General features: G+C 44.9%; 1 protein-coding gene across 2 annotated transcripts; it reads left to right on the forward strand.

Annotated features, from left to right (window-relative positions):
- Positions 1-11,251: 11,251 nt before the first annotated feature.
- Positions 11,252-47,330, forward strand: LOC115076074 (forkhead box protein J1-B-like). 2 transcript variants are annotated; one of them, XM_029577191.1, is made up of 5 exons: positions 11,252-12,057; positions 12,138-12,261; positions 19,917-20,014; positions 24,454-25,028; positions 45,536-47,330. In XM_029577191.1, exons 3-5 carry the CDS (start codon positions 19,960-19,962, stop codon positions 46,343-46,345), a joined length of 1,440 nt encoding a protein of 479 aa, XP_029433051.1. In that variant the 5' UTR covers positions 11,252-12,057; positions 12,138-12,261; positions 19,917-19,959; the 3' UTR covers positions 46,346-47,330. The 2 variants fall into 2 exon arrangements, with proteins under 2 accessions (XP_029433051.1, XP_029433052.1); XM_029577192.1 differs by lacking the exon at positions 19,917-20,014 and having other exon boundaries at positions 11,253-12,057.
- The last annotated feature ends 24,759 nt before the right edge of the window (positions 47,331-72,089 follow it).

A 72,089-nucleotide genomic window follows, 5' to 3' on the forward strand; every position in this document is an offset into this window, starting at 1 on the left:
CAAATTTGATTACCTCACTTGTTGTATTCCTTTCCAGATCATTTATAAATATATTGAAAAGCACGAGTCCCAATACAGATCCCTGAGGCACTCCACTGCCCACTCCCCTCCACTGCGAAAATTGTCCATTTAATCCTACTCTCTGTTAGAGATGTGAATCGTGTCCTCGATCGTCTTAACGATCGATTTCGGCTGGGAGGGGGAGGGAATCGTATTGTTGCCGTTTGGGGGGGTAAAATATCGTGAAAAATCGTGAAAAATCGTAAAAAATCGAAAAAACGTAAAATCGCAAAACCGGCACATTAAAACCCCCTAAAACCCACCCCCGACCCTTTAAATTAAATCCCCCACCCTCCCGAACCCCCCCCCCAAATGACTTAAATAACCTGCGGGTCCAGCGGCGGTCCGGAACGGCAGCGGTCCGGAACGGGCTCCTGCTACTGAATCTTGTTGTCTTCGGCCGGCGCCATTTTCCAAAATGGCGCCGAAAAATGGCGGCGGCCATAGACGAACACGATTGGACGGCAGGAGGTCCTTCCGGACCCCCGCTGGACTTTTGGCAAGTCTTGTGGGGGTCAGGAGGCCCCCCCCAAGCTGGCCAAAAGTTCCTGGAGGTCCAGCGGGGGTCAGGGAGCGATTTCCCGCTGCGAATCGTTTTCGTACGGAAAATGGCGCCGGCAGGAGATCGACTGCAGGAGGTCGTTCAGCGAGGCGCCGGAACCCTCACTGAACGACCTCCTGCAGTCGATCTCCTGCCGGCGCCATTTTCCGTACGAAAACGATTCGCGGCGGGAAATCGCTCCCTGACCCCTGCTGGACCTCCAGGAACTTTTGGCCAGCTTGGGGGGGGCCTCCTGACCCCCACAAGACTTGCCAAAAGTCCAGTGGGGGTCCGGAAGGACCTCCTGCCGTCCAATCGTGTTCGTCTATGGCCGCCGCCATTTTTCAGCGCCATTTTGGAAAATGGCGCCGGCCGAAGACAACAAGATTCAGTAGCAGGAGCCCGTTCCGGACCGCTGCCGTTCCGGACCGCCGCTGGACCCGCAGGTTATTTAAGTCATTTGGGGGGGGTTCGGGAGGGTGGGGGATTTAATTTAAAGGGTCGGGGGTGGGTTTTAGGGGGTTTTAGTGTGCCGGCTCACGATTCTAACGATTTATAACGATAAATCGTTAGAATCTCTATTGTATTGTGTTCCATAACGGTTTAAGATGATATTAAAATTATCGGACGATAATTTTAATCGTCCTAAAACGATTCACATCCCTACTCTCTGTTTCCTGTTTTTTAGCTAGTTTGTAATGCATGAAAGGACATTGCCACCTATCCCATGACTTTTTACTTTTCCTAGAAGCCTCTCGTAAGGAACTTTGTCAAATGCCTTCCGAAAATCCAAATTCACTGCATCTACCAGTTCACCTTTATCTACATGTTTAGTAACTCCTTCAAAAATGTGAAGCAGATTTGTGAGGCAAGACTTGCCTTGGGTAAAGCCATGCTGACTTTGTTCCATCAAACCATGTCTTTCTATATGTTCTGTGATTTTGATATTTAGAACACTTTCCACTATTTTTCCTGGTACTGAAGTCAGGCTCACTGGTCTGTAGTTTCCCGGATTGCCCCTGGAGCCTTTTTAAATATTGGGGTTTCATTAGCCACCCTCCAGTCTTCAGGTAGAATGGGTGATTTTAATGATAGGCTACAAATTTTTACTAATAGATCTGAAATTTCATTTTTTTTAGTTCCTTCAGAACCCCTGGGGTGTATACCATCCGGTCCAGGTGATTTACTATTCTTCAGTTTGTCAATCAGGCCTACCACATCTTCTAGGTTCACTGTGATTTGGTTCAGTCCATCTGAATCATTACCCATGAAAACCTTCTCCAGAACGGGTATTTCCCCAACATCCTCTTCAGTAAACACCGAAGCAAAGAAATAGTTTAATCTTTCCACGATGGCCTTATCTTCTTTAAGTGCCCCTTTAACCCCTCGATCATCAACTAACGGTTCAACTGATTCCCTCACAGGCTTTCTGCTTTGGATATATTTTAAAAAGTTTTTACTGAGAGCTTTTGCCTCTACAGCCAACTTCTTTTCAAATTCTCTCTTAGCCTGTCTTATCAATGTCTTACATTTAACTTACCAATGCTTATGCTTTATCCTGTTGTCTTCTATTGGATTCTTCTTCCAATTTTTGAATGAAGATCTTTTGGCTAAAATAGCCTCTTTCACCTCACCTTTTAATCATGCCGGTAATCGTTTTGCCTTTCTTCCACCTTTCTTAATGTGTGGAATACATCTGGACTATGCTTCTAGGATGGTATTTTATAACAATGTCCATGCCTCTTGCACACTTTTTACCATTGTAGCTGCTCCTTTCAGTTTTTTTCTAACTATTTTTCTCATTTTATCAAAGTTTCCCTCTTGAAAGTTTAGCACTAGAGCTGTGGATTTGCTTAATGTTCTCCTTCCAGTCATTAATTCAAATTTGATCATATTATGATCACTATTGCCAAACGGCCCCACCACTGTTACCTCTCTTACCAAATCCTGTGTTCCACTGATAATTAGATCTAAAATTTCTCCCTCTCTCATCGATTCCTGAACCAATTGCTCCATAAACTGTCATTTATTCCATCCAGGAACTTTATCTCTCTAGCATGTCCCGATGATACATTTACCCAGTCAATATTGGGGTAATTCACATCTCCCATTATTACTGCACTACCAATTTGGTTAGCTTCCTTAATTTCTCTTAGCATTTCACTGTCTGTCTCACCATCTTGGCCAGGTGGATGGTAGTATACTCCTATCAATATACTCTTCCCCAACACACAAGGGATTTCTACCCATAAAGATTCGATTGTGCATTTAGTCTCATGCAGGATGTTTATCCTGTTGGACTCTATGCCATCCCGAACATAAAGTGCCACACCGCCTCCCAGATTTACCTCTCTGTCATTGCGATATAATTTGTACCCCGGTATAGCACTCTCCCATTGGTTATCCTCCTTCCACCATGTCTCTGAGATGCCAATTAAGTCTATGTCATTGTTCACTGCTATACATTCTAATTCTCCCATTTTACTTCTTAGACTTCTGGCATACAAACATTTTAAAATGTGTTTTTTGTTTGTAATTTCATTCTGCTTTTTAATTGATAGGGATAAGTTAGAATTTTTTTTAGCTCAGGTGAGTTTTTAGTTACAGGCACTTGGACTACTTTTCTTATTATTGGAACCTCACTGTTGGGATGCCCTAATCCTAATGCGTCATTAGTATCCTTTGAAGATACCTCCCTCCGAACCATGAGCTGCTGAGCGACTGTTGGCTTTCCCCTTAGAGCAGCTTTTAAACTAGAACAATCTACTTTTTAAAGGTTAGAGCCAGCAGATATACATCACATCTGTATATCAGTAAATATACTTGAACATGGACAGACAGTAGCCGAATCAGGAGATACTTGCAATAGTGCCATAGTAGTAAAAAGCCTGCTTAAACAGCCATGTTTTTAGTAGGGATTTGAAAGTTTTCAAACAGTCTGCTAAACGCAGTTCCACTGGAAAAGTGTTCCACAAAATAGGTGCCGCGACAGAAAAAGCACTGTCCCTGGTTGTACACGGCCTGGCATGGGATGGAGAAGGCACATCTAGAAGACCTCTCTGAGAAGAGCGAAGTTGTCGGGTGTGGCAATTTAGATGTAATAAAGCATTGCCCCATGAAGAAACAATCAGAAATCAATTTATAGGTAATAACTGTGATTTTGAACTTAATACATTCACTGATGGGTAACCAATGTAAATCCATCAGGACGGGAGTGATGTGATCCTGTCTTTTGCTTCCAGAAATGAGACCCATGGCTGCATTGAGCAGTAGCTGTAAGGATTTTGGAGCTATTGCAGGAAGACTTAGTAGAACAGAGTTACAATAATCTACTAGAGGGAGAATAAGAAGCTCAAACTATCTTTTGAAAATCAGATTTTTCCAAAAGATGTTTAAGACCACACAAGATTCTTAATTTGAAGAATCCAGACTTTATATTTTAACTTAAGGGTGGAAAGATAGCAAAGGATCTGTTAGTACGCCAAGGTTGTGTATTGGAGTGTTGAATGAAAGAGAGGTATTTTCAATAGAAATTGAAGACAGCAAAATCTTGGAATGGATCCAAACACATTGGGGTAGATTTTAAAAGGTATGCGTGGGTGTACATGTGCACGTGCTACCCGGCGCGCACACATGTATGCCTGATTTTATAACATGCACACGCATGTTATAAAATCGGGGGTCAGCGCGCGCAAGGGGGGGCACAATTGTGTACCTTGTGTGCGCTGAGCCGCGCTACTTTCCACTTTCCCTTCCCCCTAACCTCTCCCCCCCCCCAGCCCTACCCTAACCCCCCCCAAATTTTGTCTTACCTTTTGCGCCTGCCTGAAGGCAGGTGCAGGTTGCGCACGCCGGCAGCCTTCCGGCACACGATCCTCTGACACAGCGGCAAATGGCCGCTTTGTCAGAGGCCTCTGGCCCTGCCCTGCCCCTATAGTAAAGCCCCGGGACTTAGATGCAACCCAGGGCTTTACGTACGTTGCCAGGCCTTTATAAGATAGGCCCGGTGCGCGCAGCGCTTTTAAAATCCGGCCCATTGTGTTTTAGAGATGTTTAAAGATAATTTATTGAAAAACAGCCAACGTTTGATGGAAGATAGGCATAGATTAACAGTTCAACAGTATCTTTCCAAGAGGGGCAGACTCAAACATAAAAATTAAATGTCATCCATGTAAAGTTTATTTCCATCTCACAGACTTGTCAGAATCTTACAAAGGGGCACCAAATAGATGTTAAAAGGGATTGCAGAAAGAGCCGACCCTTGAGGCAAACCAGTGGAGATTTCAGACCAAGGAGAATGTTTATGATCATATTCAACACATTGAAAACGGTCTGATAGATAGACAAGAAACCAGTGAAGAACTAAGCCATTGATATCATATTCACGTAGACAAAGGAGCAAGATGAAGTGGTTGACTGTGTCAAAGGCTGCAGTGATGGCCAGAGAAACTAAAATATATGTATTACCTGAATCAAGGCCTCTTCTAAAAGTATGTATTAAGGAAAATAAAAGAAGTTCTGCACTAAGTGACTTCCAAAAAACAAATTGATGAGGATCCAATAAAGTTAGTGAGTTGAATGAAGCTTTTGTCATTCCAGTGAAGTTCCTCCCCCAGCGTCTGGAATTGAATCGCATATTGATCCACTGTTTGAGAACCCTAGAAGAGATGAAGAAGGCCAGCTGCAGTGGAGGAAGAGCAGCCTGGTTCTTTGAAAACTCTCTGGAAATGTGCCAAGAAGTCATCATGACATTCCCATAGCAGGGAAGCCCAAGCCAAGGTTGTCTGGTGAGGAGTGATATAATATAGGCCACTTTTGTCCAGTCTGAAGGGAATCTGACAGCTTGTAGTTCAAAAACTGACACTGGTTCAAGAACCCCCTGCAGGCCATGGACTCCCATCTTAGCAGGGCAGAGGCACAAAGCAAATAGCTGGTGCCCCAGAAGTGTGTTGTGTCACCAGATGAGAACAGCTGGGCTCTGCGATGGAAAAGCATCCATGCATTGCATAGAAGAGGTGAGCAGCTGTGGAGTAGAGCTTGTGGCCTTCGCAATCTGTTGCGCTGAGAAGTAGTGAGCCCTTGTGCCGCTATTAAGTTTGCACTGCCAAGATAGGCCTTAACAGGTGGTGGCTGATGCACCCCTGGAGTAGATCTTTGCCTAGCCAATCACCTCCTCGGGTTGAGCCCTCAGGTTCTGGTGGCCAGCAGGACTTTCCTGTTGTGGTCCAAGGTAGTGATGAGATTAGACAACTGGCCGAGCTGAGCAAGAACAGAATCTAGTCCAAAGTTAAGACAATAAATGCAGGTCAAGCACCAGGGCAGACAAGGACAACAGAGAGCGTAACAGAGAACTGCATGACTCACACGCCAGGAGCAAGGCAGGAAGCAGGACCACACTGGGCAACTAACACTACCAGAAAAACAAAACAAAACAGGGGACCTGTTGCAAAGGCACTGGATAGTAGTTCTGAGCCTCCCTTTATACAAGGCAGATGTGATGTCATCTGAGCGTGTCATAGGAAGTCCTGCCGGCAGGACCTGTAAAAGGGTTCAAGAGCTGCAGGAAGTTCAGCTGTGTTCCTTGGATGCAGCAAAATGCCGGAGGTGTTTCAGACCAGGTGTGTTACAAAGGGAAGAGCTAAAATTATTGTGTATAGATGATATTGATTATCAGTTAGCCAGACAGAGGCTCTACGAGTGAGAGAATAGGCCAGGGCATCGTAATTACTTGCTCATACCTTGGAAAAGAGTATATCTCAATTGCAGGTCACTCAAATTAGGGATCTGAAAGTAAGAAAGATGTAGAGTTGGTGTCATTTTGAAGCAGAGGCCACCAAAGGTAGCCAAGAGAATTCTTTTCAGGGTGAGGGGGATGGTCAGTTTAGAAAAATCTATGTCCAGCCCAACTGAAAGCATTAGTGTATTGGTGGGAATTAAAGAAGCAGAAGCCCTGGTTGTGAATGGAACAGCATTTTTCAGGTCATCTCCCAATTAACCACCTTGCATAGGACCTACTTAGGACTGGGAGTGTCAGTAAATGTAAGGAATCCATTTACTAGTTAGACTATGAAGGTATGGTGGGGTGTGAGAGGGAGATTAATATTGTGGGTAACTTATTCTCCATTGGTAGCAATCCCTTATAGCAAGGGATTTGCTCCAAGTAAGGGCTTGGAATTTTGCGAGCTGGAAAGACCAGGGTTTTGTAGTCCTTGGCCAATTATGTCCAAAGGCGGAGGTAGTCTGGATTTCATCCCTACAAAATTCTTTTCATTTGACTAAGGCTGATTTTTATGGCTACCTCCAGGTGACATTTTTTTGGAACACATTAGAAATCATGGTGGGCAAAGGTGCTTCATTTCCAAAATGTATAATGACCTGACCCACTCTATCAAGGGGAAATTGTATCATGAGGTGCAATGGGAAAGGGATCTTGCAGGAGAGAAGTTTAACTTCTGTTTCAGCTTCCTTGGCTGAAAACACATCCAAGATATATTACAGATGGGATCTTACCCTTTTGTGACTGAAGAAAATATATCATTTGGTTTCTGATGCATGCGGGAGGGATTGCAGTGGTTTAGGTATCCTGGCCCACTTTTGATGGAGATGCCTTGCTATTGTATCCTTTTGGAGAGTTCAGGCCTTTATTTGGAAAATAATGTGAGTTTCTGTGGATTTTGAAAGCAAAGGGTTTTTATCCTCCATGCCGAGATCGATGACCTCCTATGAAAAGTTGCCAAGTTGTATTGTATAGGTTAGCTGCTAGATGTTAGGTGGCAGTGCTCTGGAAGAAGGATGCACCCTGCGATAGTTTTCTTAAATATCCGTGGACTGTCTATCACAGGGAGAAGCTGACTGCTGTATGGAGGAATACTTTGAATGTGTTTGCAAAGTATGGGAACCCTTTGATGGTTGGGTGAAGAATCAGGGGGAAGGGTTTGGGGTGAACTTGACCTGTCATGGCAGGTTTGTAAGGTGCATATTTGGGAGAAATAGAGATTCTTTTGTGAAACTTTTCAATAAAACAATTATTTTTCTTGTGTCATTTATAACAAAAATAAGATACTTTTTTTTATTTCGGCTGTGGATTGTAATAAGCAAACGCTGTCACACAGGGGAGAACACTGTCACGATAGAATAAAGGTTGGAAACCATTACTCTAGTCCACTGTCCAACATGATTTTTTGCACGTTCCTTCCCAATCTCCAGTATTCTGTACATCCCACTGGTATCCACAAGATGGCAGTGCTGCCTCAGGTGTGTTGTCTATTGCTCATGATACTTCTGGCCAAGGTACTGTAGTGGTTTGCTGTTGCCTTCTGCTGCCAACAGCAACTGGTCTTCACCGTGAAATATTAGCCAGGTCCAAAATTGCCTTACTTCCAACATCGGACAGGCTTGCTCAAGGTGGACTCTCTCAGCATATGAACATTTCTCCTTTGCCTGCTTTTATATAAGAAAGTGCATGATAGGTGTTGGTGAAATGGCAGTAGCACATACTTTTGACAAAGGCATTAATGCTTGCATGATTCAGCCCTGTGTTGATGCAGGTGTCTTTCTATGTGATACCTTTCATATATTTCAACCTCCACTGCCTCATTTGTGTACTTACTTTACAGTGCTGATGCAGGAGGACTTTCATTATGCAGTCACTGTTCTGCTTTCTAATCTCCCTCTTCTCTTTTGTATAATGCTATGTGCACATTCACATGTTGCAATTTGTCGTACCAGATTTGTTTTCCCTTGTGTCATAATTTTTGTTCAGCCCCCCCCCCCCCCTTTTAATCCAACACACCTCACAACTCTCATACCTCACTAGCGTCTAACTTTGGGTGTTGAGTGGCGCTCAGATTAGGTGCCTGCTTTCTATGAAGGCTTCCTAAAGGGAAAAGGAATAACGCTACAGGTGAGTAAAATGAAACACATGGAAATAATTTATCCAAGGTCACACACAGTCAGCAGAAGAGTGGGGATTAGATCTGAGGTGAAAGGAGATAAAAGTGGCTGGTCCAAATCAGTCAGTAACAGGGTTTCCAGATGGCTCCAGATTTTAAGGACCGTATAATTAGGAGTAGTTTATATGATTCCTGTTCATAAAAATGAAAGTAAAGACAAGGCTAGGAGCTACAGCCTGGTTAGTCTGACCTCTCTGCTGAGCAAATTAATGGAATCACTGCTAAAATGGAGGATAATGCAGTTTCTGAAATCAAAGGCAGCACTTCTTAGATAAATCTGATCAATTTTTTATTAGATGACCAGAGAGCTGGATCAAGGGAGAGCAGTAGATGTAGTGTATTTGGATTTCAGTACAGCCCTTGACATGATTCTAAGGCTGATACATTGCCCCAACATGTTCAAAAAAAGACTCAAGACATGGCTATTCGGTCAAGCATTCCCTTAACTTACTTAGTCTTCCACAGCTCCCATAGACTGTTTTCATACTGTTGACGTCCAGAACCTATGCTCATGTTTTTACTCATCAATAAGAAATTTTCCCCTCCTCCCCCCCTCCACGAACAACCTTCCTTCCCCCTCCCCCCCCCATTAGCAAACCTCCCTCCCCATGCGCTAGTTTTGCTCTAATAGTGCATACTGCTACTGTTCCTAGTTATGTTATGATATATTATCCAAGTTGTTCACTCCCTTGTTCATTGTAAGACATATGTTGTCATTGTTTTCTACTTGTTATAATGTAAACCGGAGTGATAAGTAATTCTGTTACCTGAACTTCGGTATAAAAAAAAGTTATAAATAAATAAATAAATGATTCCACACAGGTGACTTATAAATTAATTGAACACTGTTAGTATAAGACCTAGAGTGACTGAGTTAGAAACTGCTTGAGTGAGAGGTGACAAAGGGTAGTGGTAAAACGGAATTGACTCTAAGGAGAGAGAGTTGTTACCAGGGACGGATTGGCCTATCGGGGGCTCGGGCATCCCCCGGTGGGCCAGTCGCGCTAGTCACGTGGTCTGCTGAGCGCGGCTGTGACAGAGCCACGCTCTGCAGACCACGTGGTATCTCTTGGGCCGGCCTGGGCAGCGGATCCCTGGGGCCGGTCTTCATCGGGAATCCGCCGCTGGTTGTTACTAGCAGTGTGTCTCAGGCATTGGTCTATGGACTGGTTCTTTTCAACATTTTCATGAACAACATAGTGAAAGGTTTGTCTTGTTGCTGATACTAAAACCTGTAACAAGACGGACAGCCAGGAAGGAGTGAAAAACAGGAGGTGGGATCTAGTGAAGCTCAAGATATGGTTTAGGGTCTGGTAGCTAAGATTTAATGCTAAAATATGCAGAATAATGCATTTAGGATGCAAATCCCAAGGGGGGAGGTAAAGCCCTGGAGGTGAAATTCTTCTAAGCATGAGAGAATAGTGGGATCTGGGCGTGATTGTATCTAATCTTAAATTAGCCAAACAGGTGGCTAAACCAACAGCAAAAGCCAGAGCGATGCTTGGCTGCATTGCAAAAGGAATGGGCAGCAGAAAAAAAGTGATGTTGCCCCTGTATAGGTCCCTGGTGAGACCTCACTTAGAATACTGTCTACAGTTCTGGAGCCTGGGCCTTCAAAAGGATAGAAACTGATTGGAGTTGGTGCAGAGGGTGGCTACTAAAATGATCAATGGTCTTTGTTCTAAAGCAAATGAGAATAGATTTAAAAATGTAAATATGTAGACGAAAGGGGAGATATTTACATACATCTAAGGTTTTCATGCACAGAAGGCAAGTCTCTTTCAACAGAAAAGAAATTCTAGAATGAGGGGCCATAGGATGAGGGTGAAAGTGGGTAGATTTAGGAGTAGTCTAAGGAAATATTTAATTACAGAGGAGGTGGCAGATGCATGGAACAGCCTTCCACTGGATCTGGTAAAAACAAAAGCAGTATCTGGATTTAAGAAAGCATGGGATAAACCCAGAGGATTGCTGAGGGAGTGATGGGAATTGTAAAGCTAAATTAATTGGGTGGATGTGCAGACTAGATAAGCTACAGAGTCTCTTTCTGTCATGTTTCTGTCCTGATTTTACCCCACTGCTTGCATGGCTCACTTGTCTTGCTTTTCTTAAGGACATCAGTGGAGACACCAGAACTAAATGTCCATGCAGCCAGTGAGGCAAAACCTGGACTGGATCAAACTGTGCTGAGAAAAAAAAAAGAGGAACCAGTTGGCAATCCTATTAATAGAGTTTTCCTGTCTCAGAGGTCACCATGTGAATCCTATAGCCACCATAGCCTTTAATCTTTAGGACCAAGGTTGCTGCCTGCGATTCTCACCTTTCATTTCACAATGGCTGAGGTATTCTGTGCTTTTCTAAGCCCTATTTTCTCACTGAAGAACAAACTCCTGGAACAACTAACAGAAGTACTAGAGCTGGCGTCAGTGTTCATATCGCCATTCCGGTCAAAAACTGACCACTGTGGTGTACAAATCATAAAATACCTTTATCCTTTTCTGCACATACTTGCTGCATCACTTATCAGAAAAATCAATTTACCCCATGTATTAATTAATGCACATGTAGGTTATGATGTCACAAATGATATTGACATATAGATAGATAGATATAGTCCAAGAACTAATCAGATCTTATTCCACGTGAGGTAATCTATGACACTGCTCTGGTCATGACTGCTCCAGGGCCTTAGGGGAAGTGCAAGGGAAAACTTCCAGTGCCAGTAATGGTTTTAATTGCTATCAGTCTGGTTGGTCCTATTGCTGAGGTTCTACTGAAGACAGCGCCTTAAGCTATAGAAGTGGGTTTAAGGCACAAGAAGGGCAGGGGCTGATTCTAACCAGGGCAGCAGAGGGAGATTACAGACTGCAGAACAGAATCCCAGAGCCAAAACTTGTCCCTCCTCGCTATACCTGTCACCAGCCCGAAAATAACCTGCCGGGGGAGCAGTGGCACGACAGCTGGAGAAACCCGGTAAGAGAGCAGTGTCTGGATGCGGATCTGTTGCTTGCAGTGCACAAATGCGGCAGTGACCGAGCCCGTGTGACCAAGAGGACCCAGGTGTGCTTCCCTTCTGAAGAGAAGGCAAGAGCCATTCAATTGCAGCCGAAACGCAAGCGCCGGGTCCCTAAGCCTGCCAGCACACATGCTGTACCCTAGCTCTTGCTGCTGGGGAAATACGGAGTTTGCCGACGATCCCTTAGTGCTGGCATTCCAGGCGTTATTGGACAAAGGGAACAAGGAAACCTGGAAACCATCAGCCAATCAGAGCACTGGGGTCTGTTTAAAGGGCACTGCAGCCCTGCCCCGCATGAAGTGACAATTTGGGGCTCGCTCAGTGGCACATGGCAGTCCATAGGCGGCAGAGACCGAGCACCTGGGGAGCAGGGAAGTGGTCACATCGCTGCCCCTGCAGTTTTTAACCTGACTACGTGCCCCTTTGCTCTGAGAGTGCCCTTATCAGGAGCCATTCTGCATCTTGGATTATTCCAGGGGATACAGAAGGTAAAGAGACTTGTTTCCTTGTTTCTTAAAGTTGGAGAGATTTGTGCTAAGCATTTCTGAGATGATGGATTTTTTTGCAGATTGTTTCAGCTTGTACTGGACCCAGCATAAGAATTATTCAAAGAGGATGCTGTACCTGAGCTTCTGAGAGCACACGGATCCCTTCTTTGGAGGAGAGCTTACTGAGGAGCTGTTTCAGGAAGGGTGAGCGAGAAAGAAACTCCAGAAACATGTTCATGGATAAAGAAAATAAAAGATCCTATTACGAGAGCATTAGATTACACGAGTCTTTTATAGTCTTTCATACAAACATGCAGTTATAGGTAGGAGAGAGATGCAGAGACTACAGTGCCTGAAGAGCTAAAATTAGTCACTTATAGACAAGGGAGCAGAGGCGAGGGTGCAGGGCAACACTAGTAAGGCTGCTAATAAGGGCAGCTAATGCTACCAGGGGAGCAGGATGGAAACTGCTTTATAGCTAAACAAAACCCCTGCAAAAATATAGCAGAAAACATGTCAAGCAGAGTGTCTGACTGGACGTTCTGTTAATCTAGGAGTCTGGAGTCAACTTGAATTTACAGTTTGGTTTAAAATTGTATTAAATGGACTTCACATATTTTATATATGCAGCTTGTACTATTGTTGCTTATTCACATTAGATGCTAACTCTGTGCATTAATATTTGTGGAAGAGCCATGGTGGTTGTCATTTCTTTTTAATGACTTAACTTTTAAATGCAAAGTTAATAAATAAAGATTTTATAAAACATCTATGTTTTAAAAAAATCTTTATTTATTGACTTTGTAGTGTCTTGAGCAGAATCTCTGAAGTAGAACCAGCCAGCAGTGATAATATTACAGAACAGGGTGAGCCAAAAATACTATGATTTTAGAATATGCCATACACTACCTGTCACTGTTGCTCAGTCCAGCTGCTAGTATAGCAGTGAATCTTTGTATTTCATAATTCCTAGATGAGAAAGCTGCTGCTGAAAGGTGCTTGGCAGTCTGTTTGTACTTCTGTTCTGGGTAACTGAGGATTTCCTGCTGGGCAGGATAAGCATGCATCTGTAGCTACTGTGGTGGATAGTGGAAAGAAAGTTTTTGAGTTACTCATGCTGTAGGGGGCCTGGGTAATCCTAGTTTATACTAGAGGCAGATTCTAGGTGAGTGCTCTTCAAAAGGAAGAGGTCCCGACTCAAAGGCCGGCAGCAGCGAGAGAAAAAAGGAGGCTCAGTGTGTGAGTGCCGGGCATCTTTCTCTCACAGGTGTTACCTGTTTCAGGAGTCAATAATGGTTTTATTACTATAGTGATGCCTCAGGTTAAGAGCTCCTAAATCTCTCTGAATACTGTAGTGTGGTATTGTGTGTGTGGTACAGGTTGTGTGTGTCTTACTCAGCACTGCAGTGCTGTAGGGTAGAATGTGATGTGGTAAGGTTTATGTACACTGTGTCTCACTGGGATAATTGTATCTCTCTGCTCCTGTAATGAGTGTAAATATGAAACCTGTAATAGTGCCTTCTGGACACCTCCCAGTAACAAAATAACTGCTCTAGGGAGACGTTGTTTGTTCCAGAGCATGTCAGGTAAAGATTGTGAATGCAAGGCTACTGCAAAAGTATTTGGTGCTGGAGGCAAACCTTTAACCTTGTGCCCACACCCCCAATACAGATAGAATTAACCTTACAAAAATTAATTTTTATACATTTAATATGAATAAAAAAAAATCTGCATTTACACTAACAGTGGATATAAGTGGATATTTAAAAAAGCAGATTATAAATAAAGACATTTTCAAAATTGAATTCTTCTGAGGTAAAACGATCACTTATTCTGACATGTATATTATATATGCATGCACTGCTGTGGTGCTAATCACTGAAAATACTGAAAACCATGCAAAAAACATACTCAGAACCTATGTAGCAAACATGCCATACCAAAACAGGACTAGCTCCTGGAACTCACACAATAGTCCTACCTAGGAAAAGGCAACACTGTAAACATTACACCGGGACCTTTGAACACCCATACACTTCCTATGGGGAAAACAGAAGAAGCTGGACTGCTACAGAACCTGCACACTAGCAGAATACTTCAATGCAGAACAAAGACACCAAATATAGAATAAGTGACCATAAATTAGAAATATGCAAATAAACCTGAACTACAAACCCCAAGAAGACAGACTTTGTATACAATACAGAACTAGAGCAAGAGACATATATAGACCACTTTTTGTAGAATTTTCATCAGAAACAAAAATACATTTCCTCCTGCACTGTGCAAAATACAAAGATAACAGAGACACACATTTTCAAAGATCACATACAACATTTCAAGCATTTCCTGATTTGGTTTTTTGAGCTGGGTCTGATACTTTATTCTTCTTTGTTGTGTTGTAAGTTGTTTTTATAACCTGCATTTTTTGGATGTATGTTAGCATAACTTCAGATCTCGTCTTGGTTCAGTGGTTCAGTTGGTTCAGTTGCTTGGTTCAGTTGCTTGGTTCTTAATGATGCTATTAGTATTGTATGGGGTTTTTTTTTTAGATTGTTTTGAAGTTCTTAATTTTTTAAATTATTTTATGAATGGCTTCTTTGTTCTCTATTTAGAAATTTGGGATTGGCTGGTTATAAATATTTTAAGAAATAAACTGAAAACAAAATGCTTTTTCTCTACTTCTGGACATTATTTTTTTAGATTGCAATGGTACAGCTGTCTTGTTACTGTTTTCTTTTTGTTGGTCATCTAACTGATTTTAAGAGTCTTATGTCCATTTTGTTTCTTATCTCTATCTGTCGTCTTCACTTCTTCTCCTAGATTTGTCTCTGACAGTTATCTTTTTCTTTCATCTTTGCATTCAAATGATCAAAATGTGAAATTTGATCTGAATGAGCCGATGTTCAGTTTGGGTCATCCCAAATGGGTGCAGTCCTCTGAAAAATCAGAATCCTTTTTGGCTTATTTGATTTTGTCTCATAAGAACATAAGAAATTGCCATGCTGGGTCAGACCAAGGATCCAGCAAGCCCAGCATCCTGTTTCCAACAGAGGCCAAACCATGCCACAAGAACCTGGCAAGTACCAAAACACTAAGTAGATCCCATGCTACTGATGCCAGTAATAGCAGTGGCTATTCCCTAAGTCAACTTGATTAATAACAGTTAATGGACTTCTCCAAGAACTTCACCTTCCCTCACTAAAATCTATGAGGGAAGTAAAGCCAGATAGAGTTGAGTTAATAGCAGATAGAACAAGGAAGGAGCAGGACCATTCATGTTTCAGTACTTCTTCAACTAGCCTATCCCAGCTGACAGCTGCATGGACTAGCAATATCCTTTTTTTTTTTTTTTAAAGTGAAAGTGAAACTAAGAGCAATTTGAGCAGCTAGTAACCATTTGTTTTCAGTCATTCCTCTGCTGGATTTCAGAGAGAAGGCAGGATATTTTGAAGCTCCTTGCTTCAAGCTCCAGGGTTAATAAAAAGACTAGGAAAAAAAGCTTTAGATTTTGAAAATACAGTAAGGTATGCTCTTATAGTTACTGTCACCATGTCCTAGCTGTGCTGCTAGCAGCAAGAGAAACTGGAATCTCTCTGTCAGAGGGTTATAATGCAACAGTTTATCAGCAGGGTAAGACTGCACGTCTCTTCTACAGCAGGCAGGCAGTATGTGTCAGTGTCTGTAAGAAACATATATATAGAGAACATAAGAACATAAGAAATTGCCATGCTGGGTCAGACCAAGGGTCCATCAAGCCCAGCATCCTGTTTCCAACAGAGGCCAAAACCAGGCCACAAGAACCTGGCAATTACCCAAACACTAAGAAGATCCCATGCTACTGATGCAATTAATAGCAGTGGCTATTCCCTAAGTAAAACTGATTAATAGCCATTAATGGACTTCTCCTCCAAGAACTTATCCAAACCTTTTTTGAACCCAGCTACACTAACTGCACTAACCACATCCTCTGGCAACAAATTCCAGAGCTTTATTGTGCGTTGAGTGAAAAAGAATTTTCTCCGATTAGTCTTAAATGTGCTACTTGCTAACTTCATGGAATGCCCCCTAGTCCTTCTATTATTCGAAAGTGAAAATAACCGAGTCACATCTACTCGTTCAAGACCTCTCATGATCTTAAAGACCTCTATCATATCCCCCCTCAGCCGTCTTGATCTTCTCTTACAATGTATGTAGAATAGCCAGTGACTGTGACAGGGCAGCTTGCTTTGTCTATATAAATGAGTCAATGATGCTGTGACACTGTATTAATTGTTCTGTGTCTCTTGTACTAAGTTCTTAATGTACATGGTCAGTAATCATGTTTTGGGGTGCTAATGCCACTGTGCTTGCTGCTATACTTATCACCTTATGCCTTGGGGCACTGATGGTACTGTTTGCTGCCCATACTTCTCACTCAATGCCTCGGGGTCTTCATGCCACGCTTGGTGTCCTATGGCTCTCTTTTGGTGGCTTGGGGTATTCATTCCACTGTCTGTGCCCCTCTTTGTTTGCTTTCAGGTGTTCAGGTCACTATTTATGCCAATTTGCCCCTCTCACAATGGCTTGGGCTGTTCATGCCACTCTTAGTTACCTTTGCCCCTCTTATGGTGCCGTGAGATGTTCATGCCACTTTTGGTGTCTTGGGGTGCTATTGCTATTGCTTCTGCTGCTGATGCCTGTCAGCCATCTCCATAAAAATTGGATGAAAAACCCCAAAATTAGAGTGGAAAATTGGATGTATTGCTTCCCCCATTGACTTTAATGAAAACGAATGAAACAAATGACCAGTCTTTTTATTTAACCTTTTATTTCTGTGTAAAATGAAATGAATGCAATTCTGATCTGAAATCAATGGAATAGGAAACCAAACCAAAAATCCAAACTGAAACTGAACCGAAAATTGTTTTGTACACACCCTTAATAGATTTCATCCCTCCTTTTCCCCATCACCCTCTGGTTCTTCCTTTACCTCCCCAACTTCCCATCCACCTCTCCTTCACCACCCCAACATTTGCCTCCTCCTTTCTGTTTCTCTCAAACTGACTCTCTCTCCAGCTCTTCATCTGACCTCCTTCTAAGCTCTCCCCATCTAATGCTGTCTCATTACTACCTCTCCTTTTTCACCACATTTCCACATTTTTTTTTATTGACTTGCATCCTCCAGATCTAAGGTCCCCATACTTTCTTCACCCCATACTCCATTTCCTCCCAACCTAAATCCTTGCTCTCTCCTTAATCTCCACTGCTTTAACATCTTAATGTTTCTCTCTCGCTTACCTCCCCCTCTATGCCATGGAGATGACAGTGTGTGGCTCTGTGCCCCACTCCCAGTTGCTTCTCTCACCACCGGCACCTTTCTCCTGCCTGCACAGTTCAATGATCAGTTGCTTAAACTGTGTGGCGGACTGCTTGATGTTTCAAGCAAGGGCAGCACACCCCCTTCTGGGGTGGGGTTCCAGCCTGAACCCAAAGTTATTTTTTGGCCCATTGGTGTGAATCAGCTGTTAGTTCCAGCATGCAAGAAGAGGATGGTCATCACTGCCACTGACTGCTCCTTCCTGTCTGTGCTGGTACCGCAACTGCATGGTCAGAGCTTGTGGGCCAGCATTTCCTGTATGCCGTTCTTGTGCATCATGTGTCCATTGTATGACTCTGCAAAGTTTCTTCTTGATCATGGTGCCAGTCAGAGCCATAGCTAGCCTATTGCCAATATGGCCATGGCCATAGGCACCATCCACCATGGGTCACCACCACTCTCTCATGCAATGTATCTGAAAAGTGCCTTTCCTCTTCCTGATATATTTATTTATTTATTTATTTAACAGCTTTTCTATATCGACATTAAAATACACATCATATCGGTTTACATTTTAACGTAAAAAAGGTGGAAATTACAATAAACAGGGAAAGGGGAACAGGGCAACTGATAAATACAAAAGGAAGCACAGAGAGGCGAAATTTAGCAAAATGAAAACTAAAGAGAATACAGTATGCAAAAAGTAAAACACATCTACAAATATACAAGCAGTAGTATGTGGCTACATGGAGTCATCAGAGAGCAATTGAGAGGTGTCATGGAGCAACGGGAGGAGTAAGAGGTGCCAGGGAGGTGGATAGTAGTCGAACGAGGAAAATTAATCAGGGAAAGCCTGGTGAAAGAGCCAGGTTTTTAGCATTTTTCTGAACTTAAGAGGGCATGGCTCCAAATGAAGGTTAAGGGGTAGAGTGTTCCAGTGCATGGGGCCAGCAATCTTGGTCTTCAAGAGCTCTGCCGCCAGTGGGAGAAGATGAGCTTCTGTGCTTGCTCTTGGTGTCCCCCTCCCCTCAGGGCCATTTTTGTAGGAGGAGGAGACAAATTGGAACAAAAATACTAACCCTGCAGTCAGGAGCAGTGGGGTCCACGGGGCTGCGATAATAATCATCGGAAGCAGGAAGCACAGCTCGCCGGCTGGAAGAAGATGCATTGGCCTATCCTGCCCAACTGCAATTGGAGCAGCACGTTCCACGGGACCGCAGAAAAGCATCAGCCTTCCTCCACCGAGCAGAAGGAGCATGGCCCATGGGGCTACAAGAAGAATAAACATCTCCTCCTCTTCCCCCGCAATCCTTCAGCCTGAAGACGCAGCATTGGTCTTCCTTCTAGATCAATAGCAGGAGCAGCGCGCCCCGAGGTTAGAAGGAGGAAGAATCCATGTAGGCCATGGGGCTGAAGGAGGAGTCTGCTGCTCCTTGTGCTTCCAGAGGGGAGAAACAAGTAAGAAAGAGACAGTATATGTGTGTTTGTGTGATTAAATGTGTGGCAGAGACAGACAGCGTGTGTGTATTTCCATGTATGTGATTGAGCATGGCAGAGAGACAGCCTGTGTGTGTGTGTGTATTCATCTGTTTTCAAATATTTATTCTTGAAGTAGTACGGTTTTACAATTATGATTGATTTTATTGTTTTATGAGGAATGGTGAGGTTTATTTTTTCTATAGTTGCACTGCATACAGAGTCTAAACTTGTTGGGCAGTTTCCAGTTCAGTTTTTGTCTGCACATTCTATTATACTTTATGGCTCTTTGTTCTGTATTTGAGAGTCTGTCTATGTTCTGCATCTATGACTGAGGTAAGGTATTCTGTTAGTGTGTAGTTTCTCTATAAGGATCTGTATAGCAGCTTAGCTTATTCTATTTTCCTTATTGAAGGTGCCAATGGTGTTCTAGGACCTGGCATAATATTGCAGTGTTGTCATTTTATAGGTAGGGTTGTTACTGTTTGAATGCTGGCAGTTAGTGCTGTTTTGGTATGAGAGGTTTACTATATTGTAATTGCAATTCAGTTTACTTATAGCTTTCTCAGGGCCATGCCCACACCCAACACACGTTACCATAGGCATAATACCATATGGGTTTCAATCATCTCTTTTGCAGGGTTGGCACCACAGCAATGCATGTAGATATAATATACATCATGTTGCAAGTGATATTTATACCTCAGAAGACTGAATGTTCTTTTTCATGTATTCTAAATGCATCATTTTTAATTGTGTGTTGGGAGGGTATGACTGGTGAGGGAAGTGCAAGGTTTTAAGGAGGAGGGTGGAAATGGCAAGCAACATGCTGGGATTTCATTTTGAAGTTCCTGTGTATGCTTTATGGGGTTGATTTTTGTACCTGCTACAAAGCAGAAGCAAAGCCTATGCATGTGCTTGTGACCAGGGATCCATCTGGCCCCCACATATTCAAAGAGAATTTTGGCAGGCAGTTTCCCAGCCTCTTCCATAAAGTACATTGGGTATGTCTGATTCTGAATCCTCTGATCTATCCATAAGATACATCTAAAAATATTTTCCATGCTCATTATTCCAACATTAGAAAGAGGAACACAGTGAAGAAATATCTGGTGAAACTGAGGGAGATGAAGAAAGAAATCAGAAGCAAAAAGTCAGGCGGAAGAAAGGATTGCCAAAGAGGTAAAATGAAGTGACAAAACATTTTTTCAGATATATCAGAGAAAGGTCCGAAGTGGTATAGTGAAATTGAAAGGTGACAAAGATCAGTGTGTGGAGAGGGATGAAGAAATGGCTGAAATATTAAACAAATACTTCAGTACAGTGTTTACTAAAGAAGATCCTGGACAAGGACCGTTGCTAGTTGACAAGACTGTGGATGGGAGTGGAGTAGACGAAACTCCGTTTACAGAAGAGAATGTATGGGAAGAGCTAGGAAACTGAAAGTGAACAAGGCCATGGGGCCAGATGAGGTTCATCCAGGATACTGAGGGAGCTCAGAGATGGGCTGGCGGGTCTGCTGAAGGACCTGTTCAATTGATCCCTGGAAATGGGAGTGGTATTGCAAGATTGGAGAAGAGTGGTGGTAGTCCTGCTTCACAAGAGTGGGAGCAGAGAGGAGAGTGGAAACTACAGGCCAGTTAGTCTCACCTCAGTGGTGGGAAAATTAATGTAGACTATGCTGAAGGAAAGGATAGTGAACTATCTACATCCGGTGGGTTGGTTGACCCGAGGCAGCATGGATTCACCAAGGAAAGGTCCTGTCAAACAAATCTGATTAACTTTTTTGATTGGGTGACTAGAGAATTGGATCAGGGAAGAGAGCTCAATGTTATTTACTTAGATTTTAGTAAAGCTTTTGATATGGTCCCACATAGGAGGCTTGTAAATAAAATAAGAAACTTGGGAGTGAGTGCCAAGGTGGTGGCTTGGATTACAAACTGGTTGATAGGAAACAGAGTATAATGGTAAATGGAACCTACTCTGAAGAAAGATCAATGTTAAGTGGAGTGCCACAGGTATCTGTTTTGAGACCGATTCTGTTCAATATCTTTTAGCGACCTGGCGGAAGGGATAGAAGGTAAAGTTTGTCTATTTGCGGATGATACTAGGTCCGCAACCAAGTGGACATGCGTGAAAGGAGTAGAGAGAATGAAAATGATTTAAGGAAAACTTGAAGAGTGGTCAAGATTTGGCACTGGGATTCAATGCCAAGAAGTGCAGAGTCATGTATCTGGGGTGCAGCAATCCAAAAGAGCTTTATGTGATGGAGAGAGGAGAAGACTAATGTGCATGGACTGGGAGAGGGATCTTGGTGTGATAGTGTCTGATGATCTGAAGATGGCAAGCATTGACAAGGCGACATGCTGGACTGCATAAAGAAAGAATAACCAGTAAGAAAAAAGAGGTGATAATGCCCTTGTACAGGTAGTTGGTGAGGCCTCACCTGGAGTACTGTGTTCAGTACTGGTGCCCATAGCTCAAAAAGGATATAATTCAGGATAGAGCGGTCCAAAGAAGAGTGACCAGAATGGTGAGGGGTCAGCACTGGAAGACTTATGAGGCGAGGCTGAATGATCTGAATATGTGCATCCTGGAAGAGAGGAGGTGCAGGGGAAATATGATACAGACCTTCAGATGCACAATCGTCAAACCTTTTTCCATGTCAGGAAATATTTCTTCACGGAGAGGGTGGTGAATGCCTGGAATGCCCTTCTGGAAGAGGTGGTGAAGACAAAAACAGTGAAGGAATTCAAAGGGGCATTGGGATAAAATACTGTGGATCTCTAAAGGGCTAAAGGTTGAAAATAAAGAAGAGTGCATGGGGGGTAACTTGCTGGTGTGGCAGTTTAGTACCCTTAACAAATAAGCCTTGATACTGATAATGCAACTCCATCATTGCTCTCTGCTTCAATGGCAGTGAGAAAAGGGGAATTGGATTCAGACAGCAACCAACAAGAGGCCCTGACTTTTACAATTTGGGGAACAAATAACATGGGGGTAACTAGCTGATGTGGTACTCACTACCCTTAATCACTAAGCCTGATACTTTTGATGCAACTCCAAGATTGCTCTCTGCTTTTACAGTCTGGGAAACTGATAAGCACGTGGGTAACCTGTCCAGTGCAGCAGTTACTGGCATAAGCTTGCTGGGCAGACTGGGTGGATCATTTGTTCCTTTTCTGCCGTCAGTTCTAATTTAATATAAGTGAACAATGTTTGAAGTATGGATTTATAAATATTTTGTTTGTGATCCTTTTGATGATAAGTTTTAATATGTATGCAATTTTGTACCCCACCTAGAATTGCAGATAGAGTGAGTTACACACTTCTTTTTTATAAAGAAATAAGGCGTATGATTTCAGGTTCCCCGTACTGGTTCTGCTTGAACTGAAAGCCCAAAGGAGCAGGAGGAAACTGCTGGGTAAAAATAGAAATTAAAGCCCCCTCCATGTAACAGCTCGTTGTGTTCAAGATGAGGGTGCACTTTTTCACTTGCGCACAGGTGCCAAATGGCCTGACTGCGGCTCTGGTGGCAGCACGGATTGGACAGAGCCGCAATGCTGTATGGCAAGAGGTGCAGCTTCTGCTCAGACTGGCAAGCCCCTTCCTTCCAGGGCTCTATTTCTTCCTTCCCCCCCCCCCCCCCCCCCCCCACAGGCCATGTGAGGAGGGGAGGCAGAAGGGGTGGGGGGGGGGGGGGTGTGTGAAAGCCACGGCTGGCCCAGTGAGTATTTTTTTTTCAGCTCGTGAGGACCATATGAGGGATGGAACCAGGAGGCAGCTAGGCCAGTGGCCTTTTTGTATCTGGCCAGGATGTGAGGTAGGAGGAGAGAGAAGGAGCAGAGGCAGCTAGCAGTGGCAGACAGGCCCACGGGCCTGTTTGTTTGTTTTTTTTCCTCTTCAGTCAGCAGGGCTATATGGAGAGGGGAGTGAGGTAGTAACAGCTGCTGGCTCTTCTTTCTTTGGCACTTCATGAACTGTATTTGAGGAAAGACGGGAAGGCAGCCTGATGGCTCCACTGCTCCAAGACCGCTGCCTAGTTCACCTGTGTGAATGTGCTGAACCATTAGAGGCAACTGCAATATTTTACATGGCTCAGCTTCACAAAATAGCATGCCTTTAAGCTGATCGGCGTAACACACACCTTCCCAACCTATCCTGAGGTCCTCCAAAGCTAGTCGGGTTTTTAGGATACCTGCATTGAATATGCATGATATATTTGCATATATTGAGTCTTCATGATATGCAAATTTATCTCATGCACATGTGTTGAGGATATCCTGAAAACTAGACTAGCTGTGGAGTCCAGAAGACAGATTTTGGAAGCTCTGGGGTAACACATCTACTTGCATGCTTGAGGAACATGGCTGAGAGGGGGAGAGAAAGAGAGGGAGAGATTTTCCCAGGAAGCTTTCTTCAAAGCTCCTTAAGGTTTTGTCTTTCCTCATCTTCTACCTCTCACTTACCTGGTCAGGTAAATAAAATGCAACAATGTCACACCTGTATCCATGCATACCTGCTTTGACTCTGGGTTTGGAAGCTCTGTCACAGATGCCCCCTATAGATTCCCAAAACTCATGCTAACCTATAATACCTTTGGCAAGAAGAGAGATTGCAGAGTTGCCAATCAGGTCATCATAAAATAAGGTTTTGACCCTCCCATTTCATTGGGATGGGAAAGCCAGACCTGGATCCAGGACCTCCTGATGACATGGTGTATGACTGGCAGCACAGATTATTCTCTAGGAGTGGTGCCTGGCTATGTTTGTTCTCTTAGCATCAAGACTCAGTCTCTCTCTCTATCAGGAGCTTGCTCTCACTAGATGGTAGAGGAGCCTGATGGGTCTAGAAAGAATTGTATCCAGTCCTGTTTTAATAACAACATCAGCCCAAAGCATTTTGGAATATATAGCCAAGCTTGATCGAGATCCAGCATGTTCAGAATCCTGTCTGATAGGACCCGAGTTAATAACCTCGTAGGCAGTAAACTAAACTGTCGCTGGCCACTGTGGTGTCCCCTGCACCCCCTCACCTGGCACTGGGTCTCTCAGGTGTCTCTCCTCCCATGGCGAGTGTTTTCCCTGTATGCTCCTTTAGAAAAATTAATTTCCTAGCACCCCGCTCTATGTGCACTGTGGGGTGATCCCTGTCAGGACTCGGGAGCGGGGCCTCCATGCACAGCTTAGGAGCTGGCATCTGGCGAACTGCTTCCAGTTGTTTTTCAGCAGCGCATGCAATGGTAGAGCGGAGGGGGCCTGAGACCCAGATGTGCTGCTCTGATGCTGATTCCCTACGGAGGAGCGTGTGTGTGTTTTCTCAGGCAGTAAGAAGTAATTCCAATATCTGTAACAGAGCAATTCTGATAATCAGAAAAGGGATCCTGCCACTGGCCTCTACGGAGAGGAATAACGGAGAGATTTTCTTCTCTTTCCAATGCAAGTGGCTTGATTTTGTGTTTGTTGGCCTGGAAGCGATCCGGAGGGCGCCCCAAGCTGGGTCGGTTCAGGGAGCTCTCCGCTTCAGCACGCTTTCTTTCCATCCCTTTCCCCCTCTTACCCTCTCTTTCTTCCTTTGCCGTAGCTTGATCCAACGCCTGTATGTTTTCCTTTCCTGTGCAGTGGCAGCTGCTGTGCTGTTGATGCCCCACCCTTGGAGAATGCCCGTCCTCACTTCGCCAGAGATCGCCGCCAAGTTCAAGGAGAAGTGGCTGATGCTCCACCCGGAGGACCAGGACAATGCCAGCGGGGCGGTGACCCTGGATGACAGCCTGACCAACCTCCAGTGGCTCCAGGACTTCTCCATTCTCAATGCCAACCTAGAGAGACCCCTTGGCTCCAGCTTTCACCTCCAGTTCCACCAGGCCCACCAGAAGCTCTTGCAGGGTTCAGATGCTCCTACCAGCCCTCCCGCAGGAGACACTGCGGCCACTGGCATGCCACCCAGCCTGGGTAAACCCACCTCAGCAGCCACGTCCAGCAGCAGCTGCCTACAGGCCCTTCCCAGCATGCCCCTCAGCTCCCCCGAGGAGATTGACTACAAGACTAACCCCCACATAAAGCCCCCCTACTCTTACGCCACCCTCATCTGCATGGCCATGCAGGCGAGCAAGAAGACCAAGATCACCCTGTCGGCCATCTACAGCTGGATCACAGAGAATTTCTGCTACTATCGTCATGCGGAGCCCAGCTGGCAGGTGAGTCCAGCCCAGAATAATTAAATTCCATGGGGAGGGTGCCCAACGATGTCTTCCTCCAGGTGCTTATCAAGGGGCCCTAGCCACCTCTATTCCACTTAGTGAGACACTTGATATCCTCATAAAATAATTTAATGAGGGCTCCTAGGAGCCCTCTGAGCACGTTACTGGGTATAACAAGAAGCTGTGCTGTCCATTAGCAGCTGCATGGCTCAGACTCCCCCCTGCATATCCCTTGGGCCTGGGACATATACATTCTATTGCTGTTCAGCCTCCTGCTGATAAATCTGGCTTCTTTACGCACAGGGTGCATAACAGTTCTTTATTTGACAGCAAAAAGTGCCCAGCACTGGTCGGGTAATCTCTTCTATAATAGCCTGTGGGTGGGTGTGGGTGCCTCTGCCTGTGTATGTATATATGGGGGCAGGTACCTGTGTGAATGTGTGTGTGTGTGTGTTTAGGGGAGCCTGAGTGTGTGCCTGTGCATATATGAAGTCTGGTGAGTGTCCCTGCCTGTGTGAGTGTCTCTTCCTGTGTATGTCTGCCAGTGTGTCTGTGTGTGGGTGCCTGTGCATGTGTATGTTTGCCTGTGTGCATGTCTCTGCCTATGTGTGTCTGCCTGCATGTGTGTGTGGGTGCCCTATGTGTATGTATGTTTGCCTGTGTGTGTGTGTGTGTGTGCACATGCGCAACTTTGCTTTGCAGACAGAGCATATTATCTTTGCATAGTGCATGGAGGCCACAGACAGACGCAACAGTGTGACTAACTGAAAGAAGCCTTATATATGTATGTATGTATGTATGTATGTATATGTATATATATAATTGGATTTATTACTTGCCTTTTTGAATAAGCAATTCACCCACGAATAGGGTATAACAATGAGATGGCTACATATAATCTGCAACTTGATTCTGAAAAGGTGAATAACATTTTTAATAAATTTTAAGTCACTACTAATTCCTACTTTAAATACGTAAATAACATTGGACTGAATACAGTTAGCAGTCCCAGGTAAGCCTAGCATCCTCAGCTTTGTTTTCTAATCTCATGGTATAGGAGCAGAGTGTGGTAAAGCTGTCTGAATCAGTACTGAAGCTCCGAGCAGCAGCTTCGGGCCTTGTTCAATGACATTCTTACAGGGAGGTCAGACACATTAACCTGGCAGGGCCTTGCTGGCAGCAGCTCTGAGAATATGCAGCCTCTATCACACAGGAATTGATTCCTCTGGACAAGATTTCTTTGTAGGGAAAGGACTTGAAAATGTCCTGACTTCTGAAGCTAGAGCAGGACTAAATTTGGCATTCTGAGTGTGGATATACTGTGCCAGATCCAGTTCTGTTTGAGAAGTCGTACTCTTCCAGGCTCATAGAAGCAGATATCAATATGGCTAGGGCTTTTGCTGTACTGCTTCATTTGTAGTCTTTCTCTTCAATTTCCTTTTCTTTTATTGATTTGTCATAGCTTTTATTTCTTATAAAACTATAAGAAATAAAAGCTATGACAAATCAATAAAAGAAAAGGAAATTGAAGAGAAAGACTACAAATGAAGCAGTACAGCAAAAGCCCTAGCCATATTGATATCTGCTTCTATGAGCCTGGAAGAGTACGACTTCTCAAACAGAACTGGATCTGGCATGCACTCCATAATTAAAATATCACTTCAGCTGTCTGTGCTGTATATGCTTTATATGTGTAAATGTACTCTGTACATAGGGGTACTCTGTACATAGGGGTCTGTACATAGGGGTACTCCTGTACATAGGGGTCTGATGATCAGCTGTCTGTGCTGTATTCATGCTTTACATGTGTCCGTGTAACCCGTGATTGGGATTCTGATGAAGATTTGCTCTTCAGCTGTCTGTGCTGTATTCATGCTTTACATGTGTCCGTGTAATCCGTGATTGGGATTCTGATGAAGATTTGCTCTTCAGCTGTCCTGTGCTGTATTCATGCTTTACATGTGTCCGTGTAATCCGTGTATTGGGATTCTGATGAAGATTTGGCCATTCAGCTGTCTGTGCTGTATTCATGCTTTACATGTGTCAGTGTAAACCGTACATGAGCTTCATGTTGAAGACCAGAACAGCTGCACTTCTTTATTCATAATCGTAAAACTAGCTACCGAGCAGGAGTTTTCAGAAACTTTAACTCTAATATTAAACTGAAATAAATATTTCAATGAGAAAGGGAGAACTTAAATGATTTGGCTATTACTTGATTACTGAATTATGTAAAATAGTTGGTTAGTTGCTGCTTTCATGTTGTGAGAAGCTCTGGACAGGTGCAGGGATTGTTGCCCAGCTTCTGCCCTCCTGTACTCAGCTTTGGGGAGAGACAGAGGCTACTGCCTCCTGTCTTTGAAGGAGGATGTTCATGCAGTGCAAGCGTAGGGCAAACAATGAGGCAAATGGCGTGCCTGCCACGGGTGTATGCTAAAAAGGGGGGTAACACCCTCATCCAGCTCAGCGCTCTGGTAGATTCCCAGGGCCAGCCATCAGGAGCAGCAAAGCACAGGAGCCAGGCCGGATGCTTGCAAGAGAGCTGCTAAAAGCAAGGGCCGGTGCTTCCATTAGGGAAACTGGGCAGTCACCTAGAACGCTAAAATGTTGGGTGCAGCAAACTCCCACCAGCATGAAGCCAACTAGGGTGCTGTACCAGAACAATACCATTAAAGAAGGGTGGGGTGGGGGGGGGTGGATGACCAAAGGTTTGCTGCCCTAGGGCGTCAAACGCTCTTGCACCGGCCCTGGATAAAAGAAGAGGGAAGAATACAGCCTGGAGCTCCCAGCCTGCTGGTAGGCAATGGGGGGAGAGAGGGGTGGGGAGAGATGCTGATGGGCAGGAAAGGGGTTGATGCTGGGCAGGGGGTGGATCGAGAGAGGGGACTGCATGTGGATGGGCTGTGGGGGAGAGAGGCTGATGCTGCTGGGCAGGGGGGGGGGGTGCTGTAAATAGAGGAGGAGGGGGAGGAGGATGCTGTGCCAGAGAGAAAAAAAGATGGAGGGCAGAGTGTTTGACATTTATTAAAATAAGTAAGGCACCTTATTTTGGGAAAAAGTGAAAGCCTAAAACTTCATACAGTAAGCCCGAGGGCGGAGGTTGGGAGGGGCCTGGGCCATAAGTCTGAACATCTGGTCCTGGCAGGGCTCTCCTGGCCCAAGCACATGGCAGGTAGTGCACCCCCCTCCCCCCTCCCATTTCCAGGGAGAAGCTGCAGCCTCCCCTTTCTAGATGCTTTGGCTGATCTTGTTTGCATTTAAGCTGGCGAGTATTTGTGATGATCTGACATCAGCTGCTGGGTTTTATCTTTCATGAGATATCCATGCGAAGAAAGCTGAAGCCGACACCACTGCCAGGATCTTAGGAGAGAAGGCATGAAGCTGGTGGGGATATACCGGGGGAGGGAGTGGCAGGATGCAGTTATTGTCTGGCTCTAGGGCAGGTGACATGGGGGTCAGCTTTCAGGCAGGGGATCAGTGCCACAGGCAGCAGGTTGGGAGCGACAGGTGAGCGCCGGAGGGATGGAGTCCCTGGAGGGCAGAGGAAAGGATTGTGAGAAACCTGAGATGGAGAGGGGGAAGGGGCGTGAAGGGAGCTGCTAACTCAAGATGCAGCGTTTCTCTAAGTTACCTTCCAAAGTTTGTCTCAAATCCAATAGATTTCTCTTAGACTGTGTAGATGATGATCTATTACCCTGTGGTGATTTACAGTCGCCGTTGATTGCTGATTTCCTGTAACTCATTTCTGAATTCCAGAGAGATCCTGTGCTCCCTCCCTTCACCTGCTATCAGTACCGTCCCTGCTCTCACACTCACTGTGTGCTGCCCTGTGCTCTCTCCCTCCATCTGCTGTGAGTGCCGTCCCTGCTCTCACACTCACTGGGTGCTGCCCTGTGTTCCCTCCCATCACCTGCTATCAGTACCGTGCCTGCTCTCAAACTCACTGTGTGCTGCCCTGTGCTCTCTCCCTCCATCTGCTGTGAGTGCCGTCCCTGCTCTGCTCTCACACTCGCTGTGCGCTGCCCTGTGCTCTCTCCCTCCATCTGCTGTGAGTGCCGTCCCTGCTCTGCTCTCACACTCGCTGTGCGCTGCCCTGTGCTCTCTCCCTCCATCTGCTGTGAGTGCCGTCCCTGCTCTCACACTCACTGTGCGCTGCCCTGTGCTCTCTCCCTCCATCTGCTGTGAGTGCTGTCCCTGCTCTCACACTCACTGGGTGCTGCCCTGTGCTCCCTCCCTTCACCTGCTATCAGTATCATGCCTGCTCTCAAACTCACTGTGTGCTGCCCTGTGCTCTCTCCCTCTGCTGTGAGTGCCATGCCTGCTCTGCTCTCTCACTCACTGTGTGCTGCCCTGTGCTCTCTCCCTCCATCTGCTGTGAGGGCCGTCCCTGCTCTCTCACTCACTGTGTGCTGCCTTGACCCCTGCTCTCCTGCTTACTATCAGGCCGATGCAATAAGAAGTGCGGGAGAGCTGGCACTCCGACTCGAGTGCCTGCTCTCCTAACGTGCGCCCAGGCATCTCTCCTGGGCATGCAATTTTGTATTCAAATGAGGCCGTACGCTAATAAGCGCCTCCTTATTAGCTGAAGTGGCGGGTGTCAGTGGGTCCAACAACCCATGCTTAATTTTACCAGTGTCGGGTTTTGAACCCGCTGACAGCCACGGGTTCTGAAAATGGACGCCGGCAAAATTGAGCGTCCATTTTTGAACCTGCTGACCAGGCAGATTTTTTTTTTGGTATTTTTTTTATTAAGTTGGAGGGTGGTATTTTTTTTATTAAGTTGGAGGGTGTTCAGAAAAGCAGTTTTTTCTGCTTTTCTGTACACTTTTCCCAGTTCTTTCAAAGTTAACGCCTGCCCTTAGGCAGGCTCATCAATATGCATTTGCATGAGATGATCGCTATTAGTTTCGGGGGATGGCTGCGCGTTTTCCACCCGCTATTACTACCCCTTATAGTATAAGTATAATAGCAGGTCTAAAATGTGCGGCCAAACGTGGGCTCTAAACGGCTGAGCGCACCGCTCTGTATGTGCAGTCAGTGGACGAGTGGCAGTGCTCACTGTGGCGTAGTGGTCTTGGTGTTCACCCCCCCCCCCCCCCCCCCACAGGGCTCTAGGTCTCTCGTCTCCATTCTTCTCTTCCTTCCATTCCAATGCATTCCACAGCTTCTGGACAACACAGGTTCCTGAAGAGATGCATCATTCACTTTTAATGAAGTCTTCATATCTATTCTTCAAGCTAATTACAGGTGCACAAAGGCTGTACTAATGTGCAGGATAGTATCACACAGAGTACGAGGGGTAGTGGAGAGACACAAACCACCACGCTTGGTATCAGCTCTGGAGGCTGTAGATGGGGAAACCCCATTCCCCCAGCAGCATTCAAGTGGCCTCATAGCTTTCTGTTGGGAGTTTCCATTAAATCTTGGGGGGAAATGCAGCTCCAGGTGAACTCCCACTGGGTGCAAGGCTGCCTCTGCACCCAGACCTTCAGCCTGTCTCTTATAACAGGCACCTTTCTGGCAACTCTGCTGCACTTATTTCCAGTGTTTCCAGATTCCTGATGGAACCCAGAATTTCTCATGGGGGTATTAGGTGGAGGACCTAGAAAAGGGGTCCAGTGCCAGTCAATGAGCACTGGAGTCTGACAAGGAAACGGAATTTATTCTGATATACCCCGTATTAACATTTCATGAGCTCCCCTGCTGTTTCATTCTTAATTACGCTGCCTTACACCTTCACAGAGACACAGCAGTAAGGAGATCCTCCACGGTAAGGTGACTCTGAGGTCGGCCCTGCTTATGTAGGTGAGGCCACATTACCCCAGGGATCCTGGCTGCCTTTGTAAGCTTTCTGCCCCTTTAGTGATTTGAAAGTGTGTCCTAGGGTGGTGGCATTAATTGCTCCACCACCCCTGAGAATACTTGCACCCATCCCCCACAGAATGCCTGTCTCTACTGATCTCCCCCGGGCCCTCATACTTAAGTGAGCATAGTCTGAGCTCTGAGGGAGATTATCAGAGCATCACCTGGAGAGCTACCAAGAGGGACTGAGCGCATAGGCTGGAAAAGCTGGAAACTGCAGCGTGAAAGGGACATGGGATGAAAACGCCAGAGCTTGCTTATAATAACAGAATGCGGGGGCTGCAAATGGCAGAAGCTTAATTTAAAAGAAAGTCCTATCATCTGTGCACTGTGCCAAGCAATCCCAGTCTATGTCACTTCAGAATGATAATTACCCAAACACCAAGAAGATCCCATGCTACTGATGCAATTAATAGCAGTGGCTATTCCCTAAGTAAACTTGATTAATAGCAGTTAATGGACTTCTCCTCCAAGAACTTATCCAAACCTTTTTTGAACCCAGCTACACTAACTGCACTAACCACATCCTCTGGCAACAAATTCCAGAGCTTTATTGTGCGTTGAGTGAAAAAGAATTTTCTCCGATTACTCTTAAATGTGCTACTTGCTAACTTCATGGAATGCCTTCTAGTCCTTCTATTATCTGAAAGTGTAAATAACCAATTCACATCTACTCATTCAAGACCTCTCATGAATTTAAAAACCTTTATCATATCCCCCCTCAGCCGTCTCTTCTCCAAGCTGAAGAGCCCTAACCTCTTCAGCCTTTCCTCATAGGGGAGCTGTTCCATCCCCTTTATCATTTTGGTTGCCCTTCTCTGTACCTCTCCATCGCAACTATATCTTTTTTGAGATGCGGCGACCAGAATTGTACACAGTATTCAAGGTGCAGTCTCACCATGGAGCGATACAGAGGCATTATGACATTTTCCATTTTATTAACCATTCCCTTCCTAATAATTCCTAATATACTGTTTGCTTTTTTGACTGCTGCAGCACACTGAGCCGACGATTTCAAAGTATTATCCACTATGATGCCTAGATCTTTTTCCTGGGTGATAGGTTCCATATTAGGAGTTAATCAACGGAGCCCAACGCTGATGGTCACAGGTAGACCATCGATGTTGACAGAATCACCGGCGAAGAAGTCCCGGGGAGAAGGGGCCCCATCCCCCTCTGAAACCGGGACACTGAGGCGTTCCCTACCGATACCGGTGCTGGGAGCCGAGACTCCACTAATAGATGTGGACCCTCCGGCAACGCCCTCTGAGCCTCCAGCCCCAGTGGCTGAGTTACCAACGCCAGCCTTCCGGCAGGAATTGGACCAGATGGTCCAAGAGGCAGTACTCAAGGCACTTCGGGGATTCCAGTCTCCACCGGCACCGACCCCATACCAGCGCCCGACCCGATGCCTACCATGGACCATCCAACTGCACGTTTAGTGGAGCGCTGACCTGAGCGCACGATATTGCGTCGGCCCATTAATGAGAGAGAGAAAAAGCGACAGAATAGCCCTCATCGGGGGGGCAGCTCTTCATCTTTTGATTCAGATTAGAAGATGAGCATCAGGCAAGCCCACCCATCACATTTAAAAGGAAGTGAAAGAATCTGATTTTTTTTATTTTTACCGTATTTTATACTTTATTTAAAATGGTTTACAAGTAACAATAAACAGTAGCAAAAATCCAAATTGGCCCACTCATTCTGCCCAGCTGCGATTCTTCCAGTTTGGTATATAATAAAAGGTGTGTGTGTGTGTGTGTGGGGTGGGGGGGGGGGGGTAGCAGAATTTTTATGATTATTTATAATTCACCATTCCCTTTCTAATAATTCCCAACATTCTGTTTGCTTTTTTGACTGCTGCAGCACACTGCACCGACCGACGGTATATAAAACTCTATAAATAAATAAACATTGTGGAACTACAGCAAGGGTTATTTTTCCCTATCTGCAACACCTTGCACTTCCCTATTTCTTTAGGTCACTCCCTAGAAGTGGCTTTCCTTTTGAAGCACAACATCACAAACCTTGGTATGGCATGGTTCATTCAATGTATAATGTCATGTGCGACATCAACCTCAATATTGTAATATAGTCAGTGATGGCAGATAAAGTGATCCGTCCAGCCTGGCCGCCGTTCTGTGCAGGTGAGAGCAGAAAGACCACGTGACCTGTCTAGTCTGCCCAACCACACCAATTACTCAGCTCCACAAGAAGGCGAGGTTACCTTCAGGACGATAACGATTGCTTCGTGCAGGTTACCCCTTTTACAGGAAAGATGCCACATGTTACCCCAGTGCTTCAGTTCCATTCTCTTGCCATGAGGGATCCTCTGGGTTTATCCCACAACCTTTTAAATTCTGTCACTGGTTTTGTTTTCACCACCTCCTCCGGGGGTGGCTTTTCCATAGGAAATGCCATTCTGGGTCAGACTACGGTCTCTGTCAAGCCCAGTAACTGGTCTCTGATGGTGGCCAGTTTGAGTCACAAGTACCCAGAAGTTCCCAAAAAAGCAAATCTATTTCTTGTTACTCAGTCCCAGGGATAGCAATGGCTGTCCCAAGTCTACCTGGCTAATAATGCTTTAGGGACTTTTCCTCTAGGAACTTGTCCAAAGCTCTTTAAACCCTTCTGTGCTAGCTGCCTTGACCACATCCTCTGGTAATAGCTTGATTGTATATTGGGTGAAAAAGTACTTTCTATGATTTGTGTTAAATCTACTGGTTGTTAGTTTCATGATGTATTTCATGAAGAATCACCTTCTTTTAGTATTATTTGAAAAGGTAAATAACCATCCTTTATTTATGCATTGCCCCCTGCTCATGATTTTATAAACCTCTACCATTTCCTCTCTCAGCAGTCTCCCCCGTAAGGGAGCCATTCCATTCTCTTTATCATTTTTGCTGCTCTTTTCTGCTCCTTTTCTAGTTCTGCTGTATCTTCTTTTGAGAACTGCACACACTACTCGAGGATCGGTCACAGAGGCAAATATGATATTTCCGTTTTATTCTCCAATCCTTTTTAACATTCTGTTTGCTTTTCTGACCGCTGCTGCACACTGAGCTCAGGATTTCAAAGTATTATTCACCAGAATCCCACACAGAATTATGCAGAGAAGTTAAAGCTCAAGCAGATTGCGATAAATTGCAGGAGGACCTGGAAGACTGGGCATCCAAATGGCAGATGAAATTTAATGTGGACAAGTGCAAGGTGTTGTGTATATAGGCAGGGCTGGTGCAAGGGTATCAGGTGCCCTGGGCGAACCCTTCTGCCTGCCCCGCCCCCTCCCAGAGCCTTCTATGGGGGACAGTATCAGAAGGTTTGCTGAAATCCCAGTAAACCTCATCTAGTGCATGCCCTTGATCTAATTCTCAGTCTAGTTACTCAACTAAAAACGACGGATCGGATTCGTTTGACCCTCTAGTAAAACCATGCTCACATCCTGCACTCCACTGGACTAGCCTTTCCTTTATCGGAGACGCCACTGATTTTCCAGCCCCCGATATTCGGATAACAGGCCTGTGCTTTCCAGCCTCCTTTCTGTTGCCACTTTTGTAAAGGTTCGTGGCACCGCTCCCGTTTCCAAGCATCTATTGAACAGGTCTTTCAGCGGACCCGCTGGACCCTCTCTGAGCTCCCTTACCATCCTAGGATGTTCCTCATCCGACCCCTGTGGCTTTTGTACCCCACTCTCATATGCACCCTCCCCGACCAGGGACGGTCCTTCTTCTCTTTGATCCTCTGCAGTGAACACTATGCATTTCTGCTTTTTCCTCATCACACGTTGCTCCTTGTCTCCTTTCAGTTTTTCAGTTCCAACTCTGTCACCTCACTTTATCCTTTTAGCAATGTTTCCTTCCAGGTGCTTTTGCCATCCCTGTGGAGTTTTTTTCAGCTTTTCCAAGCTGTTCTTTCCCGTGTTGCTCTTTCTGTGCTTTTCGAATGATGATCTTTTGTCTTTATTTTTTTTAGTCTCCTTTTTAGAGAGTCATATTTGGTTTCTTTTCTCCTTACTTTTTTTCCTTTTTTTTTTTTTTTAACAAAAAGATTTCTTCTGGTTATTATGGTTCCATTCAGTTTAACTTCACCTACCTTCTCCCAACCTGTCAACACTTCCTCAAGGTACTTCCATCTTGTCCTCAAGGCAGATTACAATGTGTGATGTTTTCCCTCCTTAATTTTATGTCAAGCCATGCTGTCTGATGATCACTGGTGCTCAGGTGGGTACCTACCTGGCCTCCGTTTTGTGAATAGCAGATTCATATCGCTCCTCCCCTTGTGGGTTCAATCTCTACTTGTTTGAGCAGAGCCCCTTGAAAGGCATGCAGAATCTCACTACAACTTACCAATTATGCAGTCAAGATGCTCCAGTGCACATCATCAGGTTAAAGTCACCAGCCCCAAACCCCTCCCCCTTCATTCACACCTTTTAGACTTCTTTCATCAGATCTCTGAGTTGGAGGACCTGGATAGTAAAAGTTAGGATGCATGAATTATTCTACAAAAAATTCATAGAAATTGAGGAAAAAGCAAAATATAGCAAACTACCCTGCCCCCTCTGAAAAATAGGCTTCAAATAGTATTTAGTGCAGACACCAGAGCTCAGAGGTTCTGCTTGTTGTCAAATCTCCTGGACCGGATGGTATGCATCCTAGGGGACTGAAGGAACTAAAAAATGAAATTTCTGAACTGTTAGTTAAAATTTTGTAATCTATCATTTAAATGATCCATTGTACCTGCAGACTGGAGGGTGGCCAATGTACCCAATATTTAAAAAGGACTCCAGAGGCGATCCGGGCAACTATAGACCAGTGAGCCTGACTTCAGTGCCGGGAAAAATAGTGGAAACTATTCTCAAGATCAAAATCGTAGAGCATATAGAAAGACTTGGTTTAATGGAACACAGTCAACATGGATTTATGCAAGGGAAATCTTGCCTAACAAATCTGCTTCATTTTTTGTAGGGGTTAATAAACATGTGGATAAAGGTGAACCGGTAGATGTAGTGTATTTGGATTTTCAGAAGGCATTTGACAAAGTCCCTCATGAGAGGCTTCTAAGAAAACTAAAAAGTCATGGGACAGGAGGTGATGTCCTTTTGTGGATTACAAACTGGTTAAAAGACAGGAAACAGAGAGTAGGATTAAATGGTCAATTTTCTCAGTGGAAAAGGGTAAACAGTGGAGTGCCTCAGGGATCTGTACTTGGACTGGTGCTTTTTAATATATATATATATATATATATATATATATATATATATATATACAAACGATCTTGAAAGGAATACAAGTGAAGTTATCAAATTTGCGGATGATACAAAATTATTCAAAGTAGTTAAATCACAAGCAGATTGTGATACATTACAGGAGGACCTTACAAGACTGGAAGATTGGGCAACGAAATGGCAGATGAAATTTAATGTGGACAAGTGCAAGGTGTTGCATATAGGGAAAAATAACCCTTGCTGTAGTTACACGATGTTAGGTTCCACATTAGTACTACACAGGAAAAAGATCTAGGCATCATAGTGGATAATACTTTGAAATCGTCGGCTCAGTGTGCTGCAGCAGTCAGAAAAGCAAACAGAATGTTAGGAATTATTAGGAAGTGAATGATTAATAAAACGGAAAATGTCATAATGCCTCTGTATCGCTCCATGGTGAGACCGCACCTTGAATACTGTGTACAATTCTGGGCACCGCATCTCAAAAAAGATATAGTTGCGATGGAGAAGGTACAGAGAAGGACAACCAAAATGATAAAGGGGATGGAACAGCTCCCCTATGAGGAAAGGCTGAAGAGGTTAGGGCTGTTAGCTTGGAGAAGAGACGGCTGAGGGGGGATATGATAGAGGTCTTTAAGATCATGAGAGGTCTTGAACGAGTAGATGTGAATCGGTTATTTACTAGGGATGTGAATCGTTTTTTGATGATTTAAAATATCGTCTGATATATTTTAAATCGTCAAAAATCGTTAGAGCCGCGATACAATAACAATTCCCCCCGATTTATCGTCAAAAAATCGTAAATCGGGGGAAGGGGGAGGGGAAGGGGGAGGGCGGGAAAACCGGCACACTAAAACAAACCTAAAACCCACCCCGACCCTTTACAATAAATCCCCCACCCTCCCGAACCCCCCCAAAATGCCTTAAATTACCTGGGGTCCAGAGGAAGGGTCCCGGTGTGATCTTTTACTCTCGGACCTCCGGGTGCATTGTAGAAATGGCGCCGGCCATTTTGCGCAAAATGGCGCAAAATGGCGCCGGCCGTAAGGCAACACAATTCGACTGCAGGAGGTCGTTCCGGACCCCCGCTGGACTTTTGGCAAGTCTTGTGGGGGTCAGGAGGCCCCCCCAAGCTGGCCAAAAGTCCCTGGGGGTCCAGCGGGGGTCCGGGAGCGATCTCCTACGCTCCTGACGTCGGGGGACAAAAAACAAAATGGCGCCGGTGCTACCTTTGACCTGTCATATGACAAGGCAAAGGTAGCGCCGGCGCCATTTCTACAACGCACCCGGAGGTCCGAGAGTAAAAGATCACACCGGGACTCTTCCTCTGGACCCCAGGTAATTTAAGGCATTTTGGGGGGGTTCGGGAGGGTGGGGGATTTATTGTAAAGGGTCGGGGTGGGATTTAGGTTTGTTTTAGTGTGCCGGTTTTCCCGCCTTCCCCCTTCCCCTCCCCCCCCACTGGACCCCAGGTAATTTAAGGCATTTTGGGGGGTTCGGGAGGGTGGGGGATTTATTTTATAGGGTCGGGGTGGGTTTTAGGGATGTTTTAGTGTGCCGGTTTTCGATTTACACGATTTACATGATATTTAAAAAACCCAAACTGCGACGATCCGATTCCCTCCCCCTCCCAGCCGAAATCGATCGTTAAGACGATCGATCACATGATTCACATCTCTATTATTTACACTTTCGAATAATAGAAGGACTAAGGGGCATTCCATGAAGTTAGCAAGTAGCACATTTAAGACCAATTGGAGAAAATTCTTTTTCACTCAACGCACAATAAAGCTCTGGAATTTGTTGCCAGAGGATGTGGTTAGTGCAGTTAGTGTAGCTGGGTTTTAAAAAAGGTTTGGATAAGTTCTTGGAGAAGTCCATTAACTGCTATTAATCAAGTTTACTTAGGGAATAGCCACTGCTATTAATTGCATCAGTAGCATGGGCTCTTCTTAGTGTTTGGGTACTTGCCAGGTTCTTATGGCCTGGAGTGGCCACTGTTGGAAACAGGATGCTGGGCTTGATGGACCCTTGGTCTGACCCAGTATGGCAAGCCTTATGTTGTTATGTACTGTTTCACACTGCCCTGCAGGAGGTCTGGAATTGAGTCCTGGGCCAGACCTCTGCTCCTTGGGCTGGTAATGCTGCAGAGGTAGTGTTCACAGCTCTGGGGGGGGGGGGGGGGAAGAGAGGGAAACCCAATTAAATGGCAACACCCAATCATTATACTCTGTGTCCAGGGTCTGTGGCCCTTGGCCGGGAGCTATCACTGCGATGCCTGGACCGACTTTGGAGGGGGAAAAACCCTGGGTAGCTGCAAATGAAGGGTCATGGTGCTGTAGCCTGACTGAACTGGAAGCTCATAGAAGCAGGAGGGAACTGTAAAGTAAAAAAGAAAAAAGCACCATCACGTGTCCCAAAATAACATGTACAGATGTGGTCCCTTTCTCGGTCAGCTCCTGGGCACAGGGGCCACTGGAAGAGTCACGGACCTCCTGGGTTCCAGCACAGGGAGAGGAGGAGGGGAGAAATGGTCTTTTCAAGGTCTCACTGGGGCTCTTCTGCACACCAGTCAGTTGCACAAGGGAAACGCTTTTCACTCAGAGAACTGTTGTTCAAATTAAAAGCCTTTACTGAAAGCTGGTGGCCGAAAAACAAAGCCCAAAGAAGTATATCAGAAGGTAGTGAATGGCAGCCAGGCAAAGTCCCGAGATCAAACAGGATCTTTCTCCTCCTTGCACACTCTCCTCAAACAGGTAAGGTCTTACGGCTGACCCTCTTCCTTCCTGGGCCCTCTCAGTACCTCTTGGGTGGCAGATCTTCCCAAGTCTTCCTCTACAGCTGAGTCTCTGGCTGATGCTTTGGCTCAGGCAGCCGCTCTTGGATTTTCCCAGGGCAGGCTATTTTCTAACTGGAACCTCCCCAGTATACTCATTCCCCTGGCTCTGAAGAATTCCCCCAGGAACTCTTCTCTTAGGAGACCTTGGAATCCCAGGTATTTCTCCCCTCCTGGACTCCTTTCAGCTCTGTCTCAGAAACACTGAACTCCCCCTCCTCCCCAGACCTTCCCTGCGGAGGGATCCACCCAGTGGTACCAGTCCCCGTGGAGATAGGATTCCAAGAGCTGGGGTTCTATCTCCTATGACCGCATCACATGGGTGCAGTACTTTTATCCATCCTCACAACCCCTCCCACTGAGGAGGGGGACACTACCCTGACATCACTTTAGGGGCAAGGTCTGACTGAGATCAGCCGAGGCCACTGCCATTATGAAAGTCAAGGGCAAAAGCTACCGAGAGGGGCAGACGTTGACACCATATACAATATATAAATCATTCAGAAGTTGCAGAATGCTGCTATTAAAATGGAAAATAACATTTCTAGTCCGAGGCTTTGTCGGTTCCTGTGCTCTACCTGTTCTGTGCTGGGGCAGTGTGTGTGAGGGAAGCCTGCACTGCTGCCACCTGTTCTATCCCTGTTGTGTACGGGGCACTGTGTGTGTGGGAAGCTTCTGCCTGTGCTATCCCTGTTCTGTGTAGGGGGCAGTGTGTGCCAGGGAAGCTTGCACTGCTGCTGCTGCCTGTGCTGTACCTGTTCTGTGTAGGGGGCAGTGTGGGCCAGGGAAGCTTGCACTGCTGCTGCTGCCTGTGCTCTACCTGTTCTGTATAAGGGGCAGTGTGTGCCAGGGAAGCTTGCACTGCTGCTGCCGCCTGTGCTGCACCTGTTCTGTGGTGAGGCAGTGTGTGTGAGGGAATCTTGCACTGCTGCTGCTGCCTGTGCTGCACCTGTTCTGTATAGGGGGCAGTGTGTGTGAGGGAATCTTGCACTGCTGCTGCTGCCTGTGCTGCACCTGTTCTGTATAGGGGGCAGTGTGTGTGAGGGAATCTTGCACTGCTGCTGCTGCCTGTGCTGTACCTGTTCTGTATAGGGGGCAGTGTATGCCAGGGAAGCTTGCACTGCTGCTGCTGCCTGTGCTGTACCTGTTCTGTATAGGGGGCAGTGTATGCCAGGGAAGCTTGCACTGCTGCTGCTGCCTGTGCTGTACCTGTTCTGTATAGGGGGCAGTGTATGCCAGGGAAGCTTGCACTGCTGCTGCTGCCTGTGCTGTACCTGTTCTGTATAGGGGGCAGTGTGTGTGAGGGAATCTTGCACTGTTGTTTGTGCTGTACCTGTTCTGTGTAGGGGGCAGTGTGTGTGAGGGAATCTTGCACTGCTGCTGCTGCCTGTGCTGCACCTGTTCTGTATAGGGGGCAGTGTGTGTGAGGGAATCTTGCACTGCTGCTGCTGCCTGTGCTGTACCTGTTCTGTATAGGGGGCAGTGTGTGTGAGGGAATCTTGCACTGTTGTTTGTGCTGTACCTGTTCTGTATAGGGGGCAGTGTATGCCAGGGAAGCTTGCACTGCTGCTGCTGCCTGTGCTGTACCTGTTCTGTATAGGGGGCAGTGTATGCCAGGGAAGCTTGCACTGCTGCTGCTGCCTGTGCTGTACCTGTTCTGTATAGGGGGCAGTGTGTGTGAGGGAATCTTGCACTGTTGCTTGTGCTGTACCTGTTCTGTGTAGGGGACAGTGTGTGCCAGGGAAGCTTGCACTGCTGCTGCTGCCTGTGCTGTACCTGTTCTGTATAGGGGGCAGTGTGTGTGAGGGAATCTTGCACTGTTGCTTGTGCTGTACCTGTTCTGTGTAGGGGGCAGTGTGTGCCAGGGAAGCTTGCACTGTTGCTTGTGCTGTACCTGTTCTGTGTAGGGGACAGTGTGTGCCAGGGAAGCTTGCACTGCTGCTGCTGCCTGTGCTGTACCTGTTCTGTGTAGGGGGCAGTGTGTGCCAGGGAAGCTTGCACTGCTGCTGCCGCCTGTGCTGTACCTGTTCTGTGGTGTGAGGTGCTCTGGCAGATTTGTGGGTGAATAAAGTACTTGAATATCATTTGGTGCTGCAGTCAAGATCAAGATGCATCAGCGGAGCTGCATGTGATGGTCACAGAACTGAAATTGTAAACAATTTAGTAATGACATTGACCTCTATTTGACTTACATTATTAATCACATTAGACGGTGGTGTTGGGATGTATCAGTATTACATTCCCGAGAACGACAATCCCTCGCCTGTGTGTGGGTGTTGGAGCACATTGAATAGGTGAATAATATAATAATTTCTCTATAAGAACATAAAGGGGAGCTTACAGGCTGTGCTTATCTACCTATTTCCAGACTCTTTGCTGTGTGCAGACTGGGAGATAGCTGGCTATAAATCTTACAGGCCGTCCTGGCACCCAATACCCCCTCTATCACGGATCTCCTGCTGTAATGAAAATTCTGTTTATTAACCCTGTCCTATCAGCCCCAGATACCAAATGAGGGCCCTCTGCGGAATTCCCAGTGGAAATAGCACAGACTCTTACGAGGTGCGTCCCACGAGGAGTTGTCTTGACATTAATAATCTTACTGCTGAAGTAAATGCTTGATGTTTTCTTTTCATTGGCATGCACGTTCCTGGCAAGAGAAACAAGCAAGGCTTGCAAATAATGGGCTGGCAGCCGGGCAAAGCCTGGAGTCACGATGGACTGGAAGTGTGGGCAGCATTGTACTTTTGGGGGGGGATGGAATATAAGTGCAGGAGGGGGTTACTTTTGTAACATCATGCATTTGTTACACCACAGCAGACTCGCTGGGGGGACTTTTCAAACTATGCATGCAAGTCTAAACTCCTCTCCAACTCCACCTTCAGGCCTTACGTGTGTACGTTTAACCGCTTTATCTGCCGGGCAATTTAAAAACAAAAAACCCCCCATTTCTTCAGGTCAAATAGTTTTGCCCATGGAAATGCTTTTGTAAAATTACCCTTTGAATATCGGGGATATTAGGCCCAGCCCCTGCTGTGGAGCAGAGTCATAGTGAATCTTTGGCCAATATGGCCTTGGCGACAGGCACCACACATTAGGGGCACAGCTCCCTCACCAGGCTGCTGCAAATAAGCTGCCTCTCTCTTCCTTCTCCTGTCCTCAGAGCTCAGGAGCTGCCACCACCCCAGGGCAGTAGCTCCTGCGCACCCACCCCCCATGCTCTCCTCCTAACATGGCCTGCAGGGCTGAAGATCTGGAACCAGTGGGGCCAATAATCAGTTTGCTGCTCCTGCTGCTGCCACCTCCCCTCTTCACATGGTCCACAGAGCAAGGATCGGCTGTTGTGCTCCCCTCGCCCCCAGACTCCGCCTGGCAGAAGAGCAGCGTCGGCAACTGGCACGTCTAACTTCCTCCTTCTGCCGCTGGCTCCTCTCCCTCCTTTGCGGTTCAAAAACTGATCTGCACGGGAGAAAGAAGGATGGACAGCAAGAAGAAACACCCACCACCAGCTCCCCTCCCCTCTGTGCACTGCAGGGGAGGAACGTTTGAAAGTGAGGGAGAAAAGGGGGGAGGATGGAAGATGAAGTGGGATCTGAAGGAAAGGGAAAGGAGGGGTGAAGATGGAGAGGTGGGGGCTGATAGAAGGTGGGGGGGTGGAAGGAGAGAGAGCAGAAGAAGGATGGAACATGTGGATGGTTGGGGGGGGAGAGGGTAAGATGGAAGATGGGGCAGGATGGAAGTAGGGGTAATTGGGGGATGAGAGGGAAACTAAAGAGTGTGGAAGGTCAAGGGCTGAAAAGGAGCAAAAGAAGGGAAGAGTTGAGGTGAAGGGTTGGAACATGGAGGACAGAAGGGGAAGAAGGAGGGAAGAAATCTAGCTATGCTTTTATAACGAGACAGAAATATCTCAAAACGGGATGTCGGGGAAAGATCAATGTCAGAGGGATGTAGAGGGGGAACTAAAGAAGACAGGAGAAGAGAGAAAAACAGAAAATGAACAGAAGTCACTGTCAAAGGAGTTAAGAGATCAAGAGGAAAGCAGAAAAAAATAGGATGAGAACCAAAGTGATTAGAAAAATAGGGAAAGTCGTTTTGTAACATTGCAGGTAATTTATGTGGCATCTATGCACCTAAGTCACACCAAATTTCAAAGCAAAATTATTTGTATAAGTTTGCTTTGAAAATTATGCAAAGGTATGTGCATAAACTCACCTGCACAAAGTTAGACCATAAGAATTGCCATACTGGGTCAGAGCAAGGGTCTATCAAGCCCAGGATCTTCTTTCTAACAGTGGCCAATCCAAGTCAAGTACCTAGCAGCATCCCAAACAGTATATAGATCCCATGCTGATATTGCACAATGATAAGTAGTGGCTTTTCTTATGTCTAGCTTATTAATACCAGTTTATGGACTTCTCCTCCAAGAACTTGTCCAAATCTTTTTTTAAACTTACTGCCTTTACCACATCCTCTGGCAATGAATTCCAGAACTTATATGTTGAGTGAAATTTTCTCCAATTTATTTTTAAATGCACTGCTTATTAACTTCATGGAGTTTCCCCTAGTCTTTGCATTTTTTATTTTTTTTTAAAGTAAATAACCAGTTCACATTTACTGGTTATATTCCACTCATGATTTTATAGATCTCTATTATATCCTATTATATCATGCGTGCATGATATAAAATCGGCAGTATGCACCTGCGTGCACATGCAAATCTGGCGAGAGTTGGGTTCTACAGGGAAACTCATAGCACAAGAGTGAAACCGATGAGCAGTAACACCTTTGTCAAGGCTTTAGCCTCGCTTCTCATGAGCATTCAGCTCCAAAACATAGTCATCAAGATAGGGATGGAATGAAAGTGAGAGTCCTGGTCATCCCATAGAAATGTAGAATTTCTGGGTGGGGTAGAGGGGAATCTGGAGTAAGTATAGACATAAAGGACTTGATTTTCCAAAGGACAGCGTCTACATGTAAAGCCCTGTTTGAAAATTAGTTTGGGATCTATGTGCATAAAAGTAGGTGTGGAACACAATTTGGCGTGGACTTTTATGCACTGAAGTAGGCGTTCCAGAGGGCAGGTTGGGGGCTGGACTTTTGTGCATGCTTTCCGTTTTCAAACTGTAACTTTGTGATTGGATGTCGGCACTGATTTTGCACACCCCTGCGAACTTTCAAAGCGGATTTATCCTCAAAATTCTGCCTTGATAATTCAGGATAAAGTTTGCAAGTTAAAAGTACTCACATACTTTAACCCTCTGTGATCCATTTAAAATTACCCTCAAAAGCTTGAGAGTGAATAATGGTTGACTGTGGGCAAGACACAGAGCCCAGGATGGACAAATAATTGTCAGAGATTCTACCACAATCCCCATCATCTCCTCATAGACATTTCTAACACTTGGCTAAAATATCAGGAACCCAGATTCTTTCATTGACCATTATGTTTGCTTTATATTTTATTATTTTATTTAAGACTTTTATCTATCGACATTCTTAGGCACATCATGCCGGTTTACAGCGAACGTCGTTAACAGAGAAGAGTGAGTTACATAAAACAGGGGCAGGGGCAACAGGGGAGTTAAGGAGATAAAGTCATTTCAAAATATATGGTAAACACAGAGAATGACACTAAGGCATATCAAGATATATGAAGAACATAAAACAGTAACAATGTGATCACTTGGCATGAGGGTCATCTAGCACAGCTAAGAAGGGTTGCGAGGAAGTAAGTCCATGTAGAGTGGCATGAGCGGTGAAGTGGGACTCTTACATCAAACTTATATCACTGCAATGCCCACTTGGGGGTTCTGATGAAGATCTGTTCTTCAGTTATTGGTGCAGTATTCATGCTTTTCATCCTCCAGGTGATGCCTGCCTGGGGCTCTGATGAAGAACTGCTCTTCAGATGTCTGTGCTGTATCCATGCATTTCATGTACCAGTGTGATGCCTGCATGAGGCTCTGATGAAGATCTGCTCTTCAGCTGCCTGTGCTGTATTCATGTTTTATGTGCATCTGGGGTTCTGATGATCAGATTTACTTAGATTCTTAATGGTAGGAACAATGGAGGAGTTACTGGATATGTTTGCAAACATAATTAAAATTTTGGCACCTGTAAGCAGGACTGGAGAACAGGAGATCCCCTCCCCATCCCACAGATCATAGAGGGATGGGGGAAAACGGGGGGGGGACCAGAGTCCCACGATGGTATATTTTGAAGCAGCACTAGTATACAGTCCTAAAGCAAGCAGGAACAGGATCCTCTATCTCTAAATCTGAGCCTGCAAACATTTATATCTATTCTAGCTTGAAACATGCATTTAAATATATATTTTTAAATTTCGTAAAATTAATTACAGAGTTAGCATCATTCACTGTTCTAATGCATAGTCACATTTTTAATTGAAAGGTAAAATCATGAAAACCATTTAATAAATTTGTCCTGAGAATATAAATTCATCATACAACAATCAAAACCAACTCCCCTCCTCCTTCCCACCCACCCATATTCCCATTTCTCTCATTAATCCCCATTTAAGGTAATCTATAAATGTTTCTTTTTTTTGTTTTCCCTCTGCAGAATTCCATTCGGCACAATTTGTCTTTGAATAAATGTTTCATGAAAGTGCCACGGCAGAAGGATGAGCCTGGCAAGGGGGGCTTCTGGCAAATAGATCCTCAGTATGCAGACATGTTTGTCAATGGTGTTTTCAAGAGGAGACGAATGCCAGCAACTCACTTCAACTCCATGCGGCAAAATAAACTGGCCTCGGTGCCAGAATTCTCCTACAGCACCTCTGCCAACACTGACAATGGGCAGCCAGCATCAGAGAATGCTTCCCATCATCACCACTACCATCACAACCATCACTATCATCACGACCAAAGCTTCAGTCTACCAGATGCTCAACAAATGGTTACCAAACGCAAACAACCCATGCCAAAGTGCAATCTAAAAGTTGCTAGAAGTTCCAAGCTTCCTCTTATACCACTGGAAGACAGAGATGTAGAATCTCTGAAAGGAGATTTTGACTGGGCCTTGGTCTTTGATGATGTCTTCAATGGCAATGGTAGCAATTTTGAGGATTTTGATGTCAATGTGGCTCTGAACTCATTGGGAACAGATATTGACCTTACTGTGCAAGGGAGGCACATTAGCACATCTAGTAAGTGGTGCCTGAACCCACTGGACTATCACTGTATGGAAAACAACCTTCAGGGGTCTCAGTCTGAGGATCTCCCCTTCTGCAGTAACCCTCTGAGACACCCCTGGGAAGAAGTGAAAGAAGAAGCCATTGGTAACCTATACAGTTTTGATCAAAGTTTAAACTTCTGTGAAGGATTTTTAAACGAGATCCCTCAATTTGAAAGAGTGGATGCCTTCATGTGACCTACATCCATGAGACGTCTTCCCATCCCACAGTCTTTTGCAACTTTGTCAAAATATGCTCTTTCTATTTTTTGCTACATTAACATCCACATTCTTGAATATTATTAAGTGGACTTATAGTTGATGGGAAATTGTTCTACTGTGATTTTGTTTTTTTTGATTCTGTGTCTTAATCAGACCAGGAGTGATGGTTATTGCACAAATAGTTTTGATGGCTTGCAGCTGAATCAACTGAAAGCAGAACCCTTTCCTTCCTCTCCAGATAAGATGGACCCTGTGGCTAGAAGATGTCTTCTCATCTATGCCCCTTTCACACATCCTTCATCAGTCTTGCTTTCCTTTCTTTGTCCTCTTCTTTTACTTTCATTCTCTGTTTCTCTCCTCCCTATCCGTGTCTCTTTCCTATCTCCATCTTCATGCTTTCAGTTTTGAAAACTGCTGAACACATTCCACGCGCTTGATATTTTGGGAAATCTCAGTGTAGTTATGGTGAAAAAAATATCTTGGAGCTTGCTGTATGAGAACAAATTTATAGGATCTTTTCAGGCACTCGGCAGCTCTTAAAAATGTCCTGAACTGTCATCCTGAGGGTCTTCTTGCAACAGTAGACAGCATGCATTACGTACTGTGGTATGGGGGTGAGAGAGGTTTTGGCCTATTCCGATGACATCTCAATGACCTGAGGCCCATTGTGTGGACATTTTGATGACCTCGGCCCAGTGTAATGGCATCTATGTGACTTTGAAGAGCCGTAGTGGCATCCCAATGAATATAGCTTCTGTGACTTTTCACCCTGTGTGGTGACGTTTTGATCTGATGGCGTCTCAACAACTTTGGTTTGAAAAGAGTTGATGATGACCATGGAAGACATCGTGCATCTGAACTGCTACAAAAACTCATGACTGTTGTGATTGTACCAACTTGAAGTTTTTAGATTTGTCTGCCAGATAATGTATTGCTCAGCATATTTTTATACCTGTATATGGAAAAAAAAAGTTACTTTGTAAGGTAGTTTTTGTTGTTTTTTTTTTTTTGCATGAAATACTGAGGGAGGAAGCCAGTGGGGGAGGGACTACAGCTACTGCATAGTATGGGGTTGGGAATGAATTGTAGTGCATGTGTCTCAACATGTCATTTAACCTTTTTTTTTGTTTTTTAATTATTTTCTTATGCAAACATGGGGGATTGGTTTTGTGTGAGTGTGGATTAAGGAACGATGACTACCGATGATGTAATTCATAAGGACTTGGGGGGGGCAAAAATAGAAACTAAACATGAAATATTTTAAAAGTTTGGCTTGTGTATCTGTTTTCAGGTGTCCCTTAAAGGAGAGGCTCATGTTGCCATTAGAGGCTATGTACATTAGTTCGCTATGTACCCATGATAAGGTGCTATTAGTTTGTACAAATGTGTCATTCTTGGCAGTTAGCCTTCCGTTTACTAGATGTGCATGTGCTTTGAAGCCATATAGGTCTTTCTGTTTAGATGAAGAAGGGCCTTGTGGTTATGCAGATTCACAGAGCGCATCGTCTTTAGATAACTTTTCCACTGGCCCCATAAAACACGTCGCAACCTGCCATATGCCTATTACAGCTCTGCACTGCTATGCCTAACTAAATGTCTCTTTGGTTGTTATGCCTCCAGCTGAATGTAACTCGCCTTGAGCTACCAATGAGAACGGCGTGAGCTGAACACGAAAGAAATAAAATTTTCAGAGTGATTTACCTGTGTAAGTAGGTATGTACCTGGATTGCTTACTCCTGTTGCAAAATTGTATTCCACTCCAGTGCCGGAACAGCTAAACATACGCAGAGCCTTTCACAGCACACACACTTCTAGCCATCTTTAAAAAAACGTAGCATACCCGGACGGGTGTTTAAATTCAGGGCAGTAAACAGCGCACATGTATCTTTTTTTTTTTTTCAATTGTACACGCGTTGTTTTGTCCCTGATCAACTGCACACCCAAATAGCAAGGGCAAAGCATGCGCACACCTCTGAGGGCAATTTTCAAAAGGGAAACTATAGCAGTAGCCGTCCTTTGAAAAGAGAGCACCCCAGTCTATATCCCACTTAAAAGTATACACTATATGGGACCCTGCTTATACTTTTTGCCAGGCAGGAAGAGAATTTTATGAGGGGGCCATTTTACAATAGTAAAGTGATACTTACCCAGATAAATGAATATTTAATTTTGAAAATTGCTTTCAAGAGGTTCACAGCAAGCATAGAACTCCCCACTCTCCCCGCCAGAAAAACAGACAAATTCAGATTTGTTAGTACCTAACTGGAGACTGTTTTCCATCGCATTGCTGTGTGCGATGTGCTGATGTCAGAAGGTTTGTACGATAAAGTGGCAGGGCTCATCCACTGGAAACAGTATAAACACTAAAACATCACCAGCATGGCGGGATCACAACCCTCATCGAAGTGTAGAGAATGAAGAAGTTGTGATCACCTGGGCCATTCCTATCCCAAGCAATAAAAATCTTGATGTGAGAAAACCAGAGACAGTGGTAAAGGAGAAAAACACAGAAACAGAATGACTATTCTGTATAATAGAGAGAGAGAGAGAGGATCATCAAGTACCTAAAGGTGCCATAGGAAACCAGGAACGTGGCAGAAAGATACCGAAATACTCCCAATTTTATTAGGTGCCACCAGCCCAATTAAAAAGAATGCCCAAGTGCACCTTGAAATGTTGCCTGTACTTTTATTTATTTCTTTTATTCTATTTATATTCTGCTATTTCCATACAGGTCTATATTTAGACACAGTCCAGATAGCAAAGTCAGCCGGATAAACTTTGGAGGCATATTCAACAGTGCAGCCACACTACTGAATATAGCCGACTATCTTAATTAGTTAGCCGGCTCGTTGACCTAACCAGACTTAGCTGGCTAAGTTATCCGGCTAACTCTGAATATTGGAGTTAACTTAGCCAGCTAACTCTGCTCCTCCCAGTTATGCCCCTGGACTGCCCCCTAACTTATTCGGCTAATTTCTAGCCTCCTAACTTATTAGCTGGCTAGAATTTAGCTGGATAAGGGCTGAATATAGCCGGGTAAGCCATTTAGATGGATATCTATTATGTTATCCGTCTAAATGGCTTTTGAATATGGACCTCATAATGTTCTCCAGAAGGAAGTTCTTCTTGCAACAATATAAGTATTAAGAGTAAATCTGGGAGACTGAGATCTTCCCCTGCTTTAAGAATGAGTTCATTCCTGCCATGGTATGTGCTAAACAAGCCCATCTGGAGACATATAACCCTCTTCCATCCCCAAATAAAAGTTATAATCTGAAGTCATACAGTTCAGAAATACCTAGTAAGGTGCTAATTATACCCTAGAGGGGATGATCTAATTTTATGGGTTTTTATTTAGTAATCACATAGTAAACTAATAGAGCTGCTTTAAACTTCTCTTCAAAGACCTGGAGTCATCCTGCGTTAGGAATCCTTTTTAGCAGAGCAGTGGTTGGTTAATCTTCTTGCAAGGGATCTGGTTTCAGCAGTCTCCTATTCTCACAGTCAGCCATACTCTCTGAAAGGTGTGGAGGTGTGTCTGCACGAATGCTGGCTGCTTCCAGAGAATAAATCCTCTTAACGCCAAAAGTTATTTTATTGTTTTCAATGTATGGCTCCTCCTTTCCACCATGGTTCTCGAGATGGATGTAAGATTCCATTATTTCATAGCCACAGAGTAGCAAGACTAGCTACCCCTTCCATGGAAGTAAGCTGGCAGGCTCCAGTCAGAGCTTCTGGAGTTTTGGGCTGACTTTAAATAAATAAGATCAGAGCTGGGGCCTCTGAATAACCCCTCCTTTTCCCTCACAAACAGATCCCCCAGCCTATCGGTGCCAAGACCTTACCAACCATGCTCCAGCTTCAGCAGGACACTGGAAGGGTTATTACAGATCTAAACTTGACACTAGTATTTAAGAACAATGAGATATTAGAAAGTCAAATACGAGTGGTGGTGGAAGAGGTATATAGAAAAGATACTGGCACTAAGCAGTCACCCAGCTATCAATAGTCCTGAAAATCAGAATGAGACCTTTCAGGACCTTGGAAGCAACAGGTACCAACCACAATCCTGCTTGAGTAAAAGAGTTCCCTTAAAATAATATAAGTACGCAGGGCCTTCACCCAAATACTTTACAGTTCAATACTTTAAAATCCTACAGGTAGCCAACTAACCCTAGGGTAGCAAAAATCTGAGCCCCAGTCCACATGAGAGCTAGAGGGATCCTGGCCCCAGTTTCAAATGAGCTGGAAACACAAAGGAGCAAGAGGAAACTGCCCCCCCCCCCCCCCCCCCCCCAAAAAAAGAACATAGGCACTGAGCAAATAGAATGGGAACCTGAATGTGTTTTGAATAGTTCAGAAGTCTGCATACCTCCCCCTTGACCATCACATTAATGTGAAATGCACTTACAGCAGGGAGATTTCCATAAACTCATTCTGCTTTTCCACTTATAGATGGGACTTAAAGTCACTTTCCTATTGTGGCTGTTGTTGAAGACCTTTGTGCTCTGCCTTTGGGATCAGAAGCAGAACAGTAGTCCTAAGCTTGGGGAAAAACAGCTCTAGATCTTGTTTCCAGAGCCAGGAAGATTAGGACATGATGAGATCTCAGAGGCACTGCACATGTTGCCACCCTGAAATGCTGTTGAGTTGCAGATGAAAGAGTGACCTGCGTACAGGGGCGGATTGGCCTTTCGGAGGATCGGGCATCCTCCGGTGGGCCGGTCGCTCTGGTCACGTGGTCTGCTGAGTGCAGCCGCGACAGAGCCGTGCTTGGCAGACCACAGGGTATCTTGTGGGCCAGTTTTGGGGAAAATCCCCGGGCCGATCTTTACCCGGAATCCGCCCCTGCCTGCATACTAACATGGTTTCAGTGCACAGGAGGCAAGCCTCTTTCAATGGAAAGGAAACTCTAGAACAAGGGGTCATGGGATGAGCGTGAAAGGGGGTAGATTCAGGAGTAATCTGTTACAGAAGAATCCAGCTTTATCTAGGATAGACTTCTAACCATAATTGGAAGGGTCTTCTAGTATCATTCTTCATCGCTGTCAACATCCTTAAATAATGAACAGTCTGAAGTTGTTGGCATGCTCTAGAAAGAGGTGAAGTAGCTTGTTTCTTCCAGCAAGATGCCAACGTACATCTGGCAGCAATAATAATCTGCAGGATTATACACTGCAATGAAAGTGACACATCAGAGACAGGAATGCTCAAAAGGAATACTTTGGGATCCTTGGGGAATGACCTGAGTAAATATCCCTAATTAACCCCAAAATCTGATCTCAAAATTGCTGAGCCAATGGGCATTGCTACCAAATGTGAAAAAGAGTTCCAATCGCACCACACTGACGCCAGCAATTCCTTCTAGTATTAGGATAAATTTTATGAGGCATCTCTGGCGTCAGACACCAATTATATAATAATTTGTAACCATTCTCTACATGCAGAGAACTTGAGCTACAACCAACTGATTAAATCAAAGACCCCAAGTATTTTCATCCAAAGTCTCATCCAAATCTCGCTCTAAAACACTATGTGCCTAGATTTGAAGTTCAACTCTCCATTCAGCAAACCATAAAGTTTTGAAGTCAATCCTTTAGTACTACTAGCCTTTTAACAATAACCCTCATATAGCGTTTTTCCCATCCTTAGTTCTAATTTAATAGAGTATAAATCCATATAATGCTTCAATTGGAGATTCAGAAATTAATGCCAAGGAGTCAAAGGATATTTTCCTAAATGGTTATCAAAATGCAACATACCTTGGTTTCCACAAAAATGTTCAGATCGACTAATTCCAATTGTGTCGCTCCTCTGGAAAGCTGAAGAGACAAGCCCAGGTTAAAAATCAGCATTAAATCGTATGGAAGATTTAAAAAAATAATTCCTAGTCCCCACCAACAAGACTTTCCAGTTATCCAACATCCTAAGGGTATGCTATGTAAAAGGAGAGACACTATGGCCAAGGTAAGTTTGAATCTCTTAGTGAACCTCACCAGTACCTCTCTGGGAATAGTTCCCACAATTGTTTACTTAAAGCCCATTGTTTACCAACTGTCCTCCTATGCCAATCCATTAAATCTCTCAATTGCGAAGCCCAATAGAATTTTTTAATATTGGAGACCCCCAGACCACCTGACACTTTTGACTGTTAAAGAACTGATTTAGTGACCCTTGATGATCTACGTCTCCATATATAGCTGAAAAACTTTCTCTGCAAACCTTTCAGAAATGTATCGAGTACCAAGACTGGCAAAGTCTGAAACAAATAACAAAGGTGAGGCAAGACATCCATCTTAACTGATGCAATACGACCCAACCAAGATAAATCATGCTGTTCCATTTTTCCAATTCCTTAGAAATAGCAACAATCAGAGTAAATAGTTAAACTTAAAAAATTCATTATGCCCTGCAGCAAGAAAGACCCCCAAATATTTCAGCTTCTCTTTCGCTACTTAGAAGGAAACTGGGGTTGCAGACATTTTATCAAGTCCACCAAAAGAGAAATATTGAAAATTTCAGAGTTGTCAATGTTTATTTTAAATCCTGTTGGTCTATGAAATAGACCAACAGTTGTTGGTCTATGAAATAGACCAACAACTTCAAGGAAAGACTCAAGCGTACTTATAGTTACTAGGAGGTCATCAGCAAAAAAATAAGATGTAATAAGGAACCCTGCCCACAAGGATTCCTGCTATCCCCACATTTGATGTAACCTGCTCTGCAAAAGGCTCCATACTGATATTGAATTAAAGAGTGGACAAAGGGCAACCCTGTCTAGTGCCCCGTCGCAACCTAAAGTTCTTAGAATATCCCCCATTAATTTTAATACATGCCTGCAGAGATGCTTATAATTTGCAGATCCAAACCAAAAATTATCCCCAAGGCCCATTTTCTCCAGACCTTGAAAGAGATACCACCAGTGGACCCTGTCAAATGCTTTCTTGGCATCGACTGCTAGCAAAAGAGAAGGTATATGCTCGCTCCTAGCAAAGTGTATCAAGTTCGAGATTTTCTTCACATTATCTGCTGCCAAATGCCCAGGAATAAATCTGCATCAATCCTAATGAACTCATAACTGAACTACATTACTAAGATGTTTGGCAAGAATCTTTGCCAATATCTTAATGTCTATATTTTAAAGAAATTGGTCTGTAGGAACCACATAATGTGATATCTCTTCCCTCCTTAGCCAGCATAGTAATGCCAACCAAACTGAAAGGCAAAGTCAACTCCCCTCCCACCAGTACATTATTAAACATGTTGACCAAGGGTAATACTAATACAGCACTGAAGTCTTATAAAATTGGATGGAGAAACCATCTAGTCCATCTAGTTCTGGAGACTGCCCAGTTGTTAGCTCCTTAATAGTATAAAAAAAACCTCCTGAGCTGTTGTCTATTAAGATGCATTTGCACCTCCGGATTGATCATGGGATAGATAGCAAATCACTTCCTGATTCTGTCATTATCCAGCACAAAATTCCCATACAAACTGGTATTGGGCAATCCTGTTCTTCAATCTTTGGGCTAAATACCTGCCAACCTTGTTACCTGATTCAAAATACTTCTGCTTAGAGAGAACTAATGATAAGAAATCTCCTCAACAGATAATAGATGTAACCTATTTCTGGCAGCTTCCAGTTCCAGCAATACCTTGGGATCAGGGATGGCCTTATGGGAACATTCTAGGTCACAAATAGAAGTACGCAAAGAAAACTTAATCTTTTCCCTTTCCTCTTTCCCATAGGCTGACAATAAGTTCAACTTTCCTCTGACGACAGCCTTCAAGCAGTATCAAAGAATAACCGGAGAGATATTATCTTTATCGTTAAACTATAGATAGAACAAAATATTTCATTCCACCTGTCACAGATGTCGTTATCATGAAAAAAAACCTTTCATTTACTCTCCAAAACTATCTGCCTCTATCATTTGAAGTCAACTGAAAGTCCTAGAGAATGGGAGCATGGTCAGATCATGTCATAGACCCTATATCTGTTCCTAAAGTACCAAAGACCAATGCTTTGTCAACTCCCCAAAAAAAAATCTATCCTGGAATAAGAGTTGTGAGGTTTTGAGAAAAATGTATAATTATGAGCAGAAGGATACAACAATCTCCATGTGTCCACCAAGCTCCATCCATCCATTAATTTTTTTTCAAATGAATTCTATGGGACTTAACATGACAGGCCTGCCCCAGGAGTGTTATCAAGTGAGGGAGAAATAGTACTATTAAAATCTCCCCCATTAATAACATATCCATCAGGATACTCTAAAAAGACTCATGAAGTATTTGAAAAAAGCCCCCTGGTTCGAACTGGGACTATAAAGATTAACCAAAATATAGGCTGTTGAGTGAACTACCATTTTTACTATAAGAAATCTGCCTTCAATATCTCTATATACTACTGTCAGGTCAGCACTCTGATCTTTAGACACTAATATTCCTACTCCTCAACATTTATTACAAGATGTGCTGGAGGCAAGAAGTATGGTTGGGTATAGCTTAGAATACAGGAGCCTCATCTCTCTTCGTTAAGTAAATCTCTTGTACAAAAAGGATGGTAGCTCTTAGAAACTTGGTTTCCTTAAACAACATTTGCCTTTCAAAGGGAGAATTCAATCCTTAACATTAAGCAAAACTATTCTGCAGGTTATCCTAACAACATATGGAAGGAAAAAGCCACCTGAATCACTCTATTAAAGAAAAATATGAATATCTGTATCATCCCCAATCCTCTGAGGACATTCAGCCCAATCCACTCCCCCAAAACCACACAACCCACAACCTACCACCCAATGACCCCTTTCATTCTCCTCTTTCCCTCTCCCAACTTTTCCATACACAAGCTCCCACATTCCTTCCTCTCCCTGCTTCCCTGGCTCCACCCCCATCCACTCCCCTCCAAATCTTGATTTGCTACCCTCAAGGCGGATCATCTTTTACAAGAAGAATGGCATCACAAACCCAAAACATACCCAGCATGGTATAGTTAACCAATAAACACAAAAGTCAGAACCCCGAACACCGTCATCAAAGATAAGGCACAGGATAACAACAGCTAAATATTAAAATGATAATAAGAAAAGAATGTCCTGTATAAAGTCAAAAAATCCTGGCAAGGCCAACCTAATATAGTCAACAATAGTCAGTTAGGTAAGCTCCACAAGATCGCCACAGAGAATCAAAGGAAACAACCCACGCAGGAAACACACATAACTCTGGTGGAAGCTGAGTTTCGGGAATTCCTACGGAGTCACCTCCCACTTCTAGTCACCCTTTGCCACTTAGGATAATCCTTCCTGGCTAGGCTTAGCCCATGAAACAGTAATGCCTTAAACACATACAATTGTAGCTGCTTCCTCACTGGTTTTAACCTTGGAGGCGATCCCACTAATGGCAAACATTAAAGTGAAGGGGAACAGCCAGTGATATCTTATATTTTCCCTGCTCAGTATGGAGATTATCTCCCTCAGCTCTCTCCTCCTATAAATAGTAATAGGAGATAGGTCATTGTAGAACTCCACTATTGTGACTGTAAGGTCTGTGGTACATCTCAGTCTCTTGTTATTCTTTAAAGAACTGTGTTTTTATGTGCTGATTGTTTTTGTGTTTATTTTCTGAATGTTTGTTAACCACTTAGGAGTGTTAATATGTGGTTTATAAATTTAAAATAAATAAATAAATCCCAGGCCAGCAAATCCATCTTCTGTGCTTGTGAAAAAATTTGCTCCATAATATGAAAGCAGGCAATAATGTCCAAGACATTTCTCTGAGGACTTCTCAAAGTTCTATGAGCCCTAGCAATCACGATGTCAGATTCTAAATTGGAGCTTTATCCTGCAGCTAGTACAGCCTTGCAGATATTTGTAATGAAATGACCTGAGCAGAGTACGAATAATTAGAAGATTCTGGAATGCCCTGAAAGCACAGGTTACAATGCCTTGATCTATTTTCAAGGTCCTCAAGTTTATCAAACAATTCCATATGAGCCTTTTCCAGCTCCTCAATGGATTTCTATGCTTGCCCCGTTATCTCGACCTTCCCCTCAATTCTAGTCTCCGCTTCCTTCATCCTCCTTCCTATATTCCCCATTTCACTGCATAATTCAGGGAAAGGAGCCTTTCTAATCCCCATCATATCGGCTCTCCTCACGAAACCAGGCCATAAATTCATTTTGAGAAAGGACATCATCTTTGCCTGAGTTGGGGTCTTCATATCACCGCCTTAAGCAAGTCATGTTCCACCGGATCCGTCATGTTGTTGACCTCCTCCAAGGTGGTACCACTCTTGGGGTAAGAGAACGGACACAAACTGACAGATTTCTTTTTACTTGTCACCATACCACCAAAACAGGAGATTCTTCACACACTTAATTCTCAAGAGGAGCGAGGGCTCGGGGAGTGAGGATCGTGCAAGCAACATGGAGATCTCATGTTTAAACAGCCATGTGGGTCAGCGATGTCACTTCTCCCTCCCATACAGCCTTTTTCTACCATCACGTTTCCATGTGATGCTAGACTTCATGGAACCATTGTCCCTTTCCTTAACCTTCCCAGCAGGGTCTGTCTCTTCCAAGCTGTGAATTGTACGTGTGTAACTCCCCCTTCCCTCTGCCTGGGTAGTTAAATTGATTTTTGGAGAGGGGATCATTTTAGAGAATAAATGTTCTTTTTTTTTTTTTTTTTTTTAATACTTTATTTATTAATTTTCTGATAAATCACAATCATGATTTACACTAGAAACACAAAATTAAAATGGTTCAGCGTAGAAATTAACAACGAGTAAAGAAAATCAAAAATAATAATATTATAACAACCTAAACCATTAATCTCAATTCAATCTTGAGAGAAATGCGGTATAACACACAAATTTGGGAGATTATTCAAAACATATTACCATCAATATCAGGGCTATTTCAGAAACCTGCGTACCTTTATATTCTAATTAACATTGGACAAGGGAGATGAAGTAGCTATTTGACGTGTTTCTAGGAAATTCTTTAAATGTTCAGGCGTGGAAAAAATATAAACTTCATTTGCTTAGCAATCATACATTTACATGGAAATCTCAACTTAAAGGAAAATCCTAGAGCAATCACATCTTGGCGGTAGCCTACAAAGGCTTTCCGTCTCACCTGCGTTGATTGCAGCTAGGTCTGGGAAAATTTTTATGTTCTGGCCATAGTGATTGATGGGGTATTTGGCAAAATATCTTTTCATTAATATATTGACGTCATTAATTGTGGAAAAACTTGCCAATAATGTCCCCCTTTCAATCACTTGAGCCTGGGAGTCTTCCAGGAAGTTTGTCAAGTTTCCCTGAAACATTTGATTAGCTTCCTGTGGCGGAATATTTTTAGGTCTAGGTAAAAAATAACAGTTTAATACAGTTAAAGGCTCATCATCAACAAAACCAAGACTCTCGCTTAGAAATTTTTTCAAGGAAACTAAAGGGGCTTCCCCAATTATTCTGGGGAAGTTTAAGATTCTTAAATTTAAGCGCTTGGAATTGTTTTCGATGGCTTCAATTCTCTTAACTATATTTTCTCTATCTTTAATTAAGGTTACATGAAAATCTTGATGTTTTTTCTCATTTAATTCAAGTTTTTTAATTCTCTCAGAAGATTCTTTAATTTGTTTCTGGGTTTGAAAAACTTCCTGTTGATGTCCCTTACTTAGCGAGTCAACTTTATTTTCCAAGCCTTTTATATTTTGTATCATTCCAGCCATCATCTCCCAAAGGTTTTCCAATGTTACCACCTCTGGTCTTGTCAATGGAGTTGGGGATGTCCTGTTGGTCAGTAGTGTCTCTAACCCCTTGGGGGGAGACATCGATTCTATTCCTCCTTCTGCTCCTTCGACATCCTGGGCTGATTGGGCTATTGACCATGGATGCGGGTTTCTTCTTCCCCCGCTTCCCAAACTGGACAAATTTAACTCCCCTTCAGCTTCTCCAACGGTCCCATTTCCTTCCCTCTTTGCCGGTGGAAGTCCGGTGTTTGGACTAAGGGAGGTCTCCTCTGTAGGTACAATCAGTCCTCCCTGACTAATTGACGCACCAGAGTCATCGTAACCTGCCTTTATTATCGCAGGCGAGATCATGTAGCGACTGATTTCCGCTTGTATTGGAGAAGGGAGTGAGAGAGGAGGGAAAATCCTCACTTTTCCCTTTCTTTTTGGAGGCATGTTAAATATAAAAGTCAATCAAACAGAAACAGTCTAAGTCTTACTGAATAGCCTTGTTAACCGCAAAGTTATACCCGTAAGGATAAGCTTGTGAAGCAGATAGTTTCCATTTACCTTATTCGCTGAGGCAGATTTTCCGGCAGGACCAAGCGAACCAGGCGAAGCCAGGCAAAGCCTTAAAGCGCGCGCCCCTTGTGCGCGCGCGGCTTAGGCGCGCCGGCGTCTGCTGCGCGCCACTCTTTGCCGGATCTTATAGGGCTTCCTGCTTCCGGTTTTTCTGGTCCCGCCTCCTGACGTCAGCGGGGTCTCCGTTCTCGGGCACCGTCGGATTCGGGAGAGCAGAGCTACCACGAGTCCCGGGATACCTTAGCTGTTTTTTCTCGGAGGGTGAGTCTCAGCAAGCTGTCCTTACGCTCTCAGAGTAAGGAACGCTCTCTGCCCGATATTATAGGGCTTCCTGCTTCCGGTTTTTCTGGTCCCGCCTCCTGACGTCAGCGGGGTCTCCGTTCTCGGGCACCGTCGGATTCGGGAGAGCAGAGCTACCATGAGTCCCGGGATCCCTTAGCTGTTTTTCTCGGAGGGTGAGTCTCAGCAAGCTGTCCTTACGCTCTCAGGGGTAGATTTTAAAAGAAGCGCGATCAGCCTACTTTTGCTTGCGCATCAGACTCAAGCAAAAGTACGCTGGATTTTAGTAGATACGCGCGGAGCCGCGCGTATCCACTAAAATCCCTGGATCGGCGCGCGCAAGGCTATTGATTTTGTATAGCCGGCGCGCGCCGAGCCGCGCTGCCTAACCCGTTCCCTCCAAGGCCGCTCCGAAATCGGAGCGGCCTCGGAGGGAACTTTCCTTTGCCCTCCCCTCACCTTCCCCTCCCTTCCCCCCCCTAACCCACCCGCCCGGCCCTGTCCTAAACCATCCCCTTACCTTTGTCGGGGGATTTACGCCTCCCGGAGGGAGACGTAAATCCCCGCGCGCCAGCGGGCCTCCTGCGCGCCGGGCCGCGACCCTGGGGGCGGGTACGGAGGGCGCGGCCACGCCCCCGGGCCGTAGCCACGCCCGTACCCGCCCCCAAAACGCTGCCGACACGCCCCCGCACGCCGCGCGCTCCGGCCCCGCTCCCCGACACGCCCCCCCTCCGAGAACCCCGGGACGTACGCGAGTCCCGGGGCTCTGCGCGCGCCGGGAGGCCTATGTAAAATAGGCTTCCCAGCACGCAGGCCCTGCTCGCGTAAATCCGCCCGGTTTTGGGCGGATTTACGCGAGCAGGGCTCTGAAAATCCGCCCCTCAGAGTAAGGAACGCTCTCTGCCCGATCTTATAGGGCTTCCTGCTTCCGGTTTTTCTGGTCCCGCCTCCTGACGTCAGCGGGGGTCTCCGTTCTCGGGCACCGTCGGATTCGGGAGAGCAGAGCTACCACGAGTCCCGGGATCCCTTAGCTGTTTTTTCTCGGAGGGTGAGTCTCAGCAAGTTGTCCTTACGCTCTCAGAGTAAGGAACGCTCTCTGCCCGATCTTATAGGGCTTCCTGCTTCCGGTTTTTCTGGTCCCGCCTCCTGACGTCAGCGGGGTCTCCATTCTCGGGCACCGTCGGATTCGGGAGAGCAGAGCTACCACGAGTCCCGGGATCCCTTAGCTGTTTTTCTCGGAGGGTGAGTCTCAGCAAGTTGTCCTTACGCTCTCCAGAGAGAATAAATGTTCTAATACTGGGGTCCTTTTGGGGCTTTGTCTGGCTCTTGGGACTTAGTTGGATAAAGGGTGGGGTTTTTAAATTTCCTGCTAGTCTGAATGCCCCCAAGTTATCTGGCAAAGTGATAAGCTGGATAAAACGTATTTGGATAAGTTAGGGCATGCCAGGGGCATTCCGGGGTGGGCCATGCTTATCTGGAGAAGTTAGCCAGATATTCAGCATTATCTGCATACGTTTAGGACTGCCTCAAAGAAACAGTGAATGCAGCTGAAGCAGTACAGCTTACAGCTCCGGCTTGTTTTGGGAGTTTGGGAGGGATTTTGGAGTGTAGGAATGGCGGCTGATGGTGGGGGATTGTTAGTTTGTTGGGAAGGTGGGATGGTGGCAACAGCAGGTCTAGGGCCTGGTTTGAATTGACATATCTGGAGGGAGGGGGCTTGGGCCACTATCGCCCGCTACATGCTTTTAATTCATTTGGGAGGTGATGGGAGTTGGGGGTGGGAGGAGTCAGGCAATAGACCCAACATTGTTTTAGTTATTTTGAGGGGTTGGGGATCATCTTGTTTGCCTTTTTTTCCCCCATTTTTACTTAACTGGTTATATACTTAATATAGCCGATTAAGAGTCAGGTTATCCGGGTGAATGTGCAGCTATATTCAGAACGTAGCTGGTAAGGTTTAATGTTATCCGGACAAATTACCTGGATAACGTTAGCCAGGAGTTTTCAGAGGGAGACGTATCGCACTAAATAAGCTGTCTAAAATTATTCAACTTGCTTCTTGCCAGGTCACTGACTTTAGACCTGATTGTCTGAAAGCCGTGGGTAACAATGCAGGTTCTTTTGTTCAGGGAAATAATCTAAAGTTCCAGGACCTTCTGTTCCAGGTACTCCTTTATAAACCGTCAACCCACAATAGTATTTCACCATGTCACAGGACTGATAAGTTCACAGTAACAAGCCTAAATTCTCTTTTTGTTCAATCTGTTCCTCCCCTTCTATCCACGGTCAGAAGTAAAGCAAACACCAAAAGAGCAGTTCAACACAACTTTGCTCAACTGAATAATGGTTCAATTAACGAGAAAGAGGAGCATACTTTACACATTCGCAGACACATTGAAACAAAAAAAACAAGAGATCAAGAGAACTTATTTAAATTATACTGTCCCTTGGTGAAAAAAAATAAAAAAAAAATAGCCTCCCAACAGAAGTTTAAATTAAGCTCAAGAGAAAAACAAAAGTTAGAGCTCTATAATTGGTGCTCTTTATTTTGTTCTCTTGGACACCTCCAGACCTTGAGTATTGATTAAGATTTGTTCCTAACTAGTTCACTGGCTTCTGGGTGATACTCGCAGCTCATACTTAAGTCCTTGGACCCAGAACCTTGAGCTCCAAAGCTGAAGACATCATCCCCACACAAGCAGTTTCAACTCTTTCTTTTTTTTTTTCAGGAGAACCTACCTTTCTGTCAGGAACACCAGCTCACACTATCACCTTTCTAGGGGAAAGAGAAAAAAAAACGCTGGTTAGGTGATTTCAGCAGTTCCTTCTGGATTCAATCATTTGCAGGATCTTTTTGCCTCAGGAGGCCAAGCAGTTCCATTTCCTTTTCTCTGATTCTCTCAGTCTCTCTCTCTGGGTTTCTATTTTCTTGCCGTGCAAAAGTCTCTTCTCAGCTGTCAGCTCACTACTAGAGTGGAAATCTTTTCAGTGTTGTCTTATGTTTCTTGGGATTGGATCGGGATCTAAAAAGGCTGCAGCGTGTTAATTGGACCCCAAACCTGTAATCAGGCTGAACTTTGCAAGATTAACCTTAAATTTCCTGGATAAGATCACAGTCGACTCCTTCCAACCTCTGGATCCAAAGGCTTAAAAGGGAAACAGTACACTACAGCCACACAAACAAATGATGTGGGGACCTATGCATGCAACTGAAGAGCCCTCCCTGATGGTCTCCATAAATTGTTCTTTCCGTTCATCAGAACCATCCAGGGTTTAGGGATTTTTGGATGTAGAAGAGGAGGGGGAAAAAGGAATAATGATCCTAAATTAGGAAAAAGAAAGGAATGGAGATGGACAGATTATGATCCTGGAAAACAACCATGAACAATAACGTCTGCTTTAGGGATACCAAGAGGGTTGCCAGCTCACCCCAGGTCGATTGAATAGGCTGATCCAGCACTGGTTTTGCCCTGTTGCATACATGGAGTTGTAGTCCTGTCCAAGGCAGCCCCTCACCAAAAGTGTTTCTTCAGAATCCATTTAAACTAACAGAACCCTGCCAGGGTTGCCCCAGCATGGGTATTAGACAATTGAGCCCCTGTGTCCTGACCACAAAAAACCCACTACACCTGAAATAATAACTGTAGGTGGTTCTCATTGATCTTCAGAGAGAGAGAGAGAGAATCTCTATATAGAGTCACTCTGACACTCTCTATATATGTACCACTGTAGAAGGGCACTTTGAATCGGGGTGGGTTTCGGAAGGTGGGGGAGTTGAGGGGTGTTACAGAAACATTCTGAGGTATTCACAGCAAAATTGACATCACTAAAGACTTGTTGTCATTATAATGAATGAAAAGTATAACAAGAGGAGTAGATTTGTGTTATACTGCACGTTAAGACCCTATCGCGAAATGATAAATGACCCTGCTAGTGAACTTCAGGTTTGACAATAGCAGCAGCCTTCCTTCCTCAGGTGATATCCCATTACCCACAAAGGAAACAGTGCCCCTTCTTCCCAATATACGATTAGGAAAAAGGAATAGGGACACACCACTACCTCCCTTATCTTTGTTCTGACTTACAGCCATCAATGGGACAATCAGAACTACAACTCCATGCATGTACTGGGGCAAAGCCAGGGTCTGTTTGGTAAACCTGGGGTGAGCTGGCAACCCTAGATACCAGGTGTCTTGAAAGTGACCCTTACTAGTGAGGTATACATCTCCATGTACCCGCAGCCCTGATGTCAGGCACTCCTCACTGGGAGTTGCCTAAGGTTGTGTAAGTTTAATGAAACCCAAGGAAGCTCAGAAACTCTTGTGCTCTTTCTCCATGGAAGCCGCCCAGAACAAGGTCAGTATCTAGAGCTGAAGGAGGCTTGGAACAGCCACGAGGAGCTCTGAGCAAACGTTTGTATTGATTCCCAGTGAAAGGGATTATTCTCCACACTCCCTATTTCAGTGGAGATTTCACACAATGACAGTAACACTTTGGAGTAGTCCCGCTCCAGAGCATTTGTATTCTGCTTGTGAAGAGGTTCTGTACTTAAGGAATGGGGCAGCAGAAATTTCTACCCAAGTGATCGAAGCCCCGGCGGAAAGATCGCGAGACTGAGAAGGATCATTCTGGTGCAGGGAAGAGAAACTGGTCTGCAGGTCAGAGAAGAGTGGTGAGATCCCCAGCTTGATTCAGGGACCAAATCTCAGAGTGAAAGAGGGTCCTTACAAGGATTCTGATCCAGGAACGAACGACGCGGTGTTTTGGGGGCGGGATGCGGCGTTTTGGGGGCGGGCCCAGGGCGTGGTTTTCGGGCCAGGGCATTCCGGGGGCGTGGCCGCGCCCTCCGGAACCGCCCCCGGGTCGGGTCTCGGCGCGCCAGCAGCCTGGCTGGCGCGCATGGATTTACATCTCCCTCCGGGAGGCGTAAATCCATGATAAAGGTGGGGGGGGGGGTTTAGATAGGGCCGGGGTGGGTGGGTTAGGTAGGGGAAGGGAGGGGATGGTGAGGGGAGGGCGAAGAAGTAGTTCCCTCCGAGGCCGCTCCGATTTCGGAGCGGCCTCGGAGGGAACGGAGGCAGGCTGTGCGGCTCGGCGCACACCGGCTGCCCAAAATCGGCAGCCTTGCGCGCGCCGATCCAGGATTTTAGAGGATACGCGCGGCTATGTGCGTATCTTATAAAATCCTGCTGCGCAAACAAAAGTACGCAATCGCGCTTTTTTAAAAAATCTACCCCTTAGTGTAGCTGTGTTTAAAAAAAGGATTGGATAAGTTCATGGAGGAGAAGTCCATTACCTGCTATTAATTAAGTTGACTTAGAAAAAAGCCACTGCTATTACTAGCAACAGTAGCATGGAATAGACTTAGTTTTTGGGTACTTGCCAGGTTCTTATGGCTTGGATTGGCCACTGTTGGAAACAGATTGCTGGGCTTGATGGACCCTTGGTCTGACCCAGGATGGCATGTTCTTATGTTCTTATGAGTGTTTGGGAGAGGGAGCCTGTGTGTTACTGGGGTGGAATGGGAGTCTGCGTGTGAGAGACAGCATGCGAGTGCCTGTGTATGTGTGTGTGTGGGGGGGGAATTGGAGCCTGCGTGTGAGTGAGAATCTGTGACTGTGTTTGTGAGTGTGAGGTCCTATGTGAGAATGAAAGCCTGCATGTGAGAAGAGCATATGAGAATGGGCGCTTGTGTGTATATGAGAGAGAGCATACAAGGGTGGGATCCTGTGTGAGAGAAAGCTTGTGTGTAAAAGAAGTGTATGTGGAAGAGAGTCTGTGTGTGTGTGTGTGTATATGAAGAAGGAAGGCAAGAAGACAGGAGGAGAAAGAAGAAAAAGAATAAAAGAGACACTGAAAAAGGAAAAGGCAGACAAGGGGAAAATAAGAGACTAGGATCAACCAATTAGAAAAATAAGATCAGACAACAAAGATAAAAAAATATATTTTTCCTTTCAGCGATTGGAATATGCCATCTTTGGGAATGTGCTTTCTTACACATTTGCATTTTGCTTTTTTATTTCAGTAATCTAGAGTTCACAGAGTCTGGTTTCTCTGGCTTTTCATTTCAGTTTGGTCTGCATGTTTCTGTTTCTAATTTATAACCCCTTATTCTGTATTAGGTAAGAGTCTATCTGTGATATGCATGTATGACAGAGGTGCAGTATTTTGACTAGTGTGTAGTTTCTCTATAGGGATTTGTAGCACTTTGGCTTGTTCAGTTTGCCCAGTAGATGGTGTATTAGTGAAGAATGCAGCTGTGTATCCATTTGTTTGTCATTTAAAAGAAAATTCATATGCACATAATAACTTCATTTCAGCTTTAGTATTGCAACCGCTGCATTCTTCAGTGATTCCTCCTTCGCATAATCCTGGGTGACATTATTTTCCTACCATCGTATGCTTTCAACTTTCCCCTGAAGAAGGAAAGGTATTAGCTTTCCGAAACGGTGCAATGTCGGGTTATTTAAGAAGGTCATTTTTATGACATCTTTGGAAAGCTGTCTAGGAGATGTCTGCTTTATCCCGGTGTTTGACACATTAATAACACACAGATAAGTGCATATAAACACATATTCTTTAAAAAAGAATTCTTGATGAAAATAGAAAAAAGTAGAAAGATGATTGCACAATACTTGAATGACTGATGATTAAAACTATTAGCACAAAGAGGGCTACTTAGCACTAGGAGGGTTTTCAAAGCTGTTCCCTATGTGCTTATACTAGTGCTAAAAATATGATGGTCATTCATATTCTTTCTGATATGAGATCTGCTGTACACATCTACTATTGTTAAAGTGAAATCTTTTTATGGTATTTTGTTTTATTCTTTCACTTTGTGGGGTTTTCGTACTGAGTATCTTCCTGCAGCTAAGCGTTCTCTAATGAGAGTGTCTGCCAGCTTGGTGAAACTGATGATCTAGCTACAGAAAACAACAGATAATAAAAAATTCCCTGGCTTGAATTCTTCAGGGGAAAAGCATTCACGCTCTCAATCTTCTTAATCCCCTCTAATAATAACAGGTTCAAGTAATCCATTCCTGTTCAGCTCTTTACTGTTAACTACCTTGTCCAATTTTTTTACCTTAAATCAGGGCACAGGAGGCACAAACTCTCTTTTTTTTTTCTCTTCTTCCAAATTTCAGTCTCTCAGTAGCAGACGTGTTACTGGTTCCTGTGGCTGATCCTCTCTGGTGCAGGCTGGCTCCACCATGGTTGCTTTGGAGTGTGACAAAGTTGGTGATCAGCATTGCTGCCTCCTCCAAAAAACTTCCTACCTTCTCCTCAAGTCTCCATGTGCAAACTCTTTTTCTTAGAGAACAGATCCTTGCTCTGCTGATGTCACCCAAAGTAGTGCCACTTTAAAAAAAAACCTCTCACCTCCCCACTCTCAGCTTTCTTAGTAACATGGCACAGATGCCAGCCGCTATTTAATTATCATCATTTTTTAACGTATCTGCGCTGTCCCAAAACAGGTCCCCACGGGCTGGTCACTTTACTCTTTTAGTGTCCCTACGCTGGCAAAGCACTGGCAAAAGCCACCAGGCGAGCCCTCGTGCTTTTGTGTTTGTGACAGTAAACATACAGTGAGCTGCAGAAAAACCCTAACCAGATTCTTGTATAAACTGGAGTCCCAGGACAGGGGTTTTCCCTGGCCACAAAAACATGTAAACCCCCCCCCCCCTCAAACAGGTGATGGGGGCTAGTACTGGCCACTCAATCTGGCCTGAACATTCAGTTTTATATGTTTTCTCCCAGGGGCTGTGCTGGCTTACCTCCCGGGTCTTCTCTCTCTCCCCAGCATACTCTCCCATAGTCCCTGCTCTCCCCTGTGCATGCCAGGAACTCCCGTCACTGCTTGAGTGCCCTATGCCGCTTTCTGCCCCGCCTATGTCTTTTTAAAAAATTTCGTTTAAATATTTTTTTCTTCTTTTCTTTATCTTTTTCTTTTATGCCGCCCCTGCGGTGATGACCTTTTGAGCGGTTCGCTGGGCCTCTGGGCTAGGCCGAGGTCTTCTCCACACGGCAGGAGCTTGTCAAAGGCTCCCTGCCGCTTTTTTTCCTGCTCGGCACCGCGCGGCTATAGCAGTGGCAGGGGCTCTGCTCTTCACTGCCGCGGCAGCAGCAGCAGCGCTCGTTTGGGCCTCCCCGAGAAGGAGTGAGGACCCTCCTCCCTGTGGCTGCCGGCCCCCCTGCTCTCCTCTGCCTTGGCCATGGGGAAGAGCCGCACGCGGCAGCACTCCTTCTCGGCCCTGCTTCTGCCTGCGCCAGGGGCCACCTTCCAGGCCTCACCCAAGATAAATTCCATTTATTTTTAACCTGCACACGCTGTGGAGGGAAGACTTGCTTGCCTGCCCTCTGCAAGGAGAGAGCCTCGCTCCAGCCCTGTGCTGACGCCAATCTCTGGACTCTGCAGGAGCCTCTGACTCTACAAAATGGGCACACTGGTCTTATCAAAATACAGCACCTCCCACCGGGATGCGCCAAGACTCACTAAACATGCCAACCTTCACCCACATCACTACTGGCAACGGCTGCCAGAGTGGTAAAAGCAACACTCTTTGGGAGCTCCCCATAACCTGTGCCCCAGCTTCCCCAAAATGAAATTCCTCTCAACACACCTAAACTCCTATCTAAAGTTCCCCCTCCTCTTAACACACCTAGATTTCTCTCCTCTCACATTTGGACTGCACCTCTCAACACAACTACATTCTTAACATACCTAGACTGTTCTTCTCAATACATCAAATTCTATTCCGCAAAAAAACAGTCTTGAGACCCCTCCCAAGATGCAACTTTTGTTCTAAAAATTTAAAGCCAGAAATCACAAGCTTCAAACAAGATCATGGAAGTCTTTTATATTCCATTCAATGTAATAGGCACTTATGACAGTTATATAAAGAGTGAACAGAAATCTAAAGTTACTCCTTGTTCCAGACCTTAAAAGTATGCAGATTCTAAAATAACCACGCAGAATTCTTCTACTGGCACTCAGCACTTATTACCTTTTCTCAACCCAAGAGCTCAACTCAATAGGTAAAATTTCTGCATTTCTATGCAGCACATGTGGATCAGTACCTTGATCCCAGGAGGGAAATAGTAGAGCTGCCAGTTTCCCAGTTCCAGAAGGAAATCTTTTGACCAGTCCTGATTTTGAACGTGCATCCCAATGCATGGTAGATTTGTAATCCGTGATTCCACCATTGAAATCAGTGCGGCAGGTCCCATAATGCATCAGAATGGGGTTGTCAGATATCCAGATCTGGCCTAAAATCTCCCTCCTGGAACTGGGTAGCTTGGCAGATCTGGCAAATAACCCAGTGATCCCACAACCTAGAATCTGTCTCCAATAATTGGACTCAACTTGCTAACCAGCAGATGAGACACAACAATTACCAGAGCTGAAGCAAGGAATTGTGGTTGGTGAACTTGCATATGTAGAAATAAGTTTTCTCAGTGGAGAAAGGTAAACAGTGGAGTGTACTTGGATCAGCACTTTTTATTATATTTATAAATGATCTGGAAAGGGGAATGACAAGTGAGGTAATCAGATTTGCAAATGAGACAAAATTATTCCGAGTTGTTAAATCACAAATTGCAGGATGGCCTTGAAAGATTGGAAGATTGGGCATCTAAATGGCAGATGAAATTTAATGTGGACAAGTACAAAGTGATGCACATAGGGAAAAATAACCCACACATCATGTTACATCATGATAGATTCCATATTAGGTGTTACCAACCAGGAAAAAGATCTAGATGTCATAGTGGAACAATACATTGAAATCATCGGCTCAGTGTGCTGCAGCAGTCAAATGAAAATAGAATGTTATGAGTTATTAGGGAAGGAATGGTGAATAAAATGGAGAATGTCATAATGCCTCTGTATTGCTCTATAGTGTGCAATTTTGGTCACTGCATTTCAAAAAAGATACAGTTGCACTGGAAAAGGTACAGAGAAAGGCAACCAAAATGATAAAGGGGATGGAACAGCTCCCCTATGTGGAAAGGCTGAAGAGGTTAGGGCTGTTCAGCTTGGAGAAGAGGTGGTTGAGGGGGGATATGATAAAGGTCTACATACCTGTGAGAGGACTAGAACAGATAAATAAATATGAATTGATTATTTATTCTTTTAGATAATACAAGGACTAGGGGGTAATCCATCAAGTTAGCAAGTAGCACATTTAAAACAAATTGGAGAAAATTTCACTCAATGCACAGTTGAGCTCTGGAATTCATTGCCAGAGGATGTGGTTAAGGTAGTTAGTGTAGCTGGGTTTAAAAAAGGTTTGGATAAGTTCTTGGAGGAGAAGTCCATAAACTGCTATTAATCAAGTTGTCTTAGGGAATAGCCACTGCTTATTACCGGCTTTAGTAGCATGAGATTTATATACTGTTTGGGATCCTGCCAGGTACTTGTATCATGGACTGGCCACTGTTGGAAACAGGATGAGGGATGTGATGGACTCTTGGTCTGACCCAGTATGGCAACTTTTTATGTTCTTATGTTATGGGTCAACAAACAAGTTGTAGATGATACATTTTTACTGAAATAACACAATACATCTGTGATTAGCTTTCGAGAGTAATCCTCCCTTCATCAGGTGAGAGAAGCCAAAGAGAGAATAGTGTTAATCAATCCTTCACATAGAACAAGATTCTGCAGATCTTCACTGTCCCCATTGTTGTAAGGGACTCATGCAGACACTTCTCATTCCAGTCCATCTCAGAGGCCAACCAAATGGGCTTCAGCCTCTGTTGCCTCTTTCCACTCAGAGGTATAGCAAGCACTACTTCCCCCATTCTAGTCTATATCCACTCTGGCTTCGTTCTTCTAAAGGCCCTCATATCCCCTTACAGACACTTACCAAGAGTTGCACACCTCAACAAAGGTGCATGGAACTGGGCAGCACCATCTCTGAAGTTTGTACTGCTGCTGCCTGTGCTGGGGCAGTGTGTGTGAGGAGAGCTTGCACTGCTACTGACTGTACTGTACCTGTCCTGTGGTGGGGCAGTGTGTGTGTGAGGAGAGCTTGCATTGCTGCTGCTTGTGCTGTACCTGCTCTGTGGTGGGACAGTGTGTGTGAAGAAAGTTTGTACTGTTTCTGCCTATGGTGGGGCAGTGTGTGTGAGGAGAACTTACACTGCTGCTGACTGTACTGTACCTGTCCTGTGGTGGGTCAGTATGTGTGAAGAAAATTTGTACTGCTGCTGCTTGTGCTGTACCTGCTCTGTGGTGAGGCAGTGTGTGTGTGTGAGGAGAGCTTGCACTGCTACTGACTGTACTGTACCTGTCCTGTGGTGGGTCAGTATGTATGAGGAAAATTTGTACTGCTGCTGTTTGTGCTGGGGCAGTATGTGTAAAGAAAGTTTGTACTGCTGCTGCTTGTTCTGTACCTGCTCTGTGGTGGGGCAGTGTGTGTGAGGAAAGCTTGCACTGCTGCTGACTGTATTGTACCTGTCCTGTGGTGGGGCAGTATGCGTGAAGGAAGTTTGTACTGCTGCTGCTTGTGCTGTACCTGCTCTGTGGTGGGGCCATGTGTGTGAGGAGAGCTTGCACTGCTGTTGCTTGTGCTGTACCTGTCCTGTGGTGGGGCAGTATGCGTGAAGGAAGTTTGTACTGCTGCTGCTTGTGCTGTACCTGCTCTGTGGTAGGGCAGTGTGTGTGAGAGAAGCTTTGTACTGCTGCTGCCCTTGCTGTTGCCGTCTTGTAGTGGGGCAGTGTGTGAGAGGGAGGTTTGCAGTACTGCTACCTGTGCTGTACCTGCTCTGTGGTGGGGCAGTGTGTGTAAGGACGCTTGTGCAGCTGCTGCCTGTGCTATGCTTGTTCTCTGGACACACTGCAGACTTATCCTGCAGTGCTGACAAACAAGCACATTCCTGCATGTTTTAAATATTTGCAAAAATGTAAAAGAAGCCGTTGCTAAGTTGAGCTCGGGATTACCTGTAGGCCTCCCCTAGAGTACAGGACCTGGCAAGGGTGAGTTTTCTGTCCTTGTGCTGCGGAGGGCCAGATTTCTCCGAGGATGATTTATTCCTCGTTATTCTCAGAGTTTCTCCCCTGCCAGTAATGTGTGGTCAGCACATATTTACACACTTCTCATTGTGTGCTCGTGTGTATCGGCGGGGATCAGGTGCACTAAACGAGTCTCAGCTTGCCCTGCCACACACTGCGGTGTCTCAGGGAAAAATCAGAGGAAAAGATGCCAGCGAGAAAATGACTGAGAATGGAAAGCAGAAGCTCCTGCTGTACCGGCTGAAATCCCAGACCAAGTCCTAGTACGACAGGGACACTAGAGGGTCCCAACACAGGAGTTTGGGAAGTAGGGTACCGAGGGGACTCTAGCACTGCAGGTTTAAGATAAAGGATATCCACCCTCAGATATAAGGAAGAAGTCATTGCATCAAAAAAAAGGGAGTTGCTATATCTGGCATGTGGCACCTTGAGCAGTTTGTGGCTGACAAGACAAGAGATTCAAGCTAGACTGGGGCTGATCTCTCATAAACTTGTATTAATTACAGGACCACAAACAGAAGCAGCTCTGCTTACCGTAGCATGTCTCAAAACAAAAGCGAGTAATGCTTATCAGTACTGGCCTTCCCTAGGCTCCTCTTCCTTGGGGCCCTCGCTTGTCTTCTGGCCCAGCTCCTCTTCCCTAGGGAAACACCCCAGGACCAGGATTCCCTGCAGCTATAGGGTTTAAGATGGACCTGGCCAGATCTCTGGAGCTGGTCCTTTAAGGTGTTCTGAGGTTTTCTCCTCTACACCCTTTCATATATCCTTCCTCTTAGCTCAAACCTCTCCTGCTGAATGCTTGCCCTTAGTAGGGGTATACTCCTGACGTTCCTATTTTACGTCCCCATCCTAAGCTGGTGCTGTCTAGCCTTTCTAGGTTTTCCTTTCCCCACCCATTCTGGGGAAACAGTCATGGGTTTGAGGGGTGCCTGCTGTTCCTTCTTTGTCGCAGCAAGTTCCACTACTTTGTCTTCCAAGTACCTGGAATGCCTCACCTTCCATTGGCAGCATTGCGTTTGGGTTTTAGGTGTATTGAAATTCTCCCCATCTAATTCTGGGCTCCCCTCCAGGCGAGATCTCTGGAAATGGTCGTCTTTACAATTGG

Source organism: Rhinatrema bivittatum, chromosome 14 (genome assembly GCF_901001135.1).
Source record: "Rhinatrema bivittatum chromosome 14, aRhiBiv1.1, whole genome shotgun sequence".
NCBI classification, from domain to species: domain Eukaryota; kingdom Metazoa; phylum Chordata; class Amphibia; order Gymnophiona; family Rhinatrematidae; genus Rhinatrema; species Rhinatrema bivittatum.

Bases quoted from the DNA above. Each gene is read 5' to 3' on its own strand.
- LOC115076074 (XM_029577191.1), top strand. From the start codon at position 19,960: ATGAAGAAAGAAATCAGAAGCAAAAAGTCAGGCGGAAGAAAGGATTGC. The intron at 20,015-24,453 runs GTAAAATGAAGT...TTTCCTGTGCAG, and splicing joins AAGAAAGGATTGCCAAAGAG to TGGCAGCTGCTGTGCTGTTG. The intron at 25,029-45,535 runs GTGAGTCCAGCC...TTCCCTCTGCAG, and splicing joins ATGCGGAGCCCAGCTGGCAG to AATTCCATTCGGCACAATTT.